Source organism: Pantherophis guttatus, chromosome 3 (assembly GCF_059756535.1).
Source record: "Pantherophis guttatus breed Tessera chromosome 3, ASM5975653v1, whole genome shotgun sequence".
Classification (NCBI taxonomy): Eukaryota; Metazoa; Chordata; class Lepidosauria; order Squamata; family Colubridae; genus Pantherophis; species Pantherophis guttatus.
The window spans coordinates 59,898,648-59,970,736 of record NC_142065.1 but is presented as its reverse complement, the minus strand read 5'-3'; the positions used below and the strand labels follow the sequence as shown (position 1 = coordinate 59,970,736).

The 72,089-nt window shown below is 38.3% G+C and overlaps 1 protein-coding gene across 3 annotated transcripts; it reads left to right on the top strand.

Moving 5' to 3' along the window:
- The first annotated feature begins 13,643 nt into the window (after positions 1-13,643).
- Positions 13,644-42,642, top strand: MKNK1 (MAPK interacting serine/threonine kinase 1). Of its 3 annotated transcripts, none has more exons than XM_034415014.3 (14): positions 13,644-13,732; positions 16,973-17,035; positions 21,883-21,979; positions 26,662-26,760; positions 28,125-28,222; positions 28,763-28,842; positions 29,281-29,354; positions 30,113-30,217; positions 32,336-32,391; positions 32,496-32,591; positions 37,898-38,092; positions 38,817-38,981; positions 39,476-39,519; positions 40,267-42,642. In XM_034415014.3, the coding sequence occupies exons 2-14, from the start codon at positions 16,973-16,975 to the stop codon at positions 40,493-40,495; spliced, it is 1,401 nt and encodes a 466-aa protein (XP_034270905.2). In that variant the 5' UTR covers positions 13,644-13,732; the 3' UTR covers positions 40,496-42,642. The 3 variants fall into 3 exon arrangements, with proteins under 3 accessions (XP_034270905.2, XP_034270902.2, XP_034270903.2); XM_034415011.2 differs by lacking the exon at positions 13,644-13,732 and adding an exon at positions 13,776-13,874; XM_034415012.3 differs by lacking the exon at positions 13,644-13,732 and adding an exon at positions 13,781-13,910.
- Positions 42,643-72,089: the final 29,447 nt, after the last annotated feature.

Sequence of the window (72,089 nt, the reverse complement as noted above, 5' to 3'; positions counted from 1 at the left end):
ACAGAAGATAAAATATCTTGCTATTAAGTCATATGTGAAATGTTGCTCAAATGTTTTTCCCAAGCAGACTTGCAAAGAAAAGGTTTCCCTGTGGCCAGAATCTTCAGGAGTATGGGAATTAGCTAGATAATGCTCAACCATCATGTTGCAATATTTTTAGGATCAGACTCAATAATGATAATAAAGATTAGAGGTTTAAATATATTTCTCTTTAATCATAACAGGCATTCTATATTCACTGAATATTCACAGATAGAAGCAAGGAAAATGGTGAGGGTGGCTCCTTATATATACAAAGGGCGGAGTCAAGAATGGGAGTGGTGAATTATGAATACATTAGGAAACAAAGAATAAGTTAACCCCCGATATCCCATATATACATTATTTACACATTAGGGAATAAGGCATTTACATCTGACAAATCCCCCTCTAAATGCCGGTTCGCTATACAACACCAATTACATTCAGATTCAGGACAATATAAGACATATAATTTTGAAGTTAAATATTTGTGCTGTTTAGAAGGTAAAGGCTTCGTTAATATGTCAGCTAATTGTTCAGAGGTATCACAATGCACTGCTTTGATAAATCCATCTTGAGACAATTGTCTCACATGTTTAAACTTTATATCTATATGCCTGGATCTTTGTCCAATGGCATCGGATCTGGATATTTCAATGGCTGCTTTATTATCTTCATGCATAACAAAAGGTAAAGCAGGTTTTTTCCAGACATCTGAAATCAAATCATTAAACCATACAAGGTTATTTGCAGCTTTGGATAAACAAACATATTCCGCTTCTGTGGTTGAAGTGGCTACCAGTTCTTGTTTACCAGTGTACCAGTAAACTGGACAGTTATTTAATAGAAAAATATAACCAGAAGTGCTCTTCCTGCATGATATATCTCCAGCCCAATCCGCATCTGCGTAACAAGTAAGTTTTGGTTCTTTGTCATTACTAGGTTCTAATATTAAACAAAAGTCTAATGTACTTTTTAGATATCTTAGAATTCTTTTGACAGCTTCCCAATGATACATAGTTGGTTTACTAACATGTCTTGACAATAAATTGAGAGGTAATGCAATATCTGGCCTGGTCCAATTAGATATATAAAGAAGTGAACCTATGACTGATCTATAAAATGTATTATCTTTGAATTCAGGGGAAGACTCATCAGTGTTTCTAAGGAAATCAGTTTGCATAGGAGTGTCACATGGTTTAGCATTGTTTAAATTGCATTTGTTTAGAAGTTCAATAATCTTATCTTTCTGAGTAAGTTTGAATCCCCTTCTAGTTTTGTTAATTTGTACGCCAAGGTATTTGTTTACTTTACCTAGAGATTTCAACGAAAAATGTTCGTTTAGCTTATTTACAAAGGTTTCTCTTCTCTCCTTGTGTTTTCCTATATATAAAATATCATCTACATAAATTAACACGAATTCAATGTGATCATCACTTTTTTTTACAAAGAAACAGTTATCAGCGGTGGTAGCGTTAAAATCCATGGTCTTAAGTACTTTTACCAAACAATCATACCATCTTTTGCCAGATTGTTTTAACCCGTATAGACTCTTGTTCAATAGCCAGATTTCATTCTTATTAGTGTATTGACTGTGTGGTGCCCTTACATATATTTCCTTATCTAGTTTTGCGTGTAAGTACGCAGTCTGTATGTCATATTGAAATACATCAAGATTGAGTGCAGATGCCACTACCAGAGCTGTTTTAACACTCTCTGTTCTCACTGTGGGGGAGTATGTGTCAGTATAGTCCTCCGGATACTTTTGTGCATAACCTTGTGCAACTAATCTGGCTTTGTATAGAGTATTGCCTCCTTCTAGATTCTTAATTTTATAAATCCACCTAGTACCTATGATTGTTTTATCTTTAGGTGCAGTCGCAGGTGTGAATACATTTAATCCTTGCAAACTTTCCATCTCTTTTTTCATAGCTAGTTCCCACCTTTCCTTTTCTTCATAAGGGAGTTTTAATACTTCCTCATATGTATTAGGTGTTATTTGTTCACCATCCATATGCATTATGTAATCTCTGTATTTACCTGGTATTTGATTTCTATTGTTTCTAATAGCTCTTTCAGGTTTGCTATGGTTGTCATGCAAATATCTTGCTTCCTTTTTTGTTAATGTGTCTGTCTTTATTTTGTGCTGACTATTTGTCCAAGTTTTGGTTTTGTTTGTATTTTTGTTGATATTTTGATTTTCTATTGTTCCTCCCTCACAAGATTTTGTATCATTGCATTTATCTGGAAATATTTCATTAAGATGTAATTTAGACCAATTGGCTTGTTCATGGAACACAGCTGTTCTGGAGACTATAAATTTGTTACTATTATCAATGAATCTGTACCCTTTGGTGCCAGTTTCATATCCCATAAATCTTAATCTTCTGGATACGTTTTCTCCCTTTCTTCTCAACTGTTTAGGTATGTGTACGTCTGCAGTGACTCCAAATATGTGCATGTGTGCTAATTTGGGTTTCCTATTATACATCACCTCATATGGTGTTTTATTCACAATACTGGACCAGGTTCTATTTTGAGTGTAATTTGAATAATGTAAGGCTTCTGACCAAAATTGTTTGCCTAAACCAGCATCCTCTAATGTGCACCTAATCATGGTTTGTAGTGTGGAATTCTTTCTCTCTGCAATCCCGTTTTGGAATGCAGAAAATGGACTAGATGTGAAATGTAGCATTCCCCTATCCTTTAACCATTGGGAGAATTCTTTAGACATGAATTCACATCCCCTATCTGTCATAATTTGTTTTATTTTGATATTATGTTGTGTTTCTATGCGTTTGTAGAATTCCTTAAATTTCTGAAAGGTTTCATCTTTGTGTTTTAATGTGTAAACAAAACCATAGCGACTGTAGTCATCTACTATTGTTAGGAAGTAACGTTTTCTATAAGTGATTGATGGAGTTAATGGACCAACTAAGTCCATATGTACTAAGTCAAAAATTTTGTTAGTTGATCTGTTGGATTTTTTTGGCCTGGGACTAGTTTTTAGTTTAGTGGATTTACATACTGAGCATTCCAAATAATTTTCACAATTTTTTATTTTGACAACTTCTGCGTGTTCAGTCATTTTTTGTACTACAGGAAAACTTGCATGTCCTAACTTCCTATGTAAGATGTGAGCACACTCATCATGAATTGGTTTACCTATTCTTGGTTTCTTCTCTTTGTGTGTATTTGTGTGATCATGAGATATTTTACATTCATCATTGTCACTGTTACTAACATTTTCATCATCTGCCTCAATACAATCTTCCATATTTGAATCAATGTTATGTAACCATCTTTCTTTTGTTACCAGATAGGGTAGGCCTCCTTTAATCATCACAGTGCCTACATTTGTTTTGTCCTTCTCTAAAGTTGCTTTCCCCTTTGAGAAAACTACATTGATGTCAGAATCTCTACTTAGTTTTATGACACTTAGTATGTTATGAGGTATTTCAGGAATTAACAATACCCCCTCTATTTTTCCTAGACCAGGCAATGTTATGTTTCCTCTGCCTAATACTTGAACCTTTTCTTGATTAGCTACCTTTATTACAAACTTATCTTCTGTAAATGAGGACAGAATATTTTTGTTATTAGTGGTGTGATTGGTTGCCCCAGAATCGATAAGCCAATTATTGTTCTCATTTTGTTGTGTTTTAGTGCTGTCTTGTTTATTTAGTCCATTCAGTGAACCAGATTTTCTCTCTTTTGAATTTTCTCTACCCCCTCTACTTTCTCTGTAATTTGGTGGGCTTCTATATTTATATCTATCTGTGGAAGACTGTCTATAATTGTATCTGCTTCTATATTCTGGCCTATGTCTCTCCTTTGATATTTTGGGACAGTCTCTTCTATTGTGTTCCCTGGATCCACAATTGTGGCATTTAAAAGCTTCATTGTATTTTTCTTGGAAAGCTACCTTCCTAAAAGATTTGTGTTCTGTGTGATTGCTAGAACGATTTTTTCTTGAATTGTCTTCTGCTATCAATTTGTTAGATAGGCTCTCTATGGATAAATATCCTAGATTGATGGTGTCTAAGTGTGACATAAAACTATCCCATGATGAATCAAGTGAATTGATAATAACACTTTTCATTGTTTGATCTGAAATCACTTCCCCCCTCAGATGCAGCTCAGCTCTTATTTTGTTTAGATATATCAAATGCTCACTTATGGAAACCCCTGGTTTTACTCTGGAAGAAAAGAAATCCTTAGACATTCTTGTAGTGGTAGCTACACTGTCGCTGTGAAACAGATTAAACATGCATTGAATTATTTCTGAAACAGTTAGGTTTGGTTTGATACTATGATACATTGCAGGAGATACGCTAGATATGATTAAGAAGAATGCTCTATGATGTAAACAATTTATTTTTAAAGTCCAAGGTCTTCTTGGAGGACTAGTGATAAAGAATAGTAAATTTTCTTTCATAAAGACAACCTGGAGCTGTTGATACCACTCTTGCAAATTAATGCCATCAACTCTAAGTTTTGGAAAGTCACTGGGTAAGTTTCCCACATTATTTTGTCCATTACTTACAACCTGAGGAAGTCCGTGATCTCGCAAGTGCAGGAAATTGCAAAACGGCATGGGGATGCTCGCAACGAGTCTGCGTGGTTCTCTGGCCAGTTCAAGTCTTTCGGGACCGTCTACGTGGTTTCGCACATGCGCGTTGCTCATTTCTTCTTTGGCATCGTCGAGGAAGGTTCTCTCCATTTCAGCTCGTTCGCTCTGCTCCTCTTCAGACGAGTCGGTCTCTGGCTCGGTTTTAGGAGTTCTGATGGCGGCGGCTGTTCTTCTCTTTCTCTTGTGTGCGTTGATATTTGATCCGGTCTGCGGCGTGGGGCGGAATCGGCATGGCTCTCTGGGCTCGGGCGTCGTCGCTCTCGAAGTCAGGATGGGAGCGTGTAGGTCTTGAGGTATCGGCTTGTTCTCTTGCTTCTTCGTTGGCGCTTTGGAAATTTTTAATTTTGGCCCAAATGCAGCAAAAAGCGTCTTCATTGCTGATTTTATTTGGGATTTGGTTAAATCGTCTTCGCTTTCTGATTCGGGTTCTTCTGGAGATTTCGAATCTTCCTTTTCACTTTCGTTGTCTGATAACGTTTTTCGCGCCAGAAATTTTGAACTGAGCATTTTGATTGGCTCTGCTTCGCTCCCTTTGGAGGCTTGTTGAAACCAAGATGGCTGCCATTCAAAATTTCGCGCGGTATCACATCTTTTCTTTTTCATAATGACTTTCTCTGTAGTCATATCACTCACAGTTTTTTGGTCTTTGGGTTTCTCTTTGACGATGTTTTTCTCTCTCGCTGCTCCGCTGTTTTTCAGCATTTCTTGGAGATTCGCGATGAGACTTTCATCATTCTTCTGGCTTTTTAATAGCTTCAATATTTCTGACCTGAGTTCGTTATTTTCTATTTCGATTTCCTCCTGGTCATTATTTTCATTTATTAGTTCTTCTTCTTCTGTGGTGTACTCTTCGGATTCTCTCGAGATCGCGTTTGTGGATTCGTTGATTATTTCTTGTTCAGTTTCTATTTCTTTGCTGTAGGCCCTGGTGTTGGGCCTATCTTTCTTAGACATTTTTAAGTATTTATTGAGTCAATTAACCATCCTCTGCTACCAGCTTGTTGCAATATTTTTAGGATCAGACTCAATAATGATAATAAAGATTAGAGGTTTAAATATATTTCTCTTTAATCATAACAGGCATTCTATATTCACTGAATATTCACAGATAGAAGCAAGGAAAATGGTGAGGGTGGCTCCTTATATATACAAAGGGCGGAGTCAAGAATGGGAGTGGTGAATTATGAATACATTAGGAAACAAAGAATAAGTTAACCCCCGATATCCCATATATACATTATTTACACATTAGGGAATAAGGCATTTACATCTGACACATCAACTTCTAGCTTTAGCTAGTTTTTAAAATTGTAACTTTTCAGAAAAAGAATAAGAAGAATAAGTAGTTCTTTAAACAACGAAATCCAATTCAGTCTACATTCTAAAAGTTGGGAGGGGCAGCAAAAAGAATGGGAGAAAGTCTTGCCATTTTAATTGCACTCTATTATATAACAAAATTAGAACATTACAATCACAACATTAGAAAATCAGTTTCAGTGGTGATGAGTGCATAGTGGGAAGACGATGAAAGAACAGGTTAGATACAGATTGTCATGGAGAAAATTTTTCTACATGATCCTTATGAGTTTGGAAACGTGATGGCACATAATCCGTTAAAAGCATTATAAAATAACAGCTTTAACATTATTTCTTTATAAAAATGGTAGGGGGAGATTTAGGGAAGAGAGATGGTGGGTCTCTTAATGCGAGAACTACAAATCCCAAAGATCTTTAGAGCATGCTGGCCTCTTCTATACAGCTAACAATTCAGTAAGGTGGCTAGCAATTTGTCTGCAGGAAAGAAACTTGCTGGTACAGTAACCTAGACTTTAGAAAGTAAGAAAATGGCCTTATTATCCTGTAAATTAAGGCTTCCAGAGATTTTTGCCCAATGGATGTTTTCGTTTAAACAAGATAATGAACACTCCTAGATTGAGGCTCAGTGCTCTTAAGAAGAAAGTTAAGTACAGCCCTGCTGAATCATGCATAAGGCCAATCTAGCCTAACATCCTTTAGAAGCCTCTCTGTTGGAATATGGTGATAGCCACCAAATTAGGAGGCTTTAAATTCATACTGCTGATTGGCAGTAGACTCAAAGGCAGGATCTTTCTCATCAATAGATGTGGGGGAGAAACAGCAGAAAAGGGAATGTGCCTTTGTCTATGGGTTCTCCAGAAAGCATTTTATGATCTACTACTGTGTTTTTGTGTGACACAAAATGCTGGACTAGGCAGGCCAGCTGGTCTTATGTTCTTAGAGCTCCATATGACTGCCTGAGCTCAACTGCAGACATGTAGAAGTACCGGTACATCATTTTTTCTTTTGCTTCCTCTTTGCTCTTATTTTTTTCCCCGGCCTTGTTATAGGAAAGGGATCAAGGTGACTTTTGGCAAATTAAACACGGCATTCTGGAGACAGCAAGAAGAGATTCCTTCCTCTTGAGAACAGGTAAATACATGGCTGTTTCCTGTATCAATAACATGGCTAACTGCTAAAAAATGGTAAATCTGTCGTTATGAGGTGTTTTATATGCACTGCACTTTAAACAATGAATCAGCTCAATAGAATATGACAAACCAAGTCAATTCCTAAAACAACACATCTCAGAGAGCAAATTGATGTTTTGCAAGTCAGCTAAGGGAGGCGTATGGATTTTGATAAAAAAAGATCTTATATCTTAGAAATAAGTGCAGTGTACTTATACTCTCTTTGTACCAACTTTAACTTAAATCCAGTCATGAATCCAAATTAGATATCTTTCTCTCACTCATTCACTATATAAATTGGAGCTTTATTGTTCTACATAGCCCTAAGGCTATGAAGACAGAACAGAATCTCTGCCAAGAAGTTTCATTTCTAGACGGATGAAGTGCCTGAATGAATAACATAAGAATTGTGCAAAGTGTCCTTCAGCTTTCAGATATTATTTTAGAGAGTTAGTTGAATGTCTATGGAGATTCTCAGTCATCCAGGTCATGGTTGTCTCAAAGGTGCTTTTTCAAGAAACAACTGGACTTTCTTGTTTTTCTTTGAAGACATTTCACTTCTCATCCAGGAAGCTTCTTCAGCTCTGACAGAACTGAAGAAGCTTCTGGGATGAGAAGTGAAACGTCTCCAAAGGAAAACAAGAATGTCCAGTTGCCTCTTGAAAAAGCACATTTGGAATAGAAATTTAGTTGTATCCTGAAGTTCACTTGGTTGTGAATAGCCCTAAAACAGTTGTCCCCAACCTTTTTGGCACCAAGGAACAGTTTCATGGAAGACAATTTTTGTATCTGGTGGGGGGTTGATGGTTTTGGTTCCACTCCTTTGCCCACTGCTAACCTCCAGGTGTGAGGTCCCGTTCCTAACAGGTCCGTGGCCCGAGGGTTGGGGACCCCTGCCCAAAAAGATGGTACCATATTGCCTTGCTTTTAGCATTTTCTAAATCAACATGTCACACTAGGATAAGAGGGGCATTTTATTTCATGCTCATACCCTTTACAAAATAATTTTCTTTCACTGATACTAATTAGAGGAAAAAATCTGACAAAATATTGTAACAGATTCCACAGACTATCACTGGCTGTTCGTCTCTGAACATAGAGAGGGAAGGAAGTACCAAATCAGTTTAGCTACTTCTACTTAGCTTCTTTTGTTCCGAATTTCAGTAATTGTAAAATTAGATATATTACAAGAACGGGAAAAGCAGAAGATGGTAGGATTTCATTACAGATAGTGACATTTCCTGTTTTCCGTTTATGCAAAGAAAAGCAACAGCTTTTACTGAGCTACATTGTTAACCAGACTATTTCTGTGATACACCTTTAATACCTATGTTAGTGAAGAAACTTGAAACTTCTTTTCAAAGTTGTTAATTAGAAATAATGTATTAGCAAAAACCATGTAGAAGATTAGTTGTTTTATGACATAAATAGGTAATGCAGTGCTAGCGCACTGAAATTTTGGGTGAGTTGCTCTTTTGCTAGAAAATTGGTATAATTATTTTCTAAAAGCAGTGTTCCCACTCTACAAATTAATGTGTGCTTTGAAGGAGATGTGAAATAAAGTACAAAGAAGATTCTGGTTTTCTTTTTAGTAAAAAGAACTTGGCAATTATTTTTGTGAAAATGATAGCAGGTTAGCCCCACTTTAAAATCTATAATTCAAAAATTCAGACTAATGTTTCTGAATGGCTGCTAATAGTGTTGCTGGCATGGGAACATGGGTGAGTGATAAGAAATCACGTAAAAGTACCTCAGGTTATATGATGTTCTTAAATGGATGTCCTGTTTACTGGCATGTGCGAAAACAGAATTTTGTTTCTTGTTCATCTACTGAGGCTGAATATGCTTGTGTATGAGATGCATGTAATTCTCTAACGTGGTTTGATGCTTTGGTCACAGATATCTGGACACACCTGATCCGACCGATCACCGTGATGGAAGACAATGAATCTGTGGTTTATATTTCTGAATCACATTTTACGGGTTCTTGGTCCAGACACATTGACATCCGTTATAAAAATATCAAACAATTAGTGAAACAAGGTTTTGTAAAATTGCAGTATGTGCCTACACATGATCAGATTGCTGATATGCTCAACAAACCACTTCCAACAGCTCAGCACGAATATCTGCGTAAGAAGATGTGCCTTACCTGATGGCTATACCTGATGTCTGCTCAGCTGACAAAGAAGGGGTTGTCACTGCGTTATGTGTTTGTCAGCCAAGCGTCCATTCTGAACTTTAAGGTAGCCTGTCAGAGAACTTTATCACGTATCTATAGCAACAGAGATAAGACTAGTCTTGTGACACTTTGAGCTACTGCGCATGTCTACATTTTTTTTTCTTTTCTAATTTCCTGATTTATACTTTTTTTGTTCGTCTGTGTGATAAGCTGCCGGTAAAGATGTAGTTAGCTAGTTTTTTTATTTTTATAATAAAATCCTTATTAGAATATATATATTTCGGTTTTTCTTTCTTTAAAGTACACAGCATGGAAAACAAGATCCATCCATCTCTAATTAGGTGCAATTACCTCAGGGGGAAAACGAGGCTGATTTACCCTTCGACAGACACCTGTCTATGGTCATTGCAGATGGTACAAGAAGCAGCTGTGTAAGTCTCAGACAAGATCAAGCTGCTTTAAGACGCTGCCCTTGAATCTTCTTTCTCCCCAAAACACAAACAGCTGTATTGTTAATTTTCTAAAATAAGCCAAAACACGTTTTTTTCCTTGCAAATTCATAACAGAGGGAAATAAGGATTGTGTCCCACAGTGTTTGCAGGGGAAAAAGGGAATGACATTGAAGGACTGGAGGAAGAGTGGCTACTAAGCCAATGGTCAGATAAGCAGGGTTTGAGCCTAGCTAGGCCAAAGGAACTAATTTGAGTAAATGCTTCAAACAAGCTCTTCCTTAGTTCACAGGAATATTAAGTGAGGAAAGGAGAAGCACATTCAGGCTCAAGCAAGATACTGTTCTCTTTCTCAATCTTACTTCCTTATCTTCAAAATATACTTTAGATAGAAGCAAGACACTTCAGTCCTCGTCTATATCTTAATATACGTACCTTTTATTCAATTATAATCAATGTTGTTAATATGCATTGATAGCTGATATTCTGCATCCAAGGCAACAACTTTATGCAAATCTCACTGTTTTCAGCAGAACATTCTACTCAATTACATTGTTTTAAGCTCAGCAATGTATCCTCTAACAAGATGAATTGAAGCCTCTAGTACATAGGTGTCAAACTCGATTGTGTCATGACATATTGTTACGTATCACAATGTTTTTGCCTTTACAGAGCCTTTGCAGAGCCGGGATGGACGTGGCCTGCCCGTGGGCCGCCAGTTTGACACCCCTGCATCTAGTCCTAAGGATTATTATTAGTACTGGTCACTTGTTTTTAACAGGAGTGCGCAGTGTGGTATCCAAGTTTGCAAATGGGAGTAAGTTCAAAAGCAAGAGCAACATTATAGCATGAAATGTTTTGCCTTAATGTTCTTGCTATACACTGCAGCCATACCTTCTTTCAAGCTAATTAATTTTTCTCCCTTTGTCAGCTTTGTATTTGTGGCTACTAAATATGTCAAGTCTTTATTGGGCAGTTTTAGGCTTTGTATATCCCATGCATATTTTTGTTTGGTACCAGAAAAGTATCTTTCTTGGAGGATCTACAAATGTGTTGTGCTATAGTATCCTTTGCTGAAAGGTTCAGATGATTGCTATTAGGGTTTCCTATCTTTTTCTCTCCTTCCACTAGTTAGCTTTCCATGACTACTGAATATGCCAGTCTTTGTATTTTTATGCTCCCATGGAGTTATATTTATAATTAACCATCCTTAGTCCTCCTAGTGTTGGAGCATGAATCCAATGGCACTGACTCTTCAGCAGCTCATGAAATACTGATCTCATTGTCTATTACTCTGTCTGCTCTTTGTCTGAAAGATAGCTAGCTGAGGTTATTTCCTTCTGCCTTCCTTCCCAGGGACAAATACACAGAACCCATGTGTTGACTTTCCCCATGATAGGATAAAGTTATCTAAGAGGTAGACTATGTGTTCCTTCTAATATATTTCCTGTAAATAAATCTGCCTCACTGCTCGAGTGAGATTCCCGCTTTAAGAATGTTAACATGCATATACTGTAACCTCCAAAACTGAAACCCTCCAAATTTAAGCCCAAGGCCTATCTGAGCTCGCAAACATCCTCAGGCATCCTATATTTTAGAAGTATAACCTGCAAGCATAAATAAACGTCTAGAGAATAAATTTCACTTGACACAATATCATGTCTGAAATAAATTTCCCAGAAATACATATAAAATAATGTATACATTCAATGAAGCATTTGAATGCAAGAATGAATATATATGCAATGCAAATTTTGATTAAATGTTTACCACTATCTAGAATTAGCATATTGCTGAGATGTACCGCACAATGGCCTATTTGCACAACCACTCTGAATAATCACAGCAGTGATTCGAAGGCAGAAAGAAACAATTCAAACAATCCATATGTCACATGCAGAAGATGGGGGGGGGGAATGGAAGGCGAGAGAGAATCCTGCTTGATGCATATTAATATTCTATCCAAAACATGACTATAATGAAAACGTATTTCTGACATCTGATAGCAATGTTATTTTTGTACTATTCTTTTTTCTGAAAATGATTTCTCAGATAGGGCTCCAATTTAGGCAGAATTTTATTTTGTATTTATTTTACTCTCAATATTAGGAATTGAAATGCAGTGAAAAACATTTTTTGCAGAGAGGTCAGCTTAGAGATATGAAACTTTTATAGTGCTCCTGATATTTTGACTATTTGTGCTAGCCCTGAAACATATGCCTGTTATCAGCCTTTAGGAGTTCCTTTTCTCATAATCTGGTTATTATCTTAGGAAATTCTTCTCAAGTGTATTCTGCTAATACACTTGGCATGATGACTTTAAGAACCCTCTTCTGGTTCCCACATCTGTGAAATGTCCTCTTGAGATAATCTATCTGGCCACTATACTACAAGAAAGTTTAGCATATATTTCATATGCTAAACTTTCTTGTAGTATTTTTCCTTTAATATGTTTAATTTTAACTGCTGACTTTTTGAGATTTATCTATTTTAATATTTATATGTTTATTTCTGTTTTATTTAAAAAATTCTTTGACAATATTTGCTACTTAGATCGTACATGCATTTCCATGTCAATATCTTTTAAATTCTGACAGCCATTTCTTCTGTGGGTGTCTACTTAGTGTTCATCTTAATTCTAAATCTATAGTGGTCAGTCTATGGATATTGGATCGCTGATGGTGCATAAGGATATACAAGGAAAAATATCACTTCTGACAAGTTTCCATGAAACTTTCTTCCTTAGTTCATGAAAACTAGACTGAAGGGATATTTTTCCTTTCCTTTCCTCATCCTCCATGAGTCATCAGCGATCTAAGATCCATAGATTGACCACTATAGAGTTAAGATCAACACCAAGTAGATACTCACAGAGAAGAGTTACAGTTTCTTACAATAATAAAACTATCAAACCTCAAATAGACTCCTAATTGGTACAATAAGTACAACAACTCATAGTCCTGGTTACTTATCTTGTTTCTCAACCATGGCAACTTGAAAATGTATGGAATTCAACTCCCAGAATTCAGGGGTGAAATCTAGCAGGTTCTGACAGGTTATGGAGAACCGGTAGGGGAAATTTTGAGTAGTTTGGAGAACTGGCAAATACCACCTCTGGCTGGTCTCTGGGGAATGGGGATTTTGTAGCATCCTTCCCCTGGAGTGGGGTGGGAATGGAGATTTTGCAGTATCCTTCCCCTGCCACGCCCACCAAACCACACCCACCCACAGAACCGGTATTAAAAAAAATTGAATTTCACCACTGCCAGAATTCCCTATTCAGCATGGCTGGCTGGGAATTCTAGGAGTTGGTAGTTCATACATCTTCAGTTGTCAGGGTTGAGAAATCCTGGTCTACATACTTTTCATATTATTATCTAATGGCTGTCAGAAACAACACGGAGCCATCTACACTCTCTTGATATTGTTTTTTTTTAAGTTACAAGAGTCCTTAAACTCATCCCTTGTGGTCCGCCATTGCTTTTGCGCCAAGGGCTGAGAAAGTGTGACCGGTGTGATGTGCATGACTAGGCATTTAAAAAAAAAAGGCGATCCCGAGTACTAATTCGATCGCTGCATTCATCCTTTCACTCCTTACTGCCACATGACCCTTCTTAACACCCTAAAATTGGAGAAGACCGTCAGCGCAGGAGCGTCCCGTGCCATTCCCCATTCTTAAAAAGCACTAGCTAGCAGGAAAGGGAGCAACCTCTACAGAGCTTCTGCTGTCCTACCCGCGGACTTTTTTTTTTGTTTTTTTGTTTTTTTGTTTTTTTACAGCATCCGGCTTCTTCATCCCTCAAACCACCCGAGTACGTTAGAAAACCGAGAGCGGGGAACATTTCTCTCTACTTTCGTGTGGCTCTGCGCATGGGCACTGCCGGCACCCAGTCCGGCCTTCCTGGAACTGGTTCCAAAAGCTCTCCTACTACGAAAGCGGGATTCCCACGCCCGGGCAAGTGTGAGCATGCGCATACTTCTCCTTTCTCTCTCTCTTCCCCCCCCCCATCCTTGCTTGCAAACCTTCTATAAGGGGCCGGTGCAATTGCTCGTAGCTCCTCCTTTGTCGAGAGCGTGTCGGCCTGTGGCTGTTGGAGCCGGCTGTGAGTAGGAAGGGATGCCCTTTGGCAACCGCAGAGGTGGATGAAGAGGCTGAGCGCCGGGGAATAGCTGGCGTAGAACTATAGGAGGCAGGAGCGGTGCCAGGGCTGCTGGTGCTGCTGCGGGTGGGGGAGAATTTTGGCTGGGAGATGTCAAAGGAGGGGTTCGGGTACCGGGTGGGGCATTTGGCTTTCTCCTGGAGTAGGGAGTGGCTATAGTTTCTCCAGTAATACAGAGGGTTGGTTGAGCAAGTTTGGGGTGCGGTGGAGGGAAGGAGGAAAGAGAAAATGGGGTGCCACGTGTTGGAAAATGAGGCGTTTTGTTTGCAAGCTTTCCTCCAGACTCCTGTGTTCTCAGGTTAAGTTAGGTTCTTGTGGGTTCATTGTGATTTGTGCGTGTGAGAGACAGATGTCGCACATCTCCTCTAAAGAAAGGAGATGTTGTGAGAACCTAGTTGCAAGATTATTGCCCAATCTACCTACTGAGCTTGGGGTTTGTAAGGGCATTATTTAAAGGGCCTGGGCTGTATTTGTTTCTTTATATTCAGACACTGCTTTTTTTTTTAAAAAAAAATCTGGGCTAGTATTTTTATAGGAAGAAATGTGTCTCGAGGTGTCTGAATTTTTGGGATATATTTGCAAGGGCCAAGGCCTTTTTAGAAATTATTTTACAACGGTATATGGACATGGGTTCTGTTAATCTATTGAAATAAAAACAACAAAAGAAAAACATGGCATCTTCAAAACCCAAACACATTTATTATATTATAAATATCTGGACTTGGATAGTGTTCTCAATTCAAATTTCACTCCTGGTGATGAAATGACCACATATGTGAACATCACTTGGCCAACATCTGGAAGTGGTTTGTTGTTGCCTTCTCGGGTTTTTTTCTTTTTTAAACATTTCCCAATCTAGTCTACAAAGTGGATTTTCTGGTGGTCTCCCATCAGTTTACTAACTAGGTTTGATCATGCTTTTTTTTTTTTTTTCTGAGCTGAGGTCAGCCACAATCTGCTAGGTGGGTTGGCTGGACACTTTAGATCAGAGGTCCTCAAACTTGGCAGCTTTAAGACTTGTGGACTTCAACTCCCAGAATTCTCCAGCCAGCATAGCTCATAGCCAGCATAGAATTCTGGGAGTTGAAGTCCACAAGTCTTAAAGCTGCCAAGTCTGAAGACCTCTGCTTTAGATGGATGACTATTTAGATGGGAATTCTGGGCACCTATGTTACACTGATGCTGTATGACCTGCTCTAGTTTCCAGTTGCTTTCTGGGTGCAATTCAGGATATTGGTTATCATTATTAAAGCTACTGCCTGGCACGGACCAGGTTCTTTGGAGGGAACCTCTGTCCCACCAGGTTGGATAGGTGGATGGTCCAGGCCCTTTGAATGCTGTCATCTGGTGGGACCTTGGAGGCATGCCTTCTCTGTAGCTGGCTCTGACTCTTTAGAATAGGCTCCCACTGAGATCTGCACCTTCCATCCCCAATCTTGTTAGCCTTCCTGAATGCTGTGAAGATTAGAGAGTTCTCCAAAAGCTCTGAACTAGGATGGGGATGAGCCAATGAGTATGGGATATGCGTTTTCATGGTGCCATGGAAGGAAGGATAAAAAGCATTTTTACGTTTTAATGATTTTGTTGTGAGCCATCTATGACATATGTCTCATAATTAAATACATTTTAATTCTATATTATAGCTCTCAAGAGGCCATCCTTGAGCAAAATATTTGAGTGGAACTTCAATGGAAGCAAGCTGAATTAAATTTATTATGAAAGTTAATCGTATTTTAGCTGATTAACACGTAGGGCTTCTCTACTATTTTTACCATGTTAAAGATACTGCTAAATCCAATTTATTGTGTTTTACATTTTCATAGAGTAATCATACTCTTCTAATAAAGATGAGGTACTCTTTGGGCAATTTATTTACTTTGATGGTTATGAGAAAGTGAATAGTAAAATTAAAGATCAGAGGGAAATAAAATGAAAAAGATGCTCACAATGCAAAGATATCTATATTACATCAAATGACAGTTTTGTGAATGGCCACTTTTATTGGCAATTATTATTTGATCTTTTTCATTTTATTTCCCTCCGCTCCTTCCTTTTAATGTTCATTTTCCCACAACCATCAAAATAAACTCCTCAAAGAGTACTTCATATTTGTAGAAGCTTACTCTATGAAAATGTAAAATATGTTAAATTGGATTTAACAGGTATCTGTAACATGGTAAAAATAGTAGAGAAGCAGTTTGGTAATAAATTAGCTTCTTGCAAAATGCATATACATTTGCGTATATGCATGCATTTTTTGCTTTAAACCTATTATGTAAACAATAGTAAAATGATTTTTTTTTTAAAGGCACCATGCTAGAGCATTCATTATTGAGAAGTCCTTATTTTTGGGAGGCTTCTTTGTTAGCTATTAAAAGATGGTATCTAAATAATATTAAAAGGATAAGAAAGGATGAAGAAACTATAGATGAATGAACCAGGGATTTAAAAATTTCATGGAGGTTAGGGCATCATTAATTAAACATAATTAACTGCATATATTGCTTTAAAAGACTAAAAAAAAATCACAAAAATCATTATGCTAAGTTAATGAATATCAAGAACTGATATAATACAGTATAAATCACCTGGTAAAATTTTGTGTTGGCTATGTCTTCCAGTAATGGAATAAAATTATCTTCAATTTTTTTTTTTTTTTGCTTTAATTTATATGCCGCCCTTCTCCGGAGACTCAGGGCGGCTTACAATGCGTTAAGCAATAGCCTTTATACTTTTGTATATTTATACAAAGTCAGCTTATTGCCCCCACAATCTGGGTCCTCATTTCACCTACCTTTGAAAGGATGGAAGGCTGAGTCAACCTTGAGCCTGGTGAGATTTGAATTTGCAGTAATTGCAAGCAGCAGATGTTAATCTGGTAACAGTGCTTTAGTCCACTGTACTACAGGCTCTTCAATTTTCTCAATGGTATCTTGCAAATCTTGTGGATTCCATCTAAGGAGATAGCATTCTGAGAATTTCAGCTATATTAAGGGTTTTCTAAAGGTTGGGGCTAATTCTGATGTTTTCATTATTTCCAGATGTCTACTTTGACGAGGCCCAATAATAGTTCGGACCTGAAGAGTTTCCCTAGTCCCATTACGGTAAAATGCAAAGAACATCCAGTTGTTTGTGTTAGAACTATTTAGGTTCACATGGATGTTTGGATGTTTTCCTGTTCCATGTTATTTTTTTAAAAAAGTTATAATTAAGCTTTGGGGAAAAAATCTGGTAAATTTTTGCTGTTGATTCTTTCTATTCTTAGAGATGATTCTCCAGAGACTGCTACAGTTGAATGAAGGTTTATGACACATAGAAATAGAAATCCTAACCAAAACTATTTCACTTTTCTTGGGAGGGAGGGAGACAGACAGACAGACAGACACATCCCCTCCCTCCCAAGGACATTATTTTCTTATTCCTGAAATACCACAACAGTGAATATTCCTTAAGTCTGGCCAACAAAATATTGTACTTAATTTAAACATCAAGGGAAGAGGAAGATTTGTCATATTATCATATTATAATGTGTATACATTGTAAATAAAAGGCAGTCAATAAATACTGTAAATACAGACTTCAGCCTGCTAATATTCTTAAATTATTCCTAATAGTCTATCTGAGGTTGCTTTAGCCAATAAAAATATAACCTTCAAGATTAACCATGCTTTGGAAAACTGTTTGCAAATCTTTATTTTATTGTTTTTCTTTGAACTGTGCACCCTCAGTCAAGCTTTGTATGTCTCATTTATCAGACTATTTATCCTTTCCAGATGCTTCATGTCTGGTTTTTAAGTGTGACCAGAACTGAATGTACTCTTCCAGAAGAGATTTTTCCACTGCAAAGTGAAGTGAGAGAAGCAATTTCTGTGTCATGCTTGCCTAATACCTAACCATTATAGTGTACATTGGCATTAAATGTGTTTGGACATCATGAAGACTATAAACCTCTGGTGATTCAGTATGATTAATAGCTGAAGTTTTATAAACTTACGACATCTTTTACATGACACTGCACCTTACTTATCCCTTCAATAAATTTCATAACTCTGCAAAAATCCTGAACCAGGTTTAATGAACTCCATCTCATGATACAAATATTAAGGTAGAGTAACACAGATAATGCCCTGGTGGTAGATGGCAGAGGCCTAACTTTTTCTGCTCAACAGTTGTTTCCGGAATCAATTTTGTGTGCTTTTTGGAGTAGGTACAGGTATCTAGGCTTGCGATACCCCATGTATGATGGGAATACTTGGAGTTGTAGTCTAAATCTGGAGGGTAGTGGATTGAAAACAGCTGGTATATCTTTAATTTCTTTTTTTCTGACCAGTTGGCTGGAACGATTTAATAGGTGGGCTTGAAAAACAAGTTTAAGGCAGAAATCCTCATACTTATTTGAAACAAAACTTTTTGAATTAAATTGAATTAAATTATTTCTCAGAAATGAATTCTCTCACCTCAATCTCTAAAGTGCCATTGAATTCCAGTGTTTAGAAAATTTATCATTCTTTATTCAGTTTTCCAATAAAATGTATACAAGTGGGACTTACAAAGCAGGCAAATGATTAGCCCAAATAAATGATTTTTTCATGGTGGAATAATTTTTATAAAACTAAATAAACACAAGATTCGATTATTTTAAATAGAATGACACGGTCAAGTTCTAAAAAAAATTGAGTGGAAAATGGGTAAAGATAAAACCTGGCAATGGGTTTAAAACTGAAACATTAAAAAAAGAAACCGAAAACAGCCTTCATTTTGGCTTTTTAAGAACAAGCTATTCAAACTAATGCAATCAAGGCCAGAATTGAAAAATCATTAAATGATTCAAAATGCAGATTATGCAAAGAGGCAGAAGAAGCTATAGATTATATATTCAGCTCATGCAAGAAGATTGCACAAACTGATTATGAATGTTATAACTCTGTCACTATGATTCTCTGGAACATCTCTAAAATTATGTGCCATTAATGAAAAATCGGTGGGAATATTTAGTTAAAAAATAGTTGAAATGAATAGGTTAAAATATCACAGGGTTTTCAAATAAAAAAAATGATAAAGTCTTGGCTCACATCAGATTTAACTCTGGTTAAAAAGAAGAAACTATGGATGTGGCAACACCCCTGGAATAGTAGAATAGAAGACTAAGAATTGAAGCTCACAAGTAGCATGATCTAAAAATCAGGGTTGAAAGATTATGATATAAAGTCCCAGTGGTGGTCAGCACACTGGGTATCATACAAAAATATATTGGACAGCATTTAGAAAATTTGTGCATTGACAAAATTTCCATCTGTCTGTTACAAAAGGTCACTCTGCTTGGATGTGCACATGTACTGAACTGGATATATTATGTCAACCTAGGTTCTTGGGAAGAATTTGATGTGCACGAAGGCCAACACCAGTTAATAATATTTGATAATATTTCACAGTCAGCCAGATGTTTAGACTGGATTTGGCTTTTTTTATCTAGGTCATTGTGAAGGACTTGATAGTTGGAAATAAATGCTAAATGCAGTTTAAGCATTTGGCTGACTGTGCAACCAACTATAAATAAACCACATAGATAGATTTTCTCCATGACATTCTGTTCCCAACTTGGTCTTTAGGTCTTCCAACAATGTGTCCATTGCTGCTGTAATTTAGTCCATTCACATTATTGTTGGTCATCTTTTTCTCTTTCCTTCCACCATTCTCACCATTGTAGACTTTTCCAGAGAGCTAGACCTTCACCTAATACAGATAGTCCTCGACTTACAACAGTTTGTTTAGTGACAAACGTTTAAAGTTACAATGATACTGAAAAATGTGACTTATGACCTTTTTTTTTTTCATAATTACGGCCTTTGTAGCATCCCAATGATCATGTGATCAAAATTCAGATGCTTGGCAACCGGTTTATACTTATGACCGTTGCTGTGTCCCAAGGTCATGTGATCACCTTTTGCAACCTTTTCACAAGCAAAGTCAATGGGGAAGACAGATTCATTTAACTACCAGGTTACCAATTTATCAACTGCAGTGATTCACTTAACAACTGAGGCAAGAAAGGTCGTAAATGGGGCAAAACTCACTTAACGAATGTCTTACTTAACAACAGAAATTTTGGGCTCAATTGTAGTCATAAGTCGAGGACTACCTGTATATCCATAGTATGATCATTTGACTCTGGCCATTTGTGCCAAGACTAGCTAAAAACTGGTAACAGAGATTTCACATTTTTGTATATATAGTAAAATAAAATTTACAGTATATGCTGCTCATCACCCAGTGAATCTGGATGGTTTACAATTGTTAAACCACATTTAAGAAGAGAAATCAATGCTACTATTGCTTTGATTGAACAAAATTAAAGGAAAAAAAGTACAAGCTAGTACAATGAAGGCAAAGAAAGGATACCTGGAGGCAGGGGTGAAATGTAAAATTTGTTACTACCAGTTCTGTGGGCGTGACTTGGTGGGGGGGTGTTAATGTGACGGTGGGCGTGGCCAACTTTTAAAAAAAAACTTTTCAAAGCATTTTTTTCTAATGCTTTGAAAAGCCTCTGCCAATCAGGCAACTCAGCTGGGATCGTCAGAGAGGCATTTTAAAAAATACCTCTCTGCTGATCAGGCAACTCAGCTGGGATCGTCAGAGACTTTTCAAAGCATTTTTTTTTACCATCTCTTCGGGCCAAGAGGTTGCAGAAAAAAATGCTTTGAAAAGCCTCTGATGATCCCAGCTGAGCCGCGCGATCATCAGAGGCTTTTTTTTTACTTTTAAAAGCATTTTTTCTTTGGAAGAGGTTGTAGAAAAAATGCTTTTAAAAGTAAAAAAAAAGAGCCTCTGATGATCGTGCGGCTCAGCTGGGCATGGTGGTGATGGTGGGGCACAGGGATTTTTGCTACTGGTTCTCCGAACCACCCGCCGCCATAGCTACCGGATCGGGCGATCCGGTCTGAAGAAGTGGTATCAGTCATCCTCATCAAAAGCCTGGATGAGGAGCCAGGTATTTAAAGTTCTGTGGAATTTTGTGGGGCTGCTCATTCCAGAGGACAGGTACTGCTACAGAGAAATCACACACCTAGAGTCCTGACAGATATCATTCTTATTTGATGGAACCCAGAGCATGCCAAACCTGCTAGATCAAACTGACTGGGCAGATACTATGGGACACAGGTAGTACCCGAGGTGACCATGTCGGGCTTCATAGGTGATGGACCAGCACCTGGAATCATGCTCAGAAGTCGAAGTCTTTGTGTTTCTAGTATAGGAATGTATAGGTTATGTCAGCGTTTCCCAAACTTGACCCTTTGAAGATGTATGGACTTCAACTTCCAGAATTCCTCAACCAGGCATACTATTCCTCAACCAGGCATCCTGGCTGGGGAATTCTGGGAGTTGAAGTCCATGCATCTTAAAATAGCCAAGTTTGGGAAACACTGGGTTATGTTATACTCAGTATATATACTTGAGTATAGTATATATATATTGACAGTGCATATTTGATATAAATGGAGAGTATGTTTGATATCGAGCAGTTGAAAGATCAAGTAATGTGATGTAGAAGTTAATTGAAAATGTTTTAACTCTCTTCTGGAAGTTGTGAACTCTTAAAGTATAACTATTATAGTCTCAAATTGTTGCCACCCCCATAGTATCATGGTATGACTAATACAAATTGTGTTGCCACTGAATATGGTTAACAACATTAAGGAGATCTATTCCTGATGAATATATAACATGAGATAGAGAAGAAATGAACAGGGAGGGGGCAGAAACTTTGTTGTCGGTCTACTTTGTATGTGCAAACTCTATATAGTAATTCTGCAACAACAAACAAGTCATAATGTTTTGTATAGATTAATAAAGAACAGATTTGTCATCTGTTGTATCTCCTCTTCTAGGCCAGAGTGAGCACAGAAAGAACTAATTGGGAGAACTAAACAGAGACTTTTTTGTTTACTTTCAGTCACAAAGTAATCCTTCACCAAGTTCATTTATGAATGAAACGTGTTGCCAGGCTCCACCAGCCTTCTATTCAGTGAAACCCATCCAGCATAAATCAGGTATCTGCTTTGAATATTAAACCACTGAGCTGAGATTTATTTCTTGGGTGCGTCTTGTCCTTAAAGTGTTCAATATATTGACCTAAGTGTGGAGTTCTTGGTGCTCTCTGTGCTTTGTTGTTGCAGAGGTTCATTACCTGATTAGGTAACATCGCCAGTGCAAGTAAGTGTGGGATTTGCTTCAGTGGTGAAATTCAATTTTTTTTACTACCCGTTCTGTGGGCGTGGCTTGGTGGGCGTGGTGTGGTTTGGTGGGTGTGGCAGGGGAAGGATACTGCAAAATCTCCATTCCCACCCCACTCTGGGGTCAGCCAGAGGTGGTATTTGCTGGTTCTCCAAACTACACAAAATTTTCGCTACCGGTTCTCCAGAACCTGTCAGAAACTGCTGGATTTCACCCCTGGTTTGCTTCCTGTTTATATACAGTAGCTTGCTCTATCAGTGTTGGTAAATGTTGGAAACTATGGAAACTTATTCTATAAAAGATCTTTGTTTCTGATGGCATAGATTGATATATGCTTATCAATATGTCAATTATTTATGCTTAAAAGTAGTTTACTCAGAGATATAAATATAGTGAAGACAGAGGAAGCAAGGCTTCTCTTTGCCACCCACACCTTGCCCAATATTTTCAAGAATACCAATTGAACAAAATGTACAGGTAGCCCTTGGTTTATGACCACAATTGAGTCCCAAAATTTCTGTTGCTAAGGGAGACATTTGTTAAATGAATTTTGCCCCATTTTGTGACCTTTCTTGCCACAGTTGTTAAATGAAGCGCTACAGTTGTTCAGATATCAACAGAGTTGTTAAGTGAATTTGGCTTCCCCATTTGCTTGTCAGAAAGTCACAAAAGGTGATCACGTGACCCCAGGATGCTGCAACCATCATAAATATGAGTCAGTTGCCAAGGGTCTGAACTTGGATCACGTGAACATGGGGATGCTGCAATGGTTGTTAAGTGTGAAAAATGGTCATGTCACTTTTTTCATTGCAACTTTGAACAGTCAATTAATGAACTGTTGTAAATTGAGCACTACCTGTACTGCAGAAGCCCAGATAACCATTAGATGGCAGCAGAAAGAACCGAATGGTTCTCCTCTACTACAAACTAGAGGTCAAGGTCTGCTAAATCAAGTCTTCATTTTGTATGGCTCTGTCTTTTTTAGTTAAGCATTAGCTAAATCAGTGGGGGCGTCTAATGCAGCAAATGATAGCATAGCAAAAGCAACTATGCTTGGTAAGATTGAGGGGGCGTGAGAAGAAGGGGATAAAAATGGGCAAGAGGAATGAATGTGTTCATTGCTAGTGCAATGTTGGAAGCGTTGGTTGCTTCTGGGCATACAGGTCAGAGTTGTGGACAGTTGTCCATACAGTTTCCAAGAGCCAGCTGCAATGCAGTCCAGATGAGGCTCTACTAATTTCCTTGAGTTTCCTTAGATATTTTTGAAGATGAATACCGATTGCTCCTAGCTCCTAGCAAAATTAATTATATTAATTTTATAAAATTATAAAACTAATATAATTTTAAAGCAAACCTACTACAAAATACGTTAGAAGGGAAGGTGCTACAATAATTACATTGTGGTAAAACAATTGATTGCCATTTTACACATTTTAAAAAAATGGCAAGGTCATTCTGGTTCATTCTAGCAGAAAGTATTTTAGGAAAGTAAAGGTTATACAAGGATATGTCTTGCATTTCTGATTAAAACCACAGGCAGAATAAATAGCAAAAGTAACACTTGTTTTATGGCTGTCTGAGCACAACGTGGACATAGCAATGAGTCAAGCTTTTTTTTGGTGTGAAAGAAAGCTGCTTAACCTTTGATGTGTCAGATGGAAAAAACTGATTGAAATAGCCTCTACACTGGCTAACCCAGTATAGATACTGTAGAGAAGAAATCTATTTCTTAACAGAATAACATCTGGCTCTCTTAAAGTCCAAGACTCTAGTTTGACTTTGTTGTATTGCTTGTGCTTGCATAATGTTGAATTCCAATATTGCATGATCACTTGCCTACAAGGTTCCTGTAGCTTCAACACCTGTTATCATTTCATCATTTCATTCTTGGACCAAGATTGGTCAGAACTTAATAAAACAGTAATTTCCTGAGTGGACAAACTTGGTATGGGAAGTTATTTTTAATTCACTTAATGAATAAATAATTCTTTTAACAATACGTTTGCTAAAAACTTCTTTCTTTTCTGCAAATAAACCTCAAAACACCTTTGCAGTTCACTAAACTTTATACGTTTAGTAGCCATTCAACAAATATAACATTTACCTTTTAGAAATAAAAATAAAAATATTCAGGAAAAATAAAAAATCATGTAGAAAAATTAGAATGATATCAAAATTATTTTATGTGGATCCCATAAACTGGCTTTCAGTTTACACTTTGTATCAAATGACGGTTTATTTTAATTTGGTTTACTGAATAAGCTGGTTTCCTAGATTGACAGAACATAATATGCCCAAATCAACCAAATAGGTCTTCGTACAGCATGTTAAGACACTCATTGTCTTTTAGTTTCTGATGAATTTGTTCACATGTATTTTATCCTGCATTTGATAAAAAAAATTAAGAATACTTAATTCTTTCAATTTGTCTACAAAGACACGAAGATTAAAAAATACTTGTAGAAATGATGGGAACTAATCTTAAATCAGTATGTGGAAGCTTTTTGTGCTTATATGAAGGAAAAATCATTCTCTAAGACCTTTTATGATATTCTTGTGAGCATCAGTAATGATATTAATCATAAATTAAAAAGCATATTGAGTTATTATTGTAAACTACTGTACCACTGCAGCATTTCATTCAAGTTGAATTCAGTATTTTTAAAATGGAGACAGGCCTTCAAAAAAAAAAAAATCCATTCGATGGACATGCAGCAAAAATTACATTTCTCCACGGGAACAAAAGTCTCACACTATACCATTAACTTTAAAAAATTCAGAATCAATTGCCAAAAAAAAAAAATCCCCACCCAGACCTTTTTCCTGCCATCCTTTTGGGCTTTTATGAAATTTTTCATACTATATACCCGTGATGGCGAGCCTATGACACGCATGCCCAAAGTGGCACACAGAGCCATGTCGCCTGGCACCTGTGGCGTCGCCCATTCCTCTTCCGAATTTCTGGCGTGGATGTGCGTGCGACGATCCACTGGCCTTTTTGCATGCGACAGTGCCAGAAAATGGAAGAGCTGGACTTCCGTTTTCCTGCGTGAGCATGTGTGCCGGCCAGCCACGTGCACCGGAAGTTCATTTGGGGGGGGGTGCATGCGCCCTGGGCAGCTTCCTTCTGGGTTTCGGTGCCGAAAAGGTTAACCATCACTGCTATATACTGTAAAGTAATATTTCTGCTGAATGGATTTTTGCATTCTAAGTATCTTTTTTAGTGTCCTGCTGATTTTTCACACTGTAATTTGCATAGTCTCTTTTCTTTAGCTCCATTGCCTGGAGTTGATACAACCTGGTAAAAAGCCATTCCTTCGCTCACCCCTCCCCTTCCAGGCATTATGGCTTATTATTTTATAGTGTCTGAACAAAAAAGTCATATTCTTGGCTTTAACAGTTGAAATAGCGAAAAATAATGGTAAAAAACTATTCGAAATGGGCCTACAACGTGCTATGTGGGAACCCCATGTTTTGCATCATTTGTACAGACATTTTCTACATTCTTTTTTATTGTTACTTTTTTTTTTGCTGTGCCCCTATACCTTGAAAATAGTGTTCCTTGGATATGATCAAAAATATTACCTTTTTGTTAGTGGTTTAAAGCAGTGGTGAAATCTAAAATCTGTTACTACCGGATCTGTGGGCGTGGCTTGGTGGGGGGGGTAATGTGACGGTGGGCGTGGCCAATTTTTTAAAACTTTTAAAACCATTTTTTACATGTAAAACCATGTAAAAAATGCTTTCAAAAGGCTCTGACGATCCCAGCTGAGTTGCCTGATCGTCAGAGGGTTTTTAAAAAAACCTTCTGCCGATCAGGCAACTCAGCTGGGATCGTCAGAGCTTGGCTCGTCAGAGCCATTCAAAAGAAAAAAAGTTCTGATGATCGCGCGGCTCAGCTGGGCATGGGGGGTGGGGGCAGGGATTTTTGCTGCCGGTTCTCCGAACTGCCCGTCACCATCGCTACCTACTCGCCTGAGCCGGTCTGAACCGGGAGCATTTCACCCCTGGTTTAAAGGTAAAGGTGAAGGCTCCCCTCGCACATATCTGCTAGTTGTTCCCGACTCTAGGGGCTGGTGCTCATCTCTGTTTCAAAGCCGAAGAGCCAGTGCTGTCCAAAGACGTCTCCGTGGTCATGTGGCTGGCATGACTAAATGCCAAAAGCACACAGAATGCTGTTACCTTACCACCAAAGGTGGTTCCTATTTTTCTACTTGCATTTTTTACGTGCTTTCGAACTGGTACGTTTGCAGAAGCTGGGACAAATAACGGGAGCTCACCCCGTTACATGGCACTAGGGATTCGAACCGCTGAACTGCCGGCCTTTTGATCAACAAGCTCAGCGCCTTAGCCACTGAGCCACCGCTTCCCCTTAGTGGTTTACATTGGGAGATTAAAAAAGAGAACATTAGAGATTTAAGAGTATGAAGTCATACTACTCTCTCACATATTTGCTGTAAACAGAAGTGTGATCTGCTGTACTTTTTCTGTTGTGTAGAGATAATCAACAGCCAGCCTCTTCCCATATCAGACAATGGCAAAAGGAAAAAGAAAAAGAGGACAAGAGCTACAGATCATTTCCCTGGAAGGTTTGAAGGTTGGATTTATAACTGCTTGGATTTTTGGGGGGTGTAGTTTTGGTTTTGTGTAGATTTGTTTGCTTGTTTTCAATCTTCTATGGTAGTCTTAGTTTAGGAATACTGTAAGAATATTGCACTTTGATTTGATTGTATTTTTCAATCTCAGCAACTTTTAAGATGTAGGATTTCAATTCCCAGAATCCGCCAGTCACCATGGGTAGCTGGGGAATTCAAGCTTACAAATCTTAAAGTTGGAAACACTGGGTTAAAAGAACAACTTCTTATATTTTTCTACTTCTTGTTCATTGTCCTTGTTTGGCTTTGCTGAAGAAGAACAAAATAGAGATACTCCCTGTTTAACAACAGCCCTGTTTAGCAACCATTTGAAATTGTGACAGTGTTGAAAAGGTAATTTTATGACCGGTCCTTGAACTTACCAGAATTGCAGGTTACAGTACATTATCACCATTCAGGTGCTTTGCAACCAGCCCAGATTTATGGCCATTGCAACATCCAGTGGTCCTGTGATTGTCACTTGCGAGCTTCGCATCCAGCTTTCAACAAGCAGAGTCAGTGGAGAAGCTGGCAGTAAAATTACAAGTCATGCGATATCTCAAGAAGTGATTTCCTTATTGACCATGGCTGAACTGATGTTGTAAATCCTTTGTGGTCACGTGATGTTTCACTTAATGACCGTATCACTTAGCGACAGTTGCTGGTTCCAGTTGTGGTTATTGAGGACTACCTATAGTTGAAATTCACATAGCATGATTTCATATTTCATTGATATTATTCCAAGATAATTGAAAAGGAAGAACCATAAGCAATTAAAATCTAGAAGATAAAATAGAGGGGATCACAACCTTTCAGAAATGATGTTTTCCATATGAAAAACCGATAAACTTTTCTTCCATGTTGTCGTCTTTAATTTCTTGATGAACTTTTTCTTGTTCAGGAGCAAATGTATTATCGGCACTAAGTTTACTGAATTGTCCACTGTTAATTCCTTCTGTATATGGGATTATTATTATTATTATCATCTATTATCTATTATTCATTACACATGAAATTCAGTCAATTGAACATTTAAACATGTATCACAAATATCATTGACTGGCTCTGATGGTTGATACGGGTTTGCTGCCAGCATCCTAGGTATCAGCCAAGTATCTTCTTAAAATGTATGTTGTTCCTAGTAGCGCAGTCTTTTGCTTCGCTGGTGCTAGAGCAGGAAGCTGTAGCTTCTTGATGTATTTTGCAAAATTCTTAGACATGGTACCAAGTGTCCAGATGACAGTGGGTATCACTGTTACATGTTTCATCCATAATCGCATAGTTTCTTATTATTATTACTGTTATTACTATTATTATTATTTGGCAGATTTATATAAGCTCACTGCAGAGATGCTTGGTGAGGGCTCCTATGCCAAGGTTCAAGGAGCAGTTAGCTTGCAGACTGGAAAGGAATATGCAGTTAAGGTGAGGAAAAAAGCATCACAATTTTCCTTTTGATTAAGAGCATTATTGCTTAAAAATGTGATTTCCTCTGTGAGAACCTACAAGAACCCAGTTATTAACTACACTAATTACGATTTCAGAGGTAGGGAACTATGGGCCCTTTATGATTTATGGACTTTAACTGAGGCAGGGATTCTGGGATTTGAAATCCACAAGTCATAAAAGGGCCATAGTTCCCCAAACGATACTAGCTCTAACCATTTTTTCCCCCTTCAACATATTGAAATGAAAAGATTGTGTCATTGGCAACATTTTGCATCATGCAAAATTTTCTACTTCTGCAACAGGAATTTCCCTCACTTTTATTCCCAATGCTCCATGAAGGCTTCTGAAAGCTCATCTGGAGGTTTCAGGATTGAGTGGATCTGTAACGTGGTGCAAGAAGTGATTTTGATCTGTCAATAAAACCCAGTTTTGGCAGGCAGACAGAATTGGATATAATGCAATATTCATTCTGCAAGAAGTTTTTCATTTAAAAAAAACTTTCTACTTTTGCAACAGATAATTGAAAAAAATGCTGGACATAGTCGGAGTCGGGTATTTCGAGAAGTGGAAACATTGTATCAGTGTCAGGGCAATAAGTAAGTATTACAGTATTAATATGTTAGAAATTAGTATGCTAAAAATTCCACAAAATAAGATTGGCAGCAGTTGTTTATTCTTGGTATATTTGTAGAAAGCAAATAACATCCCTCGGTAAATTATGTTGATAAAGCACAAAGGGTAGACTTGAAGCAGCTGCTTCTACCAAAATTTTTCAGCTCCTATATATTTTTTTAATAATGTAGGCCTGGGAATGAAAAGAGCGAATACAAGTGAATTATTTTTCATATTTATTAAAGATACTGATTAATTTTAGAAACTGTCATACTGATGACTTTAGGATTAGACCAATGTGATTATTTTATTGTTTATCTGAAAACATCAGAATATTTCAAATAACACTTTGGGGGATACTTGTGCCTTTGATGTACTAAGAAAATAAGACTTAGCATGATCACCTGTGCCTTGTTTTTAAGGAACATTTTGGAATTAATAGAATTTTTTGAAGATAGTGTAAAGTACTACCTTGTGTTTGAAAAACTGCGAGGAGGTAAGTATGTATTCCCCTTCCTTTGTCTCTGCCCCCCTCCCAATTTTATTATAACAGTGACCCGCCTTAGTTTAATCATTCAAACTTTTCGCCGAAATATGTAGTTTTATCTTCTATTACATAACACTTGGATTTTCATTCATAGCCTATTTTAAAGATTATTATTGTATTCATGTATGAAGCTGAAATATTATCCAGATAATATTGGGATGGTTCTTAAAAAATGAATTGAAGTCACTCAGAATAATTACATTATAGTAAAGTGCAGATAACTTGTGCTTTTTAGTTTTGAGAATTGGTCACAGATATAAAAAATATGAAGTTAGGAAACAGATTATGTGTCCCTCTCTGCAGTGACAAAGTATCATACAATTTCACAGTAAAAATCTGCACATCTACAGTATATATTCAAAATTCGTCTTTGATGGGGGGGTGGGGAGGTTCAGAAAATGTGAACATTCTTTAAACTTTTGGCCTTTCATTCCTGATTAAAATAGTAATCTTGTATAAAGAACTTTGGAGTAAATGTCACACTTGTTTCTGAAGAAAACAGACCAGTCTGCATGGTCTCCAACTGTTGAGCTGTGATGTGGGGGCTGTAAAATCAATTTCTCTTCTGTAATTACCTTTGCTGCTATTTTTGTTGAGATAGGAACCTGGGCAATTTAGTTGTCACAAATATGTCTATACTTATTATAGAGTTTGATATCTTCAGATGTTTTGCCTAAAAGCATCTACCTGCCGTCTTTCCTCTATAGGCTCTATCCTGACTCATATACAGAAGCAAAAGCACTTTAATGAGAGGGAGGCCAGCCAGGTGGTGAGAGACATTGCCTGTGCATTGGATTTCTTGCACACAAAAGGTAAAAACATACATATTCCTATTTCCAAGCTCATTAGCCATCAGCTTTCAGGCTAGGCAAAGTTGCTTGTATACTTAAAAGACCAGCATGAAATTAAGTTTATTTCTTTGTTTAAGCATTTTGGATGTCTTTTTCTGACATAATAGCATAAGGATTTTGACACTGTGGTTGTTGCCTTTGAGGTACAGTGAATGAACATAGTCCCTATTGAGTTATTGCACAGGAATGATGATTCAATATAAATGACACTTATAGGGGATTTAGAGAAGATGATTAATGCTCATATTAACTGTGTGCTTAAAAGTGACCCACAGGCCTTGTAAGCAGATATGTTGCAGTATGTGGAGGAGGCTAGGCTATGAAGTAGCATGGATGATTTTTTAAAAAATTAAAAACATACAGAATTATGCATGCAACCCAACCTGGTTACCATAAGGTTGTAAAAATTTTTAAGTTTCCAGTTTCCAGTCCATTATTACAGCCTTCAGAATGGTACAATAGTGCCACACTGTTCATTAATAATAAAAATGTAAAATCAATATAACGCGCATAAGTAATAGAAGTAAGGATGATTGGGAAATTAGAAATTAAGTCTGATAAAGACAGATGAAATAATTGTGAAGAAAAGATTCTGGTAGAGTTTTTCAAATAGCTAAGACTGTCACACAGAAAATCAAGACTTGCACTGGGATATGGGACAATAGATTTAGGTTTAGGAAGGCAGGAATAAGCTGGATATTAGAAACAAACTTCATAAGAATATGAGTAGTTTGCAAATTGATCCAGTTATGAAGCGGGGTAGTGGCTCTCCTCTGCTAGATGTATTTAAATGCAAACTAGACAGCCATTTGTTGGGGAGCCTTTAATTGTATAAATGGTCATTTCTAATGCCACGGATCAAAGTAACGTAAGTTTTGCTCACCACTTTACCTTAACAGTGACACTTAATGGTACAGATGATAAATTCAAAATTTTAAAAAATGTTTAAGTAAAACATTTATTTTTAAACCCACATCATCTTTCTATGTAGTCTGTTGGCCGGTAAAAAAAACAATAAAACCTCTATAATTAAATTTGAAGTGAGTAAAAGGTTTGTCCTCCTCACACATCAATACCACCTTCATGAAAAGGTCAGTGCAGTTACGGAAACACTGAAATTACAATGTAATTACAAAGTATTTTGAAGCCAGCCTGCCCCTGCCCTCCATTATCATAGCTTTTTCTTACCAACATCAAAAGTAAGCACTAATGGCCTATGTAGTTCATCCCCAGCCATCCTATATGAGATTCTTTGTCTCTAAATAAATCAGTGTGCCTGAGTTCGCTTCACTAACACAGGCTGCTACTTGTGTGCAGAAATATTAACAATTGGGCAATATAATTCAGTCATCCCATTATCTTCTGGTTAGAAGCAGGGCACCCTTTTGTTTCCCAGCTGAACAAATGCTTTGGTCAAAATTCTGAAAAAATAAAACTCTCCTTTTGAAGACCTACACATCCTTATACATGTCCAGTTCCCTTGGAAACGTAAGATTCATAGGTTTCCTTCTCACAGTTGTGAATACTCTATGTGTGGGTGAAAATGCGAGTCAAGCATTGACTTTAGAAGTTATGCCATTGTCCCTCAGGACTCTTTAGAACTCTGGTTTAGCTTGTGAAGGAGCGAGTCACTGCTGGTATCCGTGTATTGACAACACAAAGAACTTATGAAGGGAACATATTTTATTGTTTGTTCTTTAAAAAAATGTACCAGTATTACAGGTATACATACATCTCTTATCAAGAGCTATAAAGAATAGTCCATTAGCCAATACATTTCATTTTTTGTATTATAGAAAGGCTTCTTAAATGCCTGGATTGTACTATGTAATTTGTGGGAGTTCAAGATTCATGTGAAGATATTATTTTAATGCCATTATTCTAATGTATATTATTTCTCCTGTACAATTATTTGGAAAATATCCAGGAATATTTCATGAAGTTTGAATGTAACTTTAAGAGATGATTTAAGTGCAGTGGAATTAGTAGCTACTGCAAACACCAAAAAGCAAATATTTTCTCTATTTTTGGCATTGTTGTTTTGGACATGACTCATTGTCTTTCTGTGTTACTTCTTAGGTATTGCACATCGAGATCTAAAACCTGAGAATATACTCTGTGAATCTCCCAATAAGGTGTGTCTATGTTTAGTAATTCTACCTGTTTACTTTTCATTAGGCTTAATTTATTTCCTCAATGATTTGACTTATATATGTTTTTCCTTCTTACTCCATTTCAGGTATCACCTGTAAAAATTTGTGATTTTGATCTTGGAAGTGGGGTGAAACTCAACAGTGCATGTACTCCAATCTCTACTCCTGAACTGACTACTCCGGTACGTAGGCTCCTGTATTTTGAAGAGTTGGTTATGATGTGAAAACAGAGGGCAACAATTCAATATGTTGTGCTGCAGAGTTGCTCAGATGCACAACCTAGCTGGAGTTTAGTTGAATTGCAAAAAGTGAAATATCAAGCATGTCAATATTGTATTTTCCAGACAACATCTTGCTAACTTTTTGAGGGGTGATTATAGATGATAATATAGATTATAGAGTAAATTTCAAGTTTGCAAATAACTCTAATAATAAATTATAAATTGCATTTCTCAGATTTGAAAATTATAAGAAAATAGCTCCCAATAAGATCATGGAAATCTTGACATTAGTCCTAATGTAAAGTATCATTTGGCTTCATATATACAATATTTGGAAATGTTTTTTTTAATGCTTTCTTGCTACAGCAGTATTCTCAAGCAGGTAAACAGTCTTCGTATAATAAGTTCTCACAGTTTAGCAGTGTTTTTAGAAAATATTGATCTAAAAAAGCAGACTGTATTTGTTTGTTCTAAAAGACATGATGGGCCATCACGGTATCTTTACTCATGCTAAATATTATATATATTCATTTGATAAGCAGAATACTTGAGAGTAAAATATGGGAAAGCCCTGCAGTTCTGATACAGGAAGCCCTGACTGGATAATAGGCAGTTTGAAGCTGATATAAATGTGTCGTAAGCTGAATAAGCATTCAGTTTTACATACTTCAGTGTCAGGAAAAAGTTGTTCCAAAAGATTCCTTGAATGGATGCAAAGTTTGACAGAAAAGGGAATTGTCATGGGCAATTCCATCCAGTAAGGGGCAGCATAAGAAAATGAGTGGAATCGCACCAGGAAGCAGGAAACCTAAAGATAGCTGAAAATGGTAGTATGAAAAGCAGAATTACATATGTATCAAGTCCCTGTGAGTGTACCCAAGAGAGTGCAAATAAATAAGAAAAATTACAAACGGACTGGTTTATTGTCCTACATCATGTTTATTCTATTGTAGCCAACAAGACTTGCATCTTTAATGCTGCATAATAGAACTGATTGAACAGTCCTTTTGCAAAGTTATTTCAGAGATTTTTTAACATTGAAACTATTCATATGATTAATGACAGTTAACCTGTTAACAGCCATCATATTCATACGCCAAATTCCAAAATTATGGCTTGCACATGCTAAATAAAATCATTATCTTGGCTAGGTAATCAAATTACTAGAGAATTAAGAAGAGAGAACATGAAGTGTTATTTTCAAAAACAAAATATAATCAAATATATTGGGCACCTCAATCTCAACAATTCCTTATCAATGCACATTGGAAGGATTCAGATTTTGCTTTTACTTGTTTTCTTTCTTGTCATTGTTTAGCTCAGTATTTTTCAACCTCGGCAACTTTAAGATGTGTGGACTTCAACTTCTGGGATCTTAAAGCTGTTGTGGTTGAGAAACACTGGCGGCAATATGCTGACTCTGTCAACCGCTTAGAGAGGGCTGTAAAGCACTGTGAAGCGGTATATAAGTCCAAGTGCTATTGCTATCAGATGGTTGCAACACATGGTATGGAATCGTGGGTATAAAGTCCCTGGAACATGGTTTACTGTATATGTTTCTCCAAAACTCCTTGACCAAACATTAAAGGTTTGGGAGAGATTAAACTTTGGAAATGAGTGAATATGAAACGGTATTAGAATAAGTCACTTCATATTGGACAAGACATTTCAAAGAGAGTTGCAAGAATTTTAAACTATGTATTTAAAACAGCTTTTATGCATTGCCTGACCCAACTAATCACAGAACTTGACTTGCAGAGGTTTGGGGTGATAATGGGTATATTTGCATTTAATTAAAATCTGCAAGGTTGAGTTGTATCACCAAGCCAACTGTTTGTTACTACGCAAAAAAACATTCTAAAATTGTGCGTATATTCAAGTACTCTATACTGAGACATCTACAAATTAACATTCTCAATTTCATTTTTGCGTCCTGATAATTCTTGCTGTTGCCCAGCAACTGTGCCATAGTTTATTGCCAGGGTTGTGGGAGGTAAACCAGCAATCTTATGCTTATTTCCATAAAGTGTGAAATGCTGCCCTCACTTTTTTAAAAAAAATCTTGGCTTTAAAAATATTCAGTTTGTATTGTGCTACAAAATATGAATTAAATTTACGCTACAGCGTGTCTGGGTCTGGGAATCTCTTATCTGCCAGGGTTAGACTGAATGAGTTGTGTAGTTATCTCCAGAGAGATAACTGCTTTAAATCAATGAGAAATAATAATCACAGTAATAATCACAGTAACTTGGATAATAATCACAGAAACTTGGATAGAACTGATTACATCAGGGGTGTCTAACTTTGGAATCTTTATATGCTGGCTGGGGAATTCTGGAGATTGAAGTCTACAGATTTTAAAGTTGCCAAGGTTGGCTATCCCTGACTTAGATCGTCCCTTCCTTCCTCCATCCTTCTGGACTTCTTCAGCATCTGCCAGTATTCTGCTACTAAACTGATACTGATTTAAAATTAACAGCAGCAGAATTTCCTGCATTGGGTTTAATACTCTGCCAGCTTTATGGGGAAAAATAGTCACTCCAAATAGCTATGAGATGTTACTAATCATATAATTTGTAATAACAGGTAGTCCTCAACTTATAATCACAATTGAGTCCAAAATTTATGTTGCTAAGTGAAACATTCATTAAGTGAGTTTTGCCCTCTTTTACGACCTTTCCTGCCACAGTTGTTAAGTGAATCACTGCAGTCGTTAAATTGACTTGGCTTGTCAGAAGTTCGCAAAAACTGATTACATGAGCCCAGCACGCTGCAACCGTCATAAATATGAACCAGTTGCCAAACATCTGGATTTTGATCATGTGACCATGGGGATGCTGCAACAGTCGTAAATGTGAAAAATGGTCATAAGTCACTTTTTTAATGCTGTGAACGGTCACTCAGTGAACTGCAGTGCATTGATCTTAAGCATGGGTACTACATGCAGGGTTTTGGGTGGATCCGCCTTTCCAAAAAAAGTTATGTATTAACGGCACAGGTAGTCTCCCTTAATGACTACAATTGGAAGCAGCAGCTCCATTGCGAAGCACTGTCGTCATTAAGCAGAAAATTGTATGATCACATCGGGCTTATGGAATCACTTCCATAAATCACAGCCATTAAATGAGTCATTGGGGTCATTAAGTGAGATATCATGTGACCACCACTTGCAGCATTAGTTCCAGGTTCTCCATTCTTGTTGGAAGCTGGTTGTGAAACATGTGAACGGTAGTCACGTGATCACAGGATGCTGTGAGAGTAGCATCAGTGCGAGGGGGTTGCAAAGCTGTTTATTTTACACGGTTTGAATGGTCACTAAATGAGGCAGTCATTAAGCAAGGACTACCTGTGCTGTGAATGCTTCCTTTTCTGCAACTGTCTGATACAGTCTGATTCAGGGTCGAGCTGAGGATTTTGTGCAATTCCTGCATGATAAAGTTGCTCGGATTTGGGAAGGCTTGGACTCCGACTGGATGAGTCCAGGGGAGGAGACGAGGGTAGGTCTTGAGAATATTATCTGAGAGGAGTTTGATCCTGTGGCTCCCGAGGATGTGGACAGGGTTCTGGGTAAGATTAGTGCCACCACGTGTTTATTGGACCCGTGTCCCTCCTGGTTGGTACTGGCCTCCTGGGAGGTTACACAAGGCTGGCTCCAGGGGATTATAAATGCTTCTTTGATTGAGGGTGCCTTTCCCGCCGTCTTGAAAGAGGCGGTGGTGAGGCCCCTCCTCAAGAAGCCTTCCCTGGACCCGGCTGAATTAGCTAACTACCGTCCGGTCTCCAACCTTTGTTTTGTGGCAAAGGTTGTTGAGAGTGTGGTGGCACGACAGCTTCCCCGGCACCTGGATGAAGCTATCTATCTGGACTCGTACCAGTCGGGCTTCAGGCAGGGGTACAGCACAGAAACGGCATTGGTCGCATTGGTGGATGATCTCTGGAGTTCTCGGGACAGGGGTTGCTCCTCTGTCCTGGTCCTATTAGATCTCTCAGTGGCTTTTGATACCATCGACCATGGTATCATGCTGCAACGGTTGAGGGGGTTAGGAATAGAGGGCATCGTCCTGTGGTGGTTTTCCTCCTTCCTCTCCGACCGTTTGCAGTTTGTGTTGGCAGGGGGGGCAGAGGTCGACCTCGAGGCGCCTTGCATGGGGAGTGCCGCAAGGGTCGGTCCTCTTGCCCCTTCTATTCAACATTTATGTGAAACCGCAGGGTGAGATCATCCGTGGTTTTGGGGTGAGAGTCCATCAGTACGCTGATGACACTCAGCTGTACATCTGCACCCCAGACCACCCCAACGATGCCCTTGATGTGATGTCTCGCTGCCTGGAGGCCGTGCGGGTCTGGATGGGGAGAAATAGGCTCAGACTCAACCCTTCCAAGACCGAGTGGCTGTGGCTTCCGGCGTCCCGATATAGTCAGCTGGTGCCATCACTGACTATTGGGGGTGAATCTCTGCCCCTCACAGAGAGGGCTCGCAATCTGAGTGTCCTCCTGGACGCACGGCTGTCTTTAGAAGAGCATATGATGGCCGTGGCCAAAGGGGCTTTCTATCAGGTTCGCCTGATTCGCCAGTTGCAGCCCTTTCTGGACCGGGACGCCTTGCACACGGTCACTCACGCCCTTGTCACCTCCCAGCTGGACTACTGTAATGCTCTCTACATGGAGCTCCCCTTGAAGAGCACTTGGAGGCTCCAATGCGGCTGCGCGGATGGTTATGGGCGCAACTCGTTGTGCCCATGTGACACCCCTCCTGCGCGAGCTGCACTGGCTCCCAGTGGTCTTCCGGGTGCAATTCAAGGTGCTGGTCACCACCTTTAAAGCGCTCCATGGCATAGGACCCGGGTACCTTCGAGACCAACTTCTTCCACCAATAGCCTCCCACTGGCCAGTCCGCTCCCTCAGAGAGGGTCTCCTCAGGGTGCCATCGGCCAAGTTATGTCAGCTGGCGACACCCAGGGGGAGGGCCTTCTCTGTGGGAGCCCCTGCCCTGTGGAATGAACTGCCCCTGGAAATGCGTAAGATCACCGACCTCCGTGTATTTCGCTGTGCCCTCAAGACCCTGCTGTTCCACCAGGCTGGGCTATCAATGTAATGATTTTAAATTGGGTGTTTTAAATTTTTGGGGTTTTAAATCTGAGCTGAAATTAGTCTGTCTTTGTGCTTTTAATAGGCTGTACACCGCCCTGAGTCCTTCGGGAGAAGGGCGGTATAGAAATAAAATTATTTATTTATTTATTTTTATTTATACGAGTTCTGTATCTTGCTAGTGTGGGTCTGCAGAGTACATGGCGCCAGAGGTGGTGGAAGTCTTCACAGAAGAAGCCACATTCTATGACAAGCGGTGCGACCTGTGGAGCCTAGGTGTGATTTTGTATATCATGCTAAGTGGCTATCCTCCATTTGTGGGTAATTGTGGTACAGACTGTGGCTGGGACAGGGGAGAAGTCTGCAAAGTTTGTCAGGTAATCAGTATATTTTGGACATGTAATAATGTAGCACAGAGGTGGGAAACTATGGCCCCTTTATTACTTATAGACTTCAACTCCGAGAATTCCACGCTCAGGAATTCTGGGAGTCGAAGTCCACAAGTCATAAAAACAAGCCATTGTTTCCCTCCTCTGATGTAGCAGGTTTCATTGAGCTTCTTTAAAACTATTTGGATATCCTCTGAGACATCTATGGACTTGAGGAATGAAGGCAATTAAAGCTGTTTTCAATTTGAATTTATAAGCTCATAATGAATATGAAGGTTTTATATTCAGAGCAAGTTTTCCAGTCTTGTGTTCTCAAGAATTGTACTAAAAGTATATTTCCTACGATTCCCAGTTTTGACCTTTGTTGCATGTAGAGGGGAAATAATATTTTTTTAAAAAAAACTGTAATCCATTTAAATATTAAATAAAATATTTAATATAAAATATTAAAAAATATTTGTGAATATATTTTAAAATACATTCTGAGAAACAGGGAAATGCAGTTTTCCTTAAAAGCTAAGGAGTTTTAAGTGCAAAGATATGGCAAAAATATTTCCAAAGTTTCATCTGCATAGTGGGAGGCAGTGATGGGGAGCTCTAAATAGGTTTTAAATAAGTAACATTATTTTGTGGACTGGGAAAAAAAATTGAAATTTTAATTCTGAACTCTCAGCCTCTGAAAAAAACCCAATATACTTTTTTTCCCTCATAGAATAAGCTTTTTGAGAGTATCCAGGAAGGCAAGTATGAGTTCCCTGACAAGGATTGGTCTGGTATCTCCAGTCAAGCCAAAGATCTCATCTCAAAGCTCCTGGTTCGTGATGCCAAACTGAGGCTTGGCGCTGCCCAGGTTCTAAAACATCCCTGGGTACAAGGTGTAAGTGGTGCCCTCTAATAATTTGAAAACAGCTGTCATATCTATGATGGGGAAAAATGTGAAAACAATGATGCTGTTTTAAACCACATGAGTCCAGATCCCTAATGGCTTGCAATGATACAAACAATCTCCCAGTGCAGAGACCTTTCTTATTCTAGCTAAGTAAAACAGTGGGTCTGCTATTGGTTTCCTATATCTACAAATATTCTTTATTACTGAGTACTTAAAATTTTCGTTTGAGTAGCAAAAGGTTGTTTGGCACTAGAAGAACCAATTTCTGTTAATATAAATATATTGTTCTTTAATAAACATTTCTTGTTTGGACATTGTAATTGCCAATATCTAGTCAGCCAACATAACATCTTGCTGTTAAAATATGACTTATTCAGAAAAGTGTTCAAAGTAATGAACTGTGAAGATTGAGTATCCTTTGATTAGTAAAGATTTTCTCCAGGGTTGCTTCGCTTATACTGCAACTTTTTTGTTGCTTTCAGCATGCTTCTGAAAGAGGCTTACCTACACCCCAGGTTCTTCAAAGGTAAGCTCTTCTAGAAGTTTGTCATAATGAATTGAAAAAGTGATTAGAACTGTTTCCAATGTTAGCGACATTAAGATGTGTGGACTTCAACTCCCAGAATTCCCCATCCTGCCACACTGCTTAGGGAATTCTGAGAGTCAAAATCAGAGGTGGTATTCAGCAGGTTCTGACCAGTTCTGGAGAACCAGTAGTGGAAATTTTGAGTAGTTCGGAGAACCAGTAAATATCACCTCTGACTGGCCCCGCCCCATCTATTCTCTGCCTCCTGAGTCTCAGCTGATCAGGAGTCCCTGGAGTGGGATGGGAATGGAGAATTTACAGTATCCTTCCCCTGCCATACCACCAAGCCATGCCCACAGAACTGGTAGTAAAAAAAATTGAATCCCACCACTAGTCAAAATCCACAAGTCTTAAAATTACCAAGGTTGAAAAAAATTGCAGTGGATCCATTTTTTAAACCAAGTTGAGAAACACTGGCTTAGAAGATAGATCCATTGCAATCAGAGGAATTTTGAGAGAAAGCAGAGGGTTGTATTAATTGGTAAAACTTTCCCAGAAAACATTGTTTCTTGGGTCTGAAGAGCCATTAATTGTTCCCATCACTTCTTGTTTGGAGATGAATCACAAAATTAACTTGATTATAAGGAAGGTAATGAAGAGACAACTTGTGCTTTTCTGATGGGCTTCACAATTAGATTGTTAGTTCCTCTGGTATAAACTAATTTTCTTTTCTTAATTTTCCCGCAGGAACAGCAGCACAAAAGAGTTGACTCTTTTTGCCGCTGAAGCTATTGCTCTGAACCGCCAACTCTCCCAGCATGAAAATCAACTCAGTGACGAACAGGAAAGCCTCACACAGGCCATGTGCTCCATGAAGCTTTCTCCTCCCTCTAAATCCCGCCTTGCCAAACGTAGAGCCATGGCCCAGGCTACCAAATCCAGTGACTTCCAGCCAGCTCCTCAGGCAGCTCTTTAATGTACATTTTATGTTTATTAATTCAAGGTTAGCATTGGTTATAATTGTGGTAAGGTACTCATCACCAATCAGTATACTCTGTTTCCCCCAAAATAAGACATCCCCTGATAATAAGCCCAATCGCTTATTTCAGGGTTCAACAAAATATAAGAGAGGGTCTTATTTTCGAGGAAACACAGTATTAGTATTAGTTTCTTTACAACAAAGAAATTTTAGAACAAAACTTGGAGGAGAATGATGTAAAGGACAGTTTCTTTGGATTTTTTTTTTAAATAAATGCTTTGAATTCTGTGAAGTTCTTAGATAAAATTGCTGCTCTGTTGCAATATAACAAACCACTTAGGCAATATTTGCACACTCCCGTCCAAAACCAGAGGATATATCTCTATTGCCAAGCCTTGGAACTAATAGAACTCCGAATTTAAAGGGTATTGAGGGATCTTTCAGTATTTTTACCACTCCAAGTCCCTACTTGCAGTCACAAAAAATTGTAATGGGTTTCTTTTAGAGAAACTTCATTGTTCTGGTTTTTTTTTTTTTTTAGCTTTCTTTGTCTATTAATAGTTTGAGTTAAACTTCAAAGGACATTAATAATAATTCATTACTGTTGGGGTTGCATCTAATGTTGTTACCCTTTATAATATTACCGGGGTGTCTATTTTAAGAATGAAGGTTATTTAATCTGGAGTTTCCTTTTTTTCCTTCCTTCCTTCCTTTCATCAGAAAAGGTAGAGTACATGAAAGTGCATTGATAATGTGAGGCATTTTTTTAAGAAACTGTCTACAATAAAAAACGACAGATCTTGGAGCTGAAGAGCTAGTAAAGAATGATCTCCTTGCTAAACTTTGGCAGAGAATGAAGCATGAACCTCCATTTCATTACCTTTAAAACAAGGAATGAGCGCATTTAAAAAATACCTCCTTGATTTGTTCCCATACTGTAAGCATGGAACCAAGAGAGGGATTTGATGCCAGTCCATCATCCTTGGTCTTTTGAGTCATCATTTGAATCATTATTCCGCATCTGCTATTGGAGACCATCACAGTTAAAGTGATGGTCTCTTTAAAGTTAAAATAATTACAGTTCCTGTTCAACTTGAAAATAGAGCAAGTGGCTGACACACACATGCACTCAGGAGGCCTTTCCTTTTTCTGGTCACCTTGAATACTTGAGAAAAAAGCACTTAATTGTTAACTGTGAAATATTTAAGTATGTGCCATTTTGATCAGTTTTCCTATCTCTGTAGGCAAGCAGCTAGATCCATATAGAGCTGGACAAATCAGCATAGACTTGGAGTGGTTCTTGCTGTTGAGACGTATATTCCATAGTTTATCTTATATAAGGACAGTAAAAGTGAAAGTGGAGAAAGGGATTTCTATAGCCAGATTTTTCCATTATCAGTTGCAAATAATTGCTCATGCATTAATGTTAGGCCTCTCATACACATTCAGAGAGAGAGAGAGAGAAATGCACACACATACACATATATACATCAATTAAGCAGTCTTACAACTTGAACCTTGGAAGACCTAGTTCAGTGTAAATGTTAGATGGCAAGACAACTTAGGACTGCAAAGTCAGGTTTTTATTTTAAAATACAGTGTACAATTGTGGCTAAATTCTCATGCGATCACTCATGATTACAATAGTCATTTTAAACTTACATTTAGGAATTGAACATCTTACAAATCTTTGGAAAGCTATTCATCTCATGGAAATTCATTAAAAAAATAAAAAATTGGAAATTTAGGCCAGTGCATTACATAAAGCAGGAATTATCTAATATTTGAAGATCAGTATTAATACCGATGGAGTAGGAAGATAAATCCAACAACTTTAGAAGAATACTGAGGTTTTCCAAAATTTGCCTGTCAAATAACTTCACGCTCTGCCTTTAAATATAATTTCTATGTTTTATACACTTTTAAGTTAGTAGTGATGATAAAAACATGTACAAAGGGTGCTGCGCTTAAGGTTTTTATATATTGTACATTTAATAATGTTGGTTTTTAAATACTGTTAAATTGCTGTTACATTTGTAATGTACTCCGTGGTTAACTGTGAAAGCATTGGATAAACTCAGGAAATATCTCCATATGACACATTATTGCAGTGTAACGAAAATTAAATTTGTCTAATTTATAAACTAGTTTGCTACCTTATTGATCTGTAGAGTTAAAGAAGCACCCCCTTTCACAATCTGGAATTCAAAGGGTGTGTTATATAATGGACATTAACCTTTCTTTTTACAGCACTTTGCATCATGTCTCAGAAAAGCTGTCCACAATTCTGGCCAATGATTTATGCCAGAGTTGTTTCTAATATTAAGATCAAAAATTTTTTGTGAGTGTGTGAGGGTATGTGTTGTGTGTGTGTGAGAGAGAGAGAATGAGAGAGACTCAGCTAGGTTTTTTTTTTTGGATAGTGCTAATTCTATATTTATTTATTGTATGGCACATTTACATCACATTTAGATAGAAACACAAGATAATTCAAAATATGGAATGTAAAATCTAAAATATAAATGTATGTCTAGATTACAGATATAATTTTTAATTCTATATCAAAGCATGCCATTTTGGAAAAAAGAAAAATAAAGCTAGAGCGAAATGTACTTAGTTGATCCTTAAGATTTCTCGAATAGCTTTCGTTGTCTCAAGAGGCTTTCAAAACTATTAAGCTTACTTGGGTTTCTTCTCAGAACTGGGTTGTGACAATTGCATACATTGCAGTGTTCCTACCCTGAGTTAGATATAGAATAATTTAGATATAGAGTCGTAAAGATTGTAAAAAAAAATATGTAGTCCCAACCATCTGTTCAATCCTGGATCGTAGACAGTGGTTTTCAGACTTGGCAATTTTATGATGTGTAGACTTCCACTCCCAGAAATCCAGGGGTGAAATGCTCCTAGTTCAGATCGGATCGCCCAAGCCGGTAACGATGGTGGCGGGTGGTTCGGAGAACCAGTAGCAAAAATCCCTGCCCTCCCTCCATGCCCAGTTGAGCCACACGATTATCAGAGGCTTTTTTTTGAATTTTTAAAAGCATTTTTTCTACAACATCTTTGGCCGAAAAAATGCTTTTAAAAGTAAAAAAAAAGGCTCTGATGATCACGCGGCTCAGCTGGGATCGTCAGAGGCTTTTAAAAGCATTTTTTTACAACCTTCAGCCGAAGAGGTGGTAGAAAAAATGCTTTTAAAAATAATTTTTAAAAAAGTTGGCCACGACCACTCAGTCACATTACCCACCACCACCAAGCCACGCCCACAGAACCGGTAGTAACAAATTTTATATTTCATCACTGCAGAAATCCCAACTAGCAGCTCAAGTTTACATCTACCCTAGATCTAATTCCTTGAAACTGTAACCTTCTTCTGAAGCAATAGAGAATAAGTCTATACCCCTTCTATGTATCAATCCTTCAAAGACTTAACTGACCATTGTCATATCTCAGGTCTCTTATATATTAAACATATCTAGAATCTTGGATTCTTGATGCTGTTTGGTTTCTAGATCCCTCAATATCTTGCTAGTCTGCTCTTAATTTGCTCCAGTTTGTGCAACTGTGGTAGCAAGGACTAGATACAGTTTTTGAAGTGGTGTCTGAAGGGTGGAGCACAATAGAACAGTTCCTTCCTATGATCTGGATTCTATGTTTTTGTAAGTATTTAACAAGTTGTTATGCCTTTTTTAGCAAGTGCATCAAGGTATTGACTCAAGTTTAACTTCTAATCAATAAGAACAGCCAAATCCTTTTCAAAACCCAGTTCTTCTCCTTCCTATACTTGTGCCTTCCATTTTTCCTATTCAGATTCAGAACTTCACATTTCTCCTGATTAAATCTTTTCAAAAGCTAAAGACAGCGATAAATCACAGTGGCAAACAGTGAAAACAAGATGCCCCCTAGCATTTATAACACTTGAAAGAAACATGGTTCACTTTTAAAGTATAGGGAGTCCTTGTTTAGTGACTGCCTTGGAGACCATTCAATTACAGTGCTGATGAAAACATAACTTTGCAACCAGCGTTTATGACTTTTGCAGCATCTGTCTCAGCCACATGTTCACCATTACAGTCAGTACAATATTGCATAGTCCTATGCCTGACCATTCAGCCCCCTCCTTATGGTCTAAATGAGCTATCTAGAGCTGCTTTTCTCCAGAGCACAGCATGTCCCTTAAAAAAAAGTGCTAACCACAAGTTAACGAGTTCAAGTTTGTGACCTTAATTAGTTGATTAGAATCTGCAGGCTGCCATCTGATGCCTGAAATTGACAAGACCCTAATCAGTTTCACACTAAAGGCTTTTCTTTGCCTCCTAAGGTATTAATGGCTTGAGGCAAACAGCTGGAGCTAGCATATTCCTTTCCCACTGTGTTCCTGATTAAATACAAACATTAATTCCCTTCTTGCTAATTTTCCCAGTGCTGGAGTGAGAATTCCAAAGGATGAGGAATGGGGAAAACATTCTGTAACATTTGCCCTTTTACCTGATTTCCCTTTGACTTGAGTGCTGGAAAACCTTCCCTGCTCACCTGGCTCTTTGGGGTCGTATCTGACAATGTAAAGCATGAGTGTAAACCTGCTGCATCACATTGCTGTCACAATGTTTTGCAATGTTTTTCCCATTCGTGGAGCTGGGGTGGGCGTGGCCTGCACATGATGCATCCGGCCCGCTGGCCGCCAGTTTGACACTGCTGATAAAGTGAAGAAAAGCTGAAGTAAAATTGTAAGTCCAGTTGTGGTCACATGATTTTTCACTTAGTGACAGCCTTGCTTAATGATCAGGTTGCTGGACCCAATTGCAGTTGCTAAACAAGGATTACATGTGATCTGTCCCCGTCTACACACACACACACAAACACAGCCAGCCGAGGGTTAAGAAAGTACTTGGCACGCACACAGGTCGTTATCTCAAACTTGGCAACAATATAAGCACCGTCTGCCAAGAGCTTTTACTGCAACAGATAACATAACATTACATACGCATTGCAAATAGTCCAGCAAAACAATATCCCTTCGGCAGCTTCAGGCGTTGTTCAAGTGACTAGCCAAAGTTAGTTTTTGTTCGTCACGGAGTTTTACCAGCCACCACCCTCTGGGGTGTGGTCCAGTGACTCAGTTCTAATCCCTAGCAAGCCTCCTTAACTGCTGCAACCGTTTATCACGCCTTCGTTGGCGTGCATCCAGGAACGACGGCTCTCCTTCCTCGCCCTCATCAGAGACACCTGGCTCCTGGCTAATCTCCTCTCCCTCGGCCGGCACCTGAGACAGTGCCAGAGGGGAGGGGCCTGGAGAGGGAGGCCTGGCTGACTCCTCTCCCTCATGTTCGGAGCCTTCTTCCTCCGATGAGATAGGCTCAGAGGGTGGGGCCACAACAACATGTACATACATTAAACTAATTCATAAGTTTACAGATCTATGACAATAGTACTAATATACTAACATTAATAATACTAATATACTTCAAAGTTAGTAGCAATCCCAATGTCACCCAAATGAACATTTCCTGGTGTGTTCATTACATTAAATATTTAATGTAAGAACGGGCTCGCAATTTGGGTGTCCTCCTAGACTCACAGCTAAGATTAGAGCAACATCTGTCAGCTGTGGCTAGGGGGACCTTTGCACAGGTTCGCCTGGTGCACCAATTGCGACCCTACTTGGATCAGGAGGCTCTCCTCACAGTCACTCATGCCCTTGTCACCTCAGGGTTAGATTATTGCAACACGCTCTACATGGGGCTACCCTTGAAAAGTGTTGGTCCAGAACGCAGCCGCACAAGCTGTCGTGGGTGCATCTAGGTATACCCACATTACACCAATTCTACGCGAGCTGCACTGGCTCCCTATTGGTCTCCGGTCACAATTCAAGTGTTGGTTATTACCTTTAAAGCCCTACATGGCTCAGGGCCAGGTTATCTTCGAGACCGCCTTCTACCGCATAGCTCCCAGCGACTGTTAAGATCCCACAGAGTTGGTCTCCAGGTCCCGTCAGCTAAACAGTGCCAACTCTCGGGCCCGCGGGGGAGGGCCTTCTCTGTGGCTGCCCCAGCTCTCTGGAACCAGTTACCTCCTGAGATCTGGACCATCCCCACCCTATTGGCCTTCCAAAAAACAGTGAAGACCTGGCTTTTCCAGCAGGCCTGGGCCGTTGATCTCGCTGTTGCGATCTGGTGAGATCCGGCCATGAATGATGTGAATGGGTTTTAATTGTTTTTAATGTTTTAATTTTTAATGTTTTTATATATGGTTTTTAAATGCATTGTAAGCCGCCTTGAGTCTTCGGAGAAAGGCGGCATACAAGTTGAACAAATAAATAAATTTGAGAATATATACAGCTTTAGATAGTAATACTTCTATATAGAGTAAATCAGTCCCAAATAATAATTCAATAGGGCAAGGCAAAGCCATATGAAGTAATGTTCTAATTCCTGAGCTGCACTTTAGACATTATCTAACATGTCCAATAGCTGTGAAATACCTTTTTGCTACATTTAACCTCATTTTAAATCAATTTCATATAGTTTCTGCTGACCTACCACTGATTTACCAAGACAACACATTTTGTTCATTATTACAGAAATCACATAAATCATACCAATTTCACCAACTTATTTCAACTTCAAATAGCATTACCAGGTGGGAAACCACAGTTAATGCCTCCAAAATTACTAAGTATTGTAGAATTTTGGAAGCAGCAATAGTATCTGGTGAAAAATAAGCAGAATAACAGATATTTAAAATCAGTGAGCTGCCAGTAAGCCCTCTGAGGCAAATAAAACTTTTTATTCCATAAAAGTTTAGAAATAGTTTGTTTTGAACTGCACTGTTAAAAATAATAATGTTAAGAATGATCTAGTTGATCCCAAACCAGGCTTAGATGTGTTTAATTTTGGGTTATCCCTTAATACTGTAAGTAAATAAATCAAGATAATACCTGCAAACTATTATTTTTTCATACACAGGTAGTCCTCGACTTACAAACATTTGCTTAGTTACCATTTGAAGTTACAATGGCACTGAAAAAGGTGACTTATGACCATTGTGCAGCATCCCCATGGTCACATGATTTATATTCAGATGCCTGGCAATTGACTCATATTGATGATGGTTGCAGTATCCCGGGTCATGTGATTATCTTTTGCGACCTTCTGACCAGAGATGGGTTCTATTTACTTTTACTACCGGTTTGCATTGTGCCCGTGTGCGCACACTCACTTCGCTCACGCACACGCACGCTCTTCTGCGCATGCACAGAAGCTTCTGCGCATGCGCAGATCAACTTTGATGACGTCCAGGTCAGTGGGAGGAGCCTCCCACCGGTTTTACTACCGGTTCTTGCGAAGCGGTCCAAACCGGGGGCAACCCACCACTGCTTCTGACAAGCAAAATCAATGGGGAAACCAAACTCTCTTAACAATTGTGTTACTAATTTAACAACTGCAGTGATTCACTTAATTTTTTTTTCACTTAGCAACATAAATTTGGGGCTCAATTGTGGTCGTAAATTGAGGACCACCTGTATATTGTGCAGAATGAAGTAAAAGTATAAAACAGGTCCCTACAAAATCTGGCATCTCAATACAGGATAACTCCTGAGTTCAATCCAAGTAGAACTGAATTCTGATATTTGTATTTCCATTTATATACTGGTAATTGGAGCTAAGATAAATGACCAGTGATAAACCTGAATGCGTAGAAAGATAATTCCACAGAATATACTGTAATTTTTTATATATATAATGTCATTGAATAACCATCTGAAATGCAAAGATGATTTAAGAAGTCGTTGACCATTTTTTACTATGTGTGTGCATGCACGCAGAAATCCTTTGCAGGCCATAAAGCTCCCTTTCTGAGTCTGTCATTAATTCAAACCCTCATTAAGTGAATGGTCATAAATCAAGGATTACCTGTAAAAACTATGAAAACCCAAAATAAATCAAAACCTACCTGAAAGACATCCAAGGAACTATTCCAAAGGCCTTCTCAAAATCTTTAGGGTTTATAGTTTATTTTGATTTTAAACATCAGTTAAAAATCTGATATTCTTAGACATTTGACAGCCCTACCTAAATCTATGCTGAATGCATAATAAACAGTTAAAATCTTAACATCCATATTTATAAAGAAACAGGTCTATAATTAGAGTATGTAGTAGAATACTTGCCCAGTTTAAGAATAGCTATTTCCCCTATTAAAACTAAAATAGATTTATTTTATGAAAAATCTTAACCATATCCTTCTATTAAAATAGAAGAAAAAACTCCAGCATAATTTTCATACTGAACTATTGGAAAACCATCAGAGTCAGGAATCTTCTGATTTTATAGATTTAATTATAATGACAAAACCTTGAAGCACAAGAGGTACAATAAAGTTAATAATCTTGTATGATAAATAAGATAGATGTGTTCTCTGTAAAAAAAATCCATATTCTTCTGTTGATGTATAATTGCATTATACAGTTAAGGCTAACACAGAGAATAATATTAAAGGATAGAATAGATTAAAATACAAATAATTGCTGATAATTGGATCTGGAATACAGATTCCCTTTTGTACCCAAAATGGCTGGTACCGCGTTGTGTTCCTTAATTTGCTCATGCATTTGTTCCAGGGGAGTCTATAGTTTGATTGTGTAAATTCAGGAGCACCAAAATGACAATAAATATTCAATGCCGACAGTCATTTCAACAATCAGCTTAGCCTAAGGAAGTCTACTAATTAAAACAGAAACATTTAGAATTTCAAGAATGGAATGGATTGCTTACAGAAAAAGATAACATCGTGAACCCTTTCAAACATTAGTTTTTGAGGTTTTCTTCTTTCATCCTGCCTAGCTAATGTCAGACCATGAAGGTGAAACAGCCAACCTGGCTTGTTACCTTCTTTTGATTCCACTTCACCCAATGAACCATTCATCAATGAGGTGAGGTTTGTTCACCATTGAGGTGAGTGAGGGAAGCCAATAAGTACTGCAGTTCATCCTGTTGTGATACAAAAATTCTGCAGTGTTCCTAAATGGCTACTTTTATCAGTGTCCTTAGGTGGATAATTCATCCTTTAGTATATAAATCAACCGCTGAGGGAACTCTTTCTAGTTCAAGATACTAGTGAGAAAAGAATCCATCTTAGATCTGTGCTGGCATTATGTATTCAAGGCATCTAATTATGTGAATGATACGTAAAAAAGGAGGTTTCTTTGAGTTTTGGGGAAAGAATCCTTCCTGCTTAATTCTTAGAGCTTATGTTTTACTTGTGGACCACTCCCCTGGTAAGGCATAAGCATCTAGTTTGGTTTCTTTAGGAACATGCTACCATGGCAACCAAAGGTTTGGCAATTCTGAAGAAGCGTACGTTGGTGCCCACTTGAAAAGCTTCCCTTTTATGCCTTGCTTTATCACTTATTTCTTACTAGTTGTTACAAACACAATATTGAAGAGATTGTATGATTATTTTTCAGGTTCAGACTCAGAAACTCTTTTCCCTGAAAGGCATTGTCAGGAGACAATAGGAAGAGCCAAATAAAAATAGAAGGTTCACAATTCACTTGAGCTGAATAGCATTGTGCCAAGAGGTTGTTTTGTGCAGAGAATACAACTTAACTGAGGAGCATATGTGTGTGTGTGTGTGAGAGAGAAAGAGAGAGAGAGAGATGGAGAACTTCCGGATACTGTATATTTTTTCATCTAACTTTGCTTTATTTTTTACATAGTTAGTTTCATCTCACAATATCAAATATTGGACTGTGGAATATATTGAACTGACATGTGTTAAATAGAATTTGAGATGAAGGCCTGGAATTATTAACAAAATGCCTACCCAGTAAACACCTCATCTCATCGGTAATACTATACCATCTGATACATATAGGTAGTCCTCAGCTTAAGACCACAATTGAGACCCAACAATTCTGTTGCTAAGTGAAACATTTGTTAAGTGAATTTTGCCCCATTTTACAACCTTTCTTGCCACAGTTGTTAGGTGAATCGCTGCAGTTGTTAAGTTAGTAACACGGTTGTTAAATGAATCTGGTTTCCCTATTGACTTTGCTTGTCAGAAGGTCGCAAAAGGTGATCACATGACCTCAGGACACGGCAACCATCATAAATATGAGTCAGTTGCTGAGCATCTGAATTTGGATCATGTGACCATGGGGATGGTGTAGTGGTTATAAGTGTGAAAAATGGCCATAAGTCACTTTTTTCTCAGTGCCATTGTAACTTTGAACGGTCACTAAATGGACTGTTGTAAATTGAGGACTACCTGTATTTGGAACTGGCCTACTGCAGATAGGTGTGTGCATGATAGCACATTATGGTGTGTGCAACATACCTTCATCTCTCTTTTAAAGATTTAAAGGTCACTCATGCAGGAAAAAAATGCCCTTTTTCAATCTGTGGGTATATATGTGAACATGGAGCAATATAAAGTTCTTTGAAAAAAATAGTGAAAATCTTGCCAAGAAACTGCAGGGACTTGTCCAGGCCAGCACTGAGAATTGGGATATGATTGAATGGAAAAAAAAACCCACAATTCTGTAGCAACCAAAGATTGAGTTACATATAGAGTCCTGGAGGACCTACCTGAATCCTGGTAGGATTGAAGGAGAGGCAGACAAAAGTTATGCTCACCTCCTGGGAATCTCACCAGAAAGGAATGGATGAAAATAATCTGCATTTCCCTGTAATGAGGATAAAAGAGAAATACGTGGCCTAAAAACCCTTCCCTCTGAGGGCATATGTGTTGATATAACAAACTATTTGTACAACTCAGAAAAACAGAGTAGGATATTTCATGCTATTTAGCCAAAGTAAATGTATACTGAAGCTTTGAAATAGTTTACTTTATTGTCATTGCATCTCATACAACAAAATTTTCAGTATACATCATTTTCATACATAAGAAAACTATAAAAATAAAACAAAAACACACATCCTTTACATTCTATACAATTGAATTGAAAACCCCTGAAACTGCATTAATATTACACTATACAGGAGAATTCAATATAGTTACTGCTCTGGGATAGAAGCTGTTTTTCAGCCTATTTGTCCTTGTTTTTATTATCCTGTACTGTCTGCCAGATGGTAATAGTTCAAAAAAGGGTAACCAGGATGAGATGGATCTTTAAGAATGTTTTGAACTTTCTGAAGGCAGCAGGAGCTATAAAGCTCTTCCAAAGAGGAAAGAAGGCAACCAATGATCCTCTGGGCAATGATGTTAACACTCTGGAACACTGTCCTATCTGTCATATATAATAGTAATAGAAGACAGGTAGAAAGTTGGTGCATACTGATTTGAAAAAAATGTTACGTATTAAAGAACCAGCCTTAGACTGATTTGAAAATCAATATCTCAGATCCACTGCTTTAGAACATTTCTGGCACTTTCAAACCTCCTGTGTAAGGGCTATCTGATGGGAGTCCTAGGGAGTGAAGCTTGCCAATAGCTTTCTTTTTAAACATCTTGACTTAAAATAGTCTGGAGGAACCAGTGGGGCTAAATCACACTGATGATGTTACCTAGGTGGGCAATGAAACATCTGCAAGCAAACAACCAAGTTCAGAGAAGACCAAGAATTACACAAACAAGAAAGCTGCATGCCTATTATCTTCTGTTTAGATAAACCCATTCCAAATGGCATGAGGATAGATTGGTACAGGGTAAAAACAATTGATCATTATTTAAAGGGAATCTAATCTTTATGAATAAAAATCTTGGAGGAATAAACTAGCTCCTTTCTTTCAAAACTCTGAAAATCTTCTGGCTTTCTCTTTTTAGGAGCAAGTATGCTTCTAACATAGGCCCTCCCAAAAACCATGAAGGGTTTTCTTCAAGTTTTATAGTTCTACCTTTAAATCAAAGTTTTTACAAGTGAGGATTCTGATATATATATTTCTATGTGGAATTCTATCCCCAGGATGTTTTTCTTAGTTACTTCAACACATCTTTCTTGCATTCCATTCTTTTTTATTGCTGTTGATTGTTTCTTTTTAACTACTCCCCTACTGAAATAAATCAATCTGTAGGGAAAAGCCAGACTTTGAAAACTGTCTAGTTAAATTCTAATTATTGCCCTATTTGTGCACAGAAAATGCCATGCCTGCCTTGATGTGGTATTTTTTGTCAGGAATTAACTTTAGGCTTGGGGAACCCAGTGTTCAAATGCCCAGTGAGCCTTGAAACTCCTTGGCTAACATTGTTTTATGTGCTCTCAAATCAGTGTTGATTCCTGGCAACTGGTCCCTGCAGTTTTTTGGGGCATAATTTTTCACAAGTGGTTTCCCATTGCCTCCTTCTTAAGGTTGAGAGAGAATGACTGGCCCAAGATCACCCAGCTAGCTTGGAGCTTGAGGCAGGAGAACTTACATCTCTTGGTTCCTAGGCTGGTGCCTGATTTCTTGCCTTTCCTGGCTAACATTGGGAGAGTCAAAATAGAGATGGACCAGGCATCAAAACATGGTATCATGAACTGCCTATAGAAAAGACAGAATAAAAAGAGCATAATATAATGAAGTGTTAAGTTTTCAGAGAGTCATTTGAGGCATGTGCAAAAGTCTCATCTGTAATTTCTGTCCAATAGTGTTCCAATATCTCAGGGGCTGCCCAAAGAAGAGGGAGTCAAGCTATTCTCCAAAGTACCTGAGGGTAGGACAACAAGGAATGGGTGGAAATTAATCAAGGAGAGAAACAACTTAGAACTAAGGAGAAATTTCCTGACAGTTAGAACAATTAATCAGTGGAACAACTTGCCTCCAGAAGTTGTGAATGCTCCAGCACTGAAAGTTTTAAAGAAGATGTTGGATAACCATTTGTCTGGACTCTGAAATGGTGTAGGGTTTCCTGTCTAAGCACGGGGTTGGACTAGAAGACCTCCAAGGTCCCTTCCAACTCTGTTATTCTATTCTATTCTATTCTATTCTATTCTATTCTATGCTATGCTATGCTATGCTATGCTATGCTATGCTATGCTATGCTATGCTATGCTATGCTATGCTATGTTTGCTATGCTATGCTATGCTATGCTATGCTATGCTATTCTATTCCTAAATGATAGTGAAAACCAAGGAGCCTTGGTGGCGCAGCAGACTAAAGCACTGTTAAGTAACACCAGCTGCCTGCAATTACTGCAAGTTCAAATCTCACCAGGCTCAAGGTTGACTCAGCCTTCCATCCTTTCGAGGTAAGTAAAATGAGGACTCGGTTTGTGGGGACAATAAGCTGACTTTGTATAAAAAAGAACACCGCTTGGGGGGGGAGGGCGAAAGCCCTAATAAGCAGGTATATACAAAAGTATGAAGGCTATTAGTTAATGCATTGTAAGCCGCCCTGAGTCTCTGGAAAAGGGTGGCATATAAATCGAACCAATAAAATAAATAAATAAATAAATATTGACCATAATACATTATAAACATTGTCTTGCTGCTGCATCAGCCATTAGTGGAACTTGGTCCCTCCCTCCTTCCTTCCTTCCTTCCTCCCTCCCTCCCTCCCTCCCTCCCTCCCCAAGGAGTAAGAATATATTTCAACGTAGAAACCTGACTTATTGTTATGTAACAAGAATGGCAGGAGTGCAGCTTTAGAGTCACAGCAACCTATTTTTAGATGTTGTTGCCTGAAGACCTACTGTATGACTTCATTAAAGACTTGATTAAAGAAACAGTCTGTTCTGCAAGAGCTTAGCTTATTATATGAATTACTGTCCTATACCTTAATAACCATGCATTATGAAAAAAACACCTGCACTCTGCCCCTGTGTTGATGACTACCAATTATCTAACTATCCTTTACTCAGCAGGTAAAACTTATACTCTTTGTATATTTTCTTCTAAGCCTGAAATTCATTGGCATATTAACATTAGGAAAATCACTACATTTTCTGCAAATTTTCAGAAGTTTTTCTTTCATATCAACTTCTCCACTCACCCGAAAGGCCAGTTTTTAATATCAGGCCACTATTAATGTGGTTACTCCTTTGCACTAATTCACTCACCTTATGTGTTTACTGAACATGGGTTTGAGGCAGTGGTGAAATCCAAATTTTTTTACTACCGGTTCTGTGGGCGTGGCTTGGTGGGCATGGCGTGGCTTGGTGGGCGTGGCAGGGGAAGGATACTGCAAAATCTCCATTCCTACCTCTCTCCAGGGGAAGGATATTGCCGAGGTGGCGCAGTGGTTAGGGTGCAGTACTGCAGCTACTTCAGCTAACTGCTAGTTCAGCAGATCAGTGGATCAAATCTCACTGGCTCAAGATTGACTCAGCCTTTCATCCTTCTGAGGTGGGTAAAATGAGGACCCAGATTGTTGGGGGGCAATATGCTATTTAGTATACTGTCTTTGGTATAAACCGCCCAGAGTCCTCGGAGAGTGGGCGGCATAGAAATATGAGTAATAAATAAATAAATTGCAAAATCCCCATTCCCTCCCCACTACTGAGGGAAAGATATTGCAAAATCTCCATTCCCTCCCCACTCTGGGGCCAGCCAGAGGTGGCATTTGCCAGTTCTCCAGAACCTGTCAGAGGTTGACCCCTGGTTTGAGGACTGTTCCTCTCTCTCTCAGTCTTGGGAAGCAGTCAATAGCAAGGCACATCTGAAAAACCTTGCCAAGGAAACTGCAAGGACTAATCCATGCAATTGCCAAGAGTCAAAAACTGATTTGAAGGCATAACAATAAAATGAAAAATAAGGTTGAGAACTTGCTGTTATGGTTTTCAATGTTTTGTATTTAGCCCAGACAAGTACTAAAGATACTATCCTAAAATTTGTGCCATCAGGGGCAATGTATCAATGTATTTGAATGCAGCAATGTATCAGAACTCTGAGGCTAATTGCATATATATTTCCAATAACAGAAGAAGATGAAGAGTTATTGTAATCACTCATTCTTGCCCTTAATCTGTGAGTCAAAGCTTAATTGAGAATCTGCAGGACAGATATCAAAGAACATCAAAAGAGACAGTAGGACAGTAACAAATCTTGAAAAAGGTTTGTTCAAAAATCACTCCTACCTGCTTACAGTCTCAGGTGTATATGACCCCAAACAGCCAGGATTTCAGTCTTGTTGGCTCCTGACACTTGAGACAAACTGGTGGGGGAAGATAGTTTCCCAAACATAGAGTACAAGGGAAAATTTAGGTTCCCATTTCTTTAAAAAATAGAAGTTGGTCTGTGAAGAATGAATGCAATCACCTGGATCAAGTTAAAATTTAACTGTATTTTAACCTCCTTTTCTTGGGTCCCTTCTCCATGATCCACACTGTCTGTATTGGCATCTCAATTAATATATTGCTTTCTTGGGAGGAAGACTCTTAAAGCATTTATGCCTTCTTAGTTGCTAAATACCCAATTTCATTAATGTTCAGAAAGACAGAGAGAGCATTGGCTGGGGGTGTGAAAACAAAATCCATTCCAGACAAAACAGTATGTGCATAAAGAACACAAAGCAAAACAAGGAAATATTGACCATCTGCCTATATTTATGCTCCTGTATGAGTTCAGCAGAATCTATAGGACCTGAATAAATTGGTGCTAGAATGGAATGACTTCGTGTTAAAAAAAAACCTTCCTTGAATGTTACAGAGATTAGGAAAGAACAACATGCTGCAACAGACATTAGAAAAGAAGAACAGGCTTAGAAAAGAAGAGCCATCCAAAAGGAGCCTTGACTCCAGAAGGGATTGCATAGCAGATCCGTCTGAGGAATGGCTACCTCATACAGAACTAAAGTACCAATAAGGTACTATATCTGGATGACAAAAAATTGGGTGACCACTTGACAGTAGCAATGAGATTCAGAAAAGGCATTATATTTGTTGCCATTTATTGGTTTTCTGAATTTTTACAGTTGGGATAGGGTATCTCTAATACAAGGGTGTCAAACTTGCATCGTCACAGCATTGTCACGTGACGTATCGCGACTTTTGTCCCCTTCACTAAACCAGGCGTGGGCATGACCAGCGCATGATGCATCCAGCCTGCGGGGGCCGTGAGTTTGACAGCCCTGCTCTAATAGATCCATCACAGTGGGTGCTGTTTTATATCTAAGTTACCCGAAGTATTTGGGTATCAGGAATTAGACAGAGTTGACCCTAATTGGCATTTAGGTGGCATTCTCAAAGAAACGCCCAATCTGAAAGCCAGTTGAAAAAAACCCACCCTTTTAGAAGCAGTGGCAAACGCCTTTACATTTTAGCTAAGAAAATTATATGGATGCAGCCAGGAAGTCAGCAGGAGCTGAGCTCTTTTTGCAGGAGAGTTGACTTTTTAGACCTTTTAAAAAGGTAATATTTTGCTAAACAATTGCAATATTGTGATTTATTGCTAAAGATTGTCCTGAATTTATGTTTGTTGTTCTGCCTGAAGCAGCAAAATGTCTCCAAATGAATCTGAGTATTTCATTCTGTTCGGTATGAAAAAGTTGTTTTGAGGGGCAAACACAAGAGCACCTGCTGTGTGTGATTGTGTGTGTTAAAAAAAGTCAAAAGTAACTGAAACTGTAGGATCAAAACCCCATCTGTTTTGTGTATGTCACATGCCCGGGGAATGTAAAATATAGACATGGGTTGCAGTAGCAGTCATAGATGCAATCTTGAAATTTTTTGATCCACCAGTCCAAATGCCCCTAGGTCAGGGATGTCAAACTTGTGTTGTCACATGACATATCATGACTTTTCTTCCTTTTGTTAAATCAGGCATAGGCGTGGCCAGCATGTGACGCATCTGACCCGTGGGACATGAGTTTGACACCCCTGCCCTAGATAAAGATAATATTAACAAGGGCAATAATTTTCCTCTCATTCAAAACATACTAGTTCTATGTTGATTCTTGAACACAAAGGACATTTTATTTATATAAAAAAATGCACTGTTTCTTTTACTTGGGTAAGACAAGAGACAGCTTCTTCAAGTACAACTCAATACTCTATACACCCTAGGGATCAAACACAACAATTGGAGCTGCATGTAAATGAACTTAAACTTTCTAGAGGGAAATCTTTTAAACTGCATTCTTAATATGGAGACCAAAGTTAACAACGCTTCAGCCCTTCCTGACTTCTCATCCCAGCAGATTGCAGTCTCAATAATGAGTTTCTGAGCGCACCATTTTCCACTCAGCAGACTGAGAATTGTGTCTGGAATACATGCAGTACCTTAACAAAATCTTTAAATGAGAATGATCAATATTGTGAACTAGGTGTGATAACTTTGTAAAATAGATTTGGATGTTCATTGCAATAAGTGTAGCTGAGTCAAAAATGTAAGGAAATGGCTAAATTGAAGATCAATTATCTGTAAATAAGATTTCAAACACTCAATTTTGCTTCACTTGATGCACCACTAATTCTAAAGGTAGGGGCTGTAAAAATATGAACAACCACTAGATGGCAGTATGTTGGATTTGTGAAAATGTCTCTTCACTGACATCTGGTGTATAGCTGGACAACCAGCTTTTTTAAGTACAAGGCAGCACAATATTCTCCCAATTTCTATGGTTTCCCCCAAAATGATCTACTCTTGCTTCAGGAGAGAAAGCAAGCAAAGATACCTGGAATATCTATGCAATATTTGTCTTTAATATGCTTATTATACTTATAATATAATAGTTATCTATAACTGTCAGGTTTGGTTCTGCAACCCAGCAAGACAGACAGAGACTTCAGAGGATAATTAGAACAGCAGAAAAAACAATTGCTACCAATCTGCCTTCCATTGAGGACCTGTATACTGCACAAGTCAAAAAGAGGGCTGTGAAAATATTTACAGACCCCTCACATCCTGGACATAAATTGCTTCAACTCCTACCCTCAAAACGACGCTATAGAGCACTGCACCCCAGAACAACTAAACACAAGAACAGTTTTTTCCCGAACGCCATCACTTTGCTAAACAAATAATTCCCTCAACACTGTCAAACTAGTTACTAAGTCTGCATTACTATTACTATTAATCTTCTCATCGTTCCCATCACCCATCTCCTTCCACTTATGACTGTATGACTGTAACTTCGTTGCTTGTATCCTTATGATTTATATTGATATTGTTTCCTGATTGCTTATTTGTACCCTATGACTATCATTAAGTGTTGTGCCTTATGATTCTTGATGAACGTATCTTTTCTTTTATGTATACTGAGACCATAGGCACCAAGACAAATTCCTTGTGTGTCCAAACACACTTGGCTAATAAAAATTCTATTCTATTCTATTCTGAGATCAAAAGTAGCTAAAATACAGGTTACATTAGAACACAATCTGAATTTCTGCATAGGGTTATTTAGTGTTTGGAATGAAGGAATGGCTGATTGTCTCTTGGTTTGCATGAGAGTGCATAGACTGTGTGTTTCCCAAAGTTGGCAACTTTAAGATATGTGGACCAACTCCCAGCATTCCCCAATCAGCCATGCTGGCTGGGGAATTCTGGGAGTAAAAGTCCACATATCTTAAAGTTGCCAAGGTTGGGAATGACTACTGTAGAATAAGCTTATGCAAGTCCCCTCTATAGTCTTGTTGCTGGAGGGTTTTTATTCCATCCCTCCTTGATTTTACCAGCAACGCTCATTATTTATTTGTTCATTCTTAAACTCTGTGTTTTGGCATTTCTACTTGTTATAATTACAAATGTTTTGACCTGTTTCAAAATGAAAACAAGCATTTAAGCTGTAAATAAATAACATAGGAGAGTCCTAACAGACCCATTCTGTTAAAAGCTGGAGCTGTATTTCAGAAAATAAAGTTTGGAAAAAGGTAGCATTTTTTTGGACACCCTTGGATCACACTGGGAAGGTTCAGGTTTTGTTTCATCTTATGATGCCTTCTGATTGTATCTTGTACTGACCCAAGATAAAATTTTAATGAAGCAGATAAAAAGCTCCTTCTAAATTAGTCTCTTAATTTGGATCTCAGTGTTAGCTCTTGGTTATGTGTCTTTTTTGTGGGGTGCAATATATGAATACTATGTACATATTTATAAGTCTAAAACCTACATTATATGAATTTTCCCTCCTTCCCAGAAGGAGCACCAATTCTTTTCAATTAATTTAATTTTGATTATTTTCCTTCCTAGTCCTGTTTCTTTTGTACTGCTTTCTCCTTTTGGTGTTCAGCCCTGCCGATGAATCTGCAACATCTTGTTAGCTGCATCGCTGAGACATTCATGAACAAGGAGACTTAACAAGAGAATGTATTTGCCAGCTCCAAATTCTGAAAAATTCTGAATGTAATTACAGTCCCACTCTAGTATAACACTGGATACTTGGCAGAATATAGAGAAGACTTCTGTAGAAAGAAAAGGACAGTTTAAGTCACCATTCTTGAGAACAGCTGAAAAAAATGCAATTTGGATCACCTTTTAGAAGATACGGTAAAATGAGAGCAGATATGGCTTAGATTTTCTTTAAGAATGAAAGTATGAGTAACCTAATAATCTAGAGTTGGAGTTATTGAACCTTTTGCCATCACACCTCTCTTTAGTGTAGTCTTAACGTACAGGTAGTCCTTGACTTACAACAGTTTGCTTAGTGACCGTTTGAAGTTACAATGGCACTGAGAAATGTGACTTATGACCGTTTTTCATAGTTATGACCTTTGCAGCATGTGATCAAAATTCAGATGCTTGGCAAGTAGTTCAAATTTATGACCGTTGCTGGGTCCCAGGGTCATGTGATCACTTTTTCTGACCTTCTGACAAGGAAAGTCAATGCGGAAGCCAGATTCACTTAAGCTAGGTTACTAGCTTTTCAGCTGCAGTGATTCATTTAACAACTGTGGCAAGAAAAGTTGTAAAACGGGGCAAAACTCACTTAACAAACATCTCACTTAACAACATAAATTTTGGGCTCAATTGGGGTCGTAACTAGAGGACAACCTATACCTGTTTCCCCTAAAAATGCAAATACAAAAATTGAACACAATGAAAACAGTACAATGAAACATTGAGAAGTGTGGATTTATTGTATCAATGTAAAACTAAAAAAAATATATTCATAACTTCGTAACTTCTCTGGATTCACCTCACAGTTTGGGAAATCCTGATCTACAGTCTTGTTGTTGTGGCAATGCAAGCTATCTCCTGCCTCTTCCATATATCGCATGCATCTATGGTTACAGGTACACCTCACAGTACTGCTTGAATTATATGGAGAACAGCGGTAGACTCTGTAGAGCCAAGTAGTCACGGAAAGAAGAAAGGAAGAAACAGCTAATTTCTGCAACCTCCCATTTCCATCTCTTTCCGGCTTAGAGGAGCACAGGGTCATAAATATGACGATGTGAAGGCTTTCCGTTCCTTTTGTCATCCTTTACTTTGAGCCTCTTCCACTTCTGAATTTTGACATACTCCACTGATAAACAGCTTGATGATCTATCTAGGCCACAGGTCTCCAACCTTGGCAACTTTAAGGCTTGTGGACTTCAACTCCCAGAATTCCTCAGGCAGCTGGCTGAGGAATTCTGGGAGTTGAAGTCCACAAGCCTTAAAGTTGCCAAGGTTGGAGACCCCTGATCTAGACTAGGGATGCCCAACCTTTTGACTTGTCTGGGCTGTATTGCATGAAGAGTACCAGTAATTGTCTTGAGCTCCATATAAATATAGTTAATGTATATAAATAACATAATGTTAAAAGTTTACAATCTTGTGGGTCTGCATGTGGCCCATGGGCCATCGGCTGGGCATGCCTAATCCAGGAATCAGGAAAATCTGAAATATTTTTTTCATTGTGATTAGGTTAAATAGAGCTATAAATTGGGTAATATGAATTTCCCTGCTTGGATAGCCCATGTATCTGCCCACTGCATGCTAAGCTTTTCTTTCATATCTAATGAGAAGACTTTATTACATTGTTGCAGAACGTTTAACATGCCCCTATAATTATGACATCATTTAATTGTATGCTCTAAAAAAAATAAATGAAAAATTTTAAAGCCCACGTTTAATCAGCCTTTGATTATTTCCTCTGTATAATTACTGTGTTTTAAATTTAAAAAGTTCCTTACTATTTTCCAGGCAATGACCCTGAATTATGCCTGGGTGATAATCTTCAAATTAAGAAAAAAAATTAAAAAGCAGTGTGGGTGTATAATTGACTTGCAATACAGCCCACCCACTCTTGTCAGTATTGGGAAGAATAAGGATATTGCAGTAATAATCCCCAATAGTCTGAACTAAAATGGATTCTGCTCTTTTCTCCTCTCTTTGTTTGTATTTCCTGCCCAAAACCAAAAAAAACATACCTCTTCTATCAAGTGGATCTCTAACTTTGATCCTTGGAGAAGTGTTTTTGGAAAAGAGGAACTAAAATGGGTCAAGTGAGAGAGCCGTTTCTTTTATTTATTGTACTATTTGACTCTGCAAACTAAATTAAAATTTGATTAGATGTGTTGCCACAGCAACATAGGTCCCCACATCATGTGGTACACAGAGAAAACATAGCTGGATCAGACCATTTAATCCAGCACTATCATCCCGTTTTTAATAATAAAAAGGTAAGCAAATGCTCGCAAACAAGAAGTGCAAATAAGAAAAGTTTTATTATTTTAATCCCTAAAATGCAGTACTTGGAGAATATGGCTCTAGAGGGAGGACAGGGTGAAATCTATCTCCACAAAACATTTGTTATTTTTAAAGTTAGGCCCTGTCCATTTTTGTTGTTGTTGTTTCCTCTAAAAGCCACCCCCACCAAGCAATGTACAAGATTACTTTGAAGATTGCAAAAGATTATTTCCAAAATAAAATTTGTTGTTTAACCAGTAAATATCTAAAAAGGAGTTCTGTTTACTTTCCATCTCTCTTCTCTGTTTTACTAAGATTGGGAAGACCTTCAGAACTATGGCTTGATTTCTAAGCCAGTTTTGATAGTATGCTCTCTTCCTCCTGCTCTTCTCCACTATACTTTTATCTTTAATCATATACTTTGTTTACAGACACCTATGCATTTAAGAACTTGCCATTGTTTTTGTATGTATCTTTTAACATTGGCCGATCTCTCTGGAATCTTCTTTCCTATAATTCATCGTTGTCTCTTTCCTGGATTCTCCAGAACTTTGAGCATCTTCCTCGGTCTCAGCCATTGTTCAGCCATCAACCACCACCCTTTCTCTGGCCCTTCAAATGTCCTGAGACATTCTTTTGGGATCCAGTTTCCTTCCGTGTCATCTCAGATGGCAGTTCCTGGTGATCTGATAGTAACTGTGCATTGTGGGAGATGGAGAAGAGAGTCCTTTGGAGTAGGCTTCCCGAATGGTCTTTGCCAGCTTGCTCCTTTTCTGTTCAGTCTTCCTTCCCTTCTATACTTTGAAGAAGCCATTTACATTAGTTGTGTGCATGATAGATAAGTCTTTTACTTGGATAACAATGATAAATTCATATAGGATTGAGGTGGCCAATTAATTGTGTCTCTATTTTCTCTTTTCCTTTCTTTGTTTCCTCATAAATATATCCTCCTCCATTTCATCATGACAAGATAGAAATGAATATTGACTCAAGAAAAACCATGGAGAAATGTAATAACTGTGTACCTTTTTCCTGATGGCCCATGAATATAGGGATGCGCGTGGGCATGATGCGAAGCGGTAGTAAAGAACCCACACCTGGCATGCGTGCCGGAAGTGGCATGCAGAGCCATCTCTCTGGGCATGTGAGTCATTGCCCATTGCTCTTTCAGGTTCCAGCATGCTGGCCAGCTGGTCTTCACGTGCGTGGGAGTGCCGGAAACCAGAAGAGCAGCCTCCCAGTGTGCATGCGCACGCTGGGAAGATGATCTTCTGGTTTCTGGAGCACACATGTGCACCAGCCAGCTGGGCTTTGCACGCACATGCATGCCAGAAACCAGAAGACCATGTGGCCAGTGCGCATGCATACGCTGGAAACCGGAAGATCATCTTCCTGGTGCGCGCATGTTCTTCTGGTTTCTGGCACGTGCTGGTTTGTGCGCCCCCCCACCCATTTCGGCACTTGGTGCCGAAAAGTTTTGCCAAGACTGCTCTAGTGTGTGAGACAGACAGACAGAACACAAGGAGTGCAGGGGCATAAAAGCATGACAGAGAAGGCTAGTCCAATATCCTTTCCATAGGAAAATGTCTTGAAGATTTCTGTTCTACATGATCCAGTGTGGTGAACGGAAAACAGCAGCCTTCTTGTGAGTGAGTCAGATGATAAGTACTTGTACTTCCTAAGTATAAAAAAGAAAGGGCAGGTGTTTGGAAGAAAGGGCAGGTGTGGACTAGAGAAGAAGTTTGTGGGAGGCAGCAAATGTCAGAAGATGACAAAGAAAAGCCTACAAAGAAAGTGTCTGTTGGAACACTCTTATCAGGACTGCATAAACAAACTTCCTCACCTTTCTAGGTTGCCTGGCTGGAGTGCAACACATTGCTCAGAGAAAAAAGAGAAATATTTTCTCACCCTGGAAACTTTTATTCAGAGCAAGGAAAGGAAGAGACTAAAAACTACTCAAGTAAGAAGTTGCTTATATACTCACAGCCAAGGTTGAAAGACTGATGGAGATAGTGGTAATGCAGGAGAACAAGCCTCAAACTGCTGCTGCCTGATTTACTTCTTTGGTTAAATATTTTATGTTGAGCATTTGATTTCTTGGTTTGGACTGTTGAGGCTCCAAAGAATCTGTTTTTGTTGTCACCTCCTGTCCCTGAATGCTCAAGGGACTGGGGAGAATTCTTTACATCTTGGAAAGTCCAGTGTTTGCTTTTTGTTACTTTTTAAGGCATCCATTTGTTTACAAGGGTTTCTTTCACTCATATATGTTTTCTAGTGAAAACATTACTTTCAAATTGGAATCCCTTGGAATAGCTTCATGCTATCAGGCAGAAGGCTGATTACAAGATGGAGACTTTGTTGTGGGGACATATCTTTGGCAAAATGTAAGGTAGCCATCTTTCAGACATGGAAAAGAGGATGAACATTGAAAGAAACAAAAGTGACAAATATACTTGTTTAGAGTCCGAAAATACTCTAAATCTATACATAAATGCTTGAATAAAAGTTTATTATTGTATACACCAGGGCTGGCAAACTCCCAGACCACGGCCCGAATGCATCATGTACTGGCCACACCCATGCCCAGTTTAGCGAAGGGGAAAAAAGTCCCGATATGTCATGTGATGCTGCAGTGACGACATGAGTTTGACACCCCTGGTATACATTTTTCCTGATACTTTCTTCTCTTTCAGTCAGACCGTGCTCATGATTAGCTTGCTAAGAGTTTCATAATATGGTTTATTTAAGGGTTCATTATCTTATTATAGTTATTTGAGTACTTCTGTTTTAAATGGGCACATTTTGTGAGCACTTTGAGTATCTCCACTGAGAAGGAGAAAAGGGTGATAAAATATTAATTATACATAAATGCATCCAAGCTGATAGAGAAGAAATACATTTCACCAATCAGAGCTGGGTCAAGTTTTTCACTGTCTGCAGGAGAGCAGGAAATGGCTATTCATCATGATACAGAGTTTTGTATCTCAGGCCGGTCAAATCATTTTAGCACCTTGTATAGAAAATGTTGGATGTGCCTTTTCCTTTATTGACAGAACAAAAACACTGCAGGTTTTCACTGAAAGAAAAAAACCTCATTTCTTGCCTCTTAGTTCCTGTAGGATCTTATTTACCTTCAATCACTCCTGGATGGGAAAAAAAAAAGAAGATTCACAATGTATATTGTCCTGAATAGTCGTGCAGTCATGTTTCTGAAACAAACATCTAGATTAACAATGGTAGCTTCAGATAAGAGAATTGCAATTCTGCAGAAAGTAGCATTTCTCAATCCTTTTTAACTGTTTCAAAAAGTTTTCCTTTTTGCTTGGCCTGCTGTTCTCTAGATGTAACTATTAATTTGCTCATTCAATTTTGAACCCTTGTCTCCATATTTGTGTAGTGAAGGATTAGTCAATAGGGCTGAAGGGAGAACACTCTGCTTCCTTCTTGATTCTCTCACTGGCTTTAACTCTTTAACCAGCATATTTATCTATTGATCCTAGCCATGTGTGGAAGGGAGCAATGATGTCTGGGATCAAAATTTATGTCAAGTGAGGTTAGGAAGTAGTACTATCTGTCATAAAGTTTTAGTGAAGTATGTCCTACAGGTTGACAGCCAAGGTGCTAATTAATAGCAGAACCAAGCAGATGAATAAGATCAGCTCAGCATGTATAGCACAGTATCATAATTTTAATTCTCAGCTGTTTGTTCGTTACACCCGTAGGAATAAGTTAAAAAGGGAAAGGGAAAAATCATATTACAGTATTGATTCTATTAATCACGAGTACCTTCTCATGGTACTAATAGCAGTTATAAAGAACACAGAGTTTTGTAATAAATGGCCTCTCTTAATAAAGAAAATGAAAAAGTGTTAAATGCTTTAAAATATTTTTTTTTCTTCTAAAGTTTCATGGTATGCTATACTTAAGAGAATAAGATAAAAATTAAGTAATGTCTGTTGCATAAACAGTGTTGGATCCAGGGAAGGTTTCATATATTGAAGCTCCCCTGAAATAAATAGGTCTGACATGACTTGTAAGAAGCAATCTAATTAATATTCACACCAAACATTAATAAATATGCAATCACTTTTCTAGTCAAGTGCTAGCATGACGAACAGAAAATAGATTCATCTGAATTCTCTTGAAGATTCTTTTTGTACAGTAGGTTTGCATTGTTCTGTCTGCTCAATTGAGCAAGATAGCACGTACTGTATCACACAGTACCAATACATTTCCATGTTTATCTCAGAACATTGTTATCATTCTGCAGAATTCTTTCCTAATACATTGTGCTATGAATGTTTGGCAAGATACAGGGGAACTATTATTTTATTTTTAATTACTCGCTCCAGGTAAGCAATTTGTCATCTCAATGAGCTGTTGCATAAAGAAATGAAATTAAGACGTAGCCCCTCAGGTTGCTAGGTTTTCAAAAATTATGTACTTCTGATTTGCCTTATCAAAAGAAATGGAAAGCTGAGGCTGACTGCTCAATGCTTTCAAAGGAGGCAAATTTTCTTATGCTCTCTGAGTTCGGTTGTTTATTTGCAGACATTTTATTATCCATCTAGGTAGCACTAATGATGCTTAGAGAGCGCCAAGGACTCCACAGTTTAACCCTGAATTTCAGATATTCTTTTCTATTGAAATTCTCTTTATCTAGACTTGGAGGACAGGTGCTTAAGCCATATATGAACTTTCAACAAAAGCCTTTTGAAATATCCTTGATTTCAAAGAGAAGCTAGTTGCTATTATTATGAACAATATTGGAGGCAAGCAGTTGTCAAATTTACATCTTTATTTTGGGATTGAAAGTACTGATCAGTATGGCTTTCTTGACATAGGGAAGAGTTTGGTGATCATTTGGTAAACCAGAGAGAGCAGTTTTGATAGGATTTTTCTTGGCATGTGTCAGATCAATAGTTGCCTCTGTGTATAAACTTCAGATTCAGCACATGATCAGGCAGGTTAGATTCAAATGGTAATCCCAAAAGGTGCTTTTTCAAGAGGCAACTGGACTTTCTGGTTTTGGAATGAAATGTCTGCAAGAAAACAACCAAGCTCAGAGAGAAGCAAAAACTCCACAGTAATCAGGAATATAAATATAAATATCCTACTGTCCCCATTTATATGTACCCATTTTATGTGTTTATGGCTATGTTTTGCTTATTTATATCCATTTATTTGTACCATTTTTTTCATGTGTCCATACTTGTTTCCTTGTACTTATTGACAAACAAACAAACAAACAAACAAACAAACAAACTCCAATTTCTCAGAATTATGAAAATGTAGGAAGTACAGACATACAAATGTACCTATACTTAGTTGCCAATAAAACCAAATTGCCTGAATGCATGGAATTTTTTAAAGTGGACGATAGCTATCACGGTGATCTTCTGCACTTCAGAATTTGCCGCAGTGTTTCTGATTTGCAAAGTCCTGTAAAATTCTTAATTCTTTCAAACCTGTACAAACTGATCCAGCTATATTGCTGTTGTAAACAGTTGCAGAGCAAAAAGGCTTGGTTATAATCCTGCAAACAGAGCCAGCAGCTCTTCAAAAACACTGCAAAGAACTGGAAGATCCCTATCACCGTGAAGAGCCAGGCAACAAAGGCAAGAGAAACAACAAACAGAAGAAGCACAGAAAGGGAAGACTGGAGGGCTGACATGGAGAAGGAAGGACAGTAGAAAAAAAAAAAAAAAGGTTCAGAAAGCAGAATCATTGAGCTTCCAGAAATTATACTGCTGCATAAATCTGATCTCTGTTGTTGATTAGGATCAGCTTTTGGTTATCGAGTTTCTAGTCAATTTCTTGTTGGTTTTTATGTTTCAAATTTGGGAGTGTCTCTTTCCCTCTCCTTGAGTCTGGATGCCTTACTGCAACCTAAAGGTTGGGATCATTTGAAAAAGTATGAACTATTACTTTTATTTTTACAGGAGAGCCACCTACTCCTGTTCAAGGCATACTGTTGCTGGAAGGAATATTGAGGTCCAGTTCCAAGCTGGGAGAAAGGCATTGGAAATAAAATGGAGGCTGGAGGCTGATTGGAAAGAAAGGTTCCATTTATTGATGAAGCAAAACCACCACTCACATGTGATTTTGGGACAGCTGACAAAATGGAGTTGAGAGTGGATGGGTTTTTATACCATCTTTGGGCTTTGTATTTGAGCTTCCTGCTCCTGTGCAAGAACATGTCCTTTAATATTCTATAGGCTGTTGTCAGATTCCTATGGGGTCATGGCTAGCCCTATAGGCAAAAGGGGAAATGCAAACCCTAGGTCCGTGATGGCTAACCTTTTTGCTGTCGCGTGCCAAAAGCGAGGGGAGCATGGGGGGGGGGGGTCACGTGCATGTGTGCCCACACCCATAATTCAATGCCCCCCATGCCTCACCCACCCCCCGCGTATGCGCGCGCAACCTCCCCATGCTCTCCCTGCTTTTGGCACGCAATGGCAAAAAAGTTACTGGTGGACCCAGAAGGCCTGTTTTTCGCCCTCCTCAGGCTCCAGAGGTTTTCTTGGAGCCTGGGGAGGGCGAAAACAGCCTTCCCACCCACCCCCCGGAGGCCCTCAGGAGGCCAGAAACAGCCCGTTTCCCAACTTCCGGTGGGCCCGGAAGGCCCGAAAATCAGCTGGCTGGCGTGCCCATGCATGCTGGACCTGAGCTAGAGCAACGTTCGTGTGCCCACAGATATGGCTCCGCGTGCCACCTGTGGCACTCATGCCATAGGTTCGCCATCACAGCCCTAGGTACTTTCTGAGATAATTTTGTCAACCTTTTGTTTGTTGCTTATCTGAATTTCTTTCTTGATCAAGTCTTTTTGAATGGATTACCAAATCTGCATTTCTAAAAGCTGGCCTCCTCAGTTTCTGCTTGGGGCTGGTTTCTTCCTCCCTCCCTCCCTTAAGATTTTTTTCATTTCTCCTTTAGGTGAAATATTTTATCCTGCATTTTTTAAATATTTCCCAAAATATTTCATTCGGGGGGGGGGGGGTTGGGCCTTCCCACGCTGTGATTTCCAGGATCCCAGATACATCTAGAGAACTTCAAGTTAAAACAGGCTAGGAGAAAAGTTTCCCCTAGTTTTGAATGTATTTTTTTACAGGTCTATGAGGGTACCTTTCTGTATACAATTCAGCAGGTCATGCGTGATTTAGAATAACATACACAACAATAACCTAACTAAGAGCGTTGTTTTATTGCCTGGCTGCTGAACAGGATATTATCAGAGATGCTAGAATTGAGAAGAACAAATAGAAATTCGTCTGTATTATTTTGAGCTGGTATGTATGCAAGTACTACATACTAATAGTTGTATATTTTTTTAAAAACGAAATAATTCTTTTAAGCCCCTTAAATTATAACTGGAGGTACATTTATGCTATTGAAACCTTAGGTATGTAAAAATGCTGAATTAAACTTTCAGTAGCAAATATTGAGGATAGGAATGTTTTTTTTCTGCATTTTAAGTAATTTTATTATATTCACAGATGCATAGATAATATATATAATATTTTGATAAATACCTACACCATTACTTGTACACAAATACACAGTTGTATTTACTACAATTGATCAGAGCCAGGCATCATTATATGAAAGTTCTCCAGACAAAGAGAAGAACAAAATAGGAACAGTGCCATAATTGCTGTTGTCAATCTCTACTCTTGAAAGGTAATCACTTTGGAGATTTTTTTGTCCATGGACCTCTGGAAAATCAGCAGTTTTCTCACCAATGTTTCTTTTCCTTGCATACAGAGCCAATATAAAATTGCAGTGATTGAAGGAGACTTAAGCGTGCACCTTCATTATTGGAATGTCTGTAATTTTGAATGCCTGTTGCCCCATGTAGAGTGGATGAGGGATGTAGAAAGACTTGAGCTGAAAACACTTTCTGGCCTCTCATTTCCTGCATGTTCAATGTTGAAAAAATATGGTCTTTGGTATTGCAAACAAAGTGTTGTTAACTTTAATATAACATATCATGGTTTTCCTCATAACCATAGCCATCTGTCAACAGTGAATTGCTTTTTCTGGAGCCTATGTTCTTTCTTTTTGAATTCTGCCTGTAATATGACATTTTATTATGTTTTGGACCAACCTGCCATTGTAATTGCTTCTTATACTTTTATTGTGTTTATTTTGACCTTTGGTCCAAATGTTTCAAGCTCTTCTCTTAGCAGCCAATGCAAATAGATTGTGTGTGTATTTTTCCCTAGTATTTATTTCCAGTGTTTGAATATCATCAAATTATTAAACTAATTAGATATCAAATGTTGGATATAATGGACAGTAGTTCAGTGGTGATGCTTTTAACGTAATTAGCATTTTATGTATAGTGTAGAAAGTTTTTGAATATCACTTATTACAAAGTGGCATTTTAGGTCAAGAGGGAAGTTGGATTAAATGACATCATGCCTATCTGAGCCAGACTCCTTCAATACAGACAAAAATTAGTATCTGTGTAAGTCAAGGTGATTCCTGCACACTTCACTTGCAGAGAATTGACGGACTGTCTGCTAAAATAAAGCAAGGTTATTGCATATACTTGAAAGGAGACTGGGAAGCCTGTAATTGTGGAGACTGTCTGGCAAGAATAAGCAATGCTTTATTCACAGGGAATATGCACATATAAAGCTTGTAACAATTCTGGGTGGTTAGAAAGCTGATAAAAGTAACAAAGAGGCATCTTGCAGACCTCAGCTAGAAGTTAGAATAGAGATGGCCTGGAGCAAATAGAATGTGTATTAAATAACTCCTGAAGCATTCATTAGCCAAGGCTTTAGGAATAGGGACGACTAGAGATCAATAGAATAATTGTTAGATCATTACTAGCAATAGCAGTAGCACTTAGACTTATATATCACTTTACAATGCTTTACAGCCCTCTAAATGGTTTACAGAATCAGCATATTGCCCCCAACAATCCAGGTCCTCATTTTACCCACCTCAGAAGGATGGAAGGCTGAGTCGACCTTGAGCCTGGTGAGATTTAAACTGCCAAATTGCAGTCAGCCGGCAGTCAGCAGAAGTAGCCTGCAGTACTGCATTCTAACCACTTTTATTTATTTTATTTATTTATTTATAATTAGACTTCTATACCGCCCTTCTCCCTAAGGACTCAGGGCGGTGTACAGCCATATTAAAATACATAGAATTACAAAGTTTAAAACCAATTAAAATCAAATATATAAAATGGCTCAAAAATTTAAAACATTTAAAACACACATACCCCTTAAAAATTCATATTAGGCCAGTCTGGCTTGCTGGAACAGAAGGGTCTTCAGGGTGCGGCGAAAGGTGCGCAGGTCGGGGCTAAGATGAAGCTCTAGGGGGAGCTCATTCCAGAGAGCCGGTGCCCCCACAGAGAAGGCTCTCCCCCTGGGTGTTGCCAGTCGACATTGGCCGACAGCACCCTGAGGAGCCCCTCTCTGTGGGAGCGTATTGGCTGGTGGGAGGCTGTTGGTGGCAGAAGGCGGTCTCGTATATACCCCGGTCCTAAGCCATAGATCATTACTAAAATATTTATTAGATGATAATACTTATATATCCCGCCTTCTGCTTTAGTGAAAATGTATAAAGCTTTCTTAATTGTATTGTTTGAGGCTCTTGGCATTTTGGCCAGGACCCCTTTTCTTGGAGCACTTCAAAGAAAGGAAACAAAACCAGCACCTCGTGTCTGGCATTCTTCATCGGTCCCAGCACCAGGATCAGACCCGAATTGGGGACAACAGAATGTTTAATAAAAGGAAAACCAATGGAGGTACTTTTAAAACTGTGTTTGTGTGTTAAATGGTTAAAATTACCTAGACTAGATAGGCATAATTTTGAGATGAATAAGATGGATGCCATCCATAATTTTCCACTATCTGATGCCCTCTATGTCGGAGTACAATTTCTATAATCTTCAGCACAAGATATTCGATTTTAGAAAAAAGAAAGATAATTATTGCGGTAGTTATATTAGAAGATTTTTTCCCTGTATTTTTGTGGGACATTGTAAATACTTCATTTCCTGTCCCTCTAAGAAAGTAGTGAGCCTTAGTATCCTATATTGGGTTGTGGTTTTTTTTTTTTTTTGCAGCTTAACT

Excerpts from the sequence above, each read along its gene's own strand:
- MKNK1 (XM_034415014.3), top strand. The coding sequence starts at position 16,973 with ATGTCTACTTTGACGAGGCCCAATAATAGTTCGGACCTGAAGAGTTTC. Across the intron at positions 30,218-32,335 it reads GGATTTCTTGCACACAAAAG|GTATTGCACATCGAGATCTA; the intron begins GTAAAAACATAC and ends GTTACTTCTTAG. Across the intron at positions 32,592-37,897 it reads CTCCTGAACTGACTACTCCG|TGTGGGTCTGCAGAGTACAT; the intron begins GTACGTAGGCTC and ends GTATCTTGCTAG.